The sequence below is a fragment of the Onychomys torridus genome, chromosome 4 (assembly GCF_903995425.1).
Source record: "Onychomys torridus chromosome 4, mOncTor1.1, whole genome shotgun sequence".
Classification (NCBI taxonomy): Eukaryota; Metazoa; Chordata; class Mammalia; order Rodentia; family Cricetidae; genus Onychomys; species Onychomys torridus.
In genome coordinates this window covers 134,041,740-134,113,828 of record NC_050446.1, presented here as the reverse complement: position 1 = coordinate 134,113,828, position 72,089 = coordinate 134,041,740, and the positions used below count along the sequence as shown (strand labels likewise).

The 72,089-nt window shown below is 46.1% G+C and overlaps 1 protein-coding gene across 1 annotated transcript; it reads right to left on the bottom strand.

Annotated features, from left to right (window-relative positions):
* Nucleotides 1-15,806: 15,806 nt before the first annotated feature.
* Nucleotides 15,807-66,381, bottom strand: Cdh26 (cadherin 26). Its single transcript, XM_036184337.1, has 16 exons — nucleotides 66,331-66,381; nucleotides 55,347-55,451; nucleotides 53,461-53,622; nucleotides 47,209-47,356; nucleotides 45,402-45,568; nucleotides 44,798-44,926; nucleotides 43,264-43,449; nucleotides 41,595-41,863; nucleotides 39,100-39,242; nucleotides 36,839-37,078; nucleotides 34,387-34,602; nucleotides 33,747-33,877; nucleotides 29,999-30,073; nucleotides 25,114-25,167; nucleotides 21,801-21,875; nucleotides 15,807-16,662 (listed from the first exon to the last, which is right to left on the bottom strand). Exons 1-16 carry the CDS (start codon nucleotides 66,379-66,381, stop codon nucleotides 16,459-16,461), a joined length of 2,355 nt encoding a protein of 784 aa, XP_036040230.1. The 3' UTR covers nucleotides 15,807-16,458.
* Between the last annotated feature and the right edge of the window lie 5,708 nt (nucleotides 66,382-72,089).

The following is a 72,089-nucleotide window of genomic DNA, read 5'->3' as shown; positions in this document are numbered from 1 at the left end:
ACTCTGAAGGACAGGCTGGTTCAGGGCTAGAGGACTGCAAGGGAGGATTACAGGTGAAGTCTGACCAGGGAGTCAGCCATAGAACAGCTAAGGGGATGCTTGCTTTGATGAGGACAGTCTGATCTAGTACTTTGCTCTTCCAAAGAGCCCTGACCCTGTGGGTCAGGGTGGCTGGGAGAGGCTGTATCGCTGTCACTGTAAGGAGAGACCTTGCCGGTGGATTACAGGATTTATTTATATGTATCCATGTGTGTCTATGTGTGTGTACGTACCAACACAGGCCAGAAGAGGGAGTCATACCTCCTGGATCTGGAGTTACAGACAGTTGTGAGCTGCCCAAGATGGGTGTTGAGAACTGAACTTGAGTTCTCTGCAAGAGCAGCCAATGTTCTTAACCACTGAGCCACCTCTGCAGTACCTTAAGTTCATCCTAACAACTCTGTAAGTGTTACACACTGTGTTAGTCAGGGTTCTCTAGAGGAACAAAACTAATATAACTTATAAAATTTATTCTCTAATAAATATCACATACATATTTGTTTCCTCTTCTTCCCATCCTGTCTTTTCTTCTTGCCTAGCACTGGTGATATATCTGTGTAGGGGAAATTACTCTTCTCTATGGGGTCTCCAGTTGACTGTTAGCCACATGATCCAAATTAGGCAATCAGATGTCCTATTGCTTCACAATCTGGTGATTGATCCAAGAGTGAGCACGTGACTTCAGTAAGTGTACCCTTCCTTCCTGTTTCTAATCACTGGCTGTGGGAGAACTCTGGAACTGTGGGCCAGCCTTGTCTCCTGTATGGGAACATCCCCCTGAGCTGCCAGGACATTGGGGCAGAGAGATGGAGGAGGTAGGTGTTGATGCAGACACCTGCCTACAGCTTTGATTCAAGTCCTCTGTTTTGTTTTGTTTTGAATTCTCCATTTCACACACTGATATTCCTTTAATTCTTTCAAATTTAGTTTAGGTTTTTTGTCATTAATAAGACAGATCCTAACCTGTAGGCAGACTTTTTCATCAGAACCATTGGCTAGCCAATAATGACAAGGAGACTTATAATTAATTATGAAAGCTCGACCTATAGCTTGGCTTATCCCCTAGCTCTTATAACTTAAATTAGCCCATTTTGATTCATCTACATGTTATCACATGATTCATGGCTTTTACCTCTCTTCCTGCGTGTCTTTCTCTCTCTACATCCAGCTGGCAACTCAGCCTTTCCTTCTTCCCATAGCTCTCTGTCCCTGATAGTCCTGCATGGCCATTCAGCTCTTTATCAAACCAATCACAGTGACACATCTTCACACAGTGTGAAAGAATAGTCCACATCACTAACCCATTATTTTCCTCTTTCCTTCTCTCCCTTGTTAAGATCAATCCATGTGATTTAATGGGTAATAGTGATTTACTAAGATATAAATTGAGGAAATCCACTCATGAATACAGAACTGAGTAAACAGCTGAAGTTGTCCTCTGTTCTGTCCAGGAGCATATGCACCTGACTGTCTGCTCACACCAGGAAGAAGGAGGAAGGAAGCACATGGCCCCTCTCCCTTTCCTTTTAAGAGGTCACATATGATGGCAAGAAGCATCACCTCCTTCAGGGCATATAGCCCAAGGTCATGGGTGCATATTAAACATCTGAAGCAACTGGAATCCAGTCACACAGGATTCATTATACAGAGTCCATGATTTGGAATATCATACTGTCACCCAAACTATGGAAATATTTTATCATTATGAACAACTGTAGTATTGGCCACTTTTCTCTTCTCTCACCAAAGCCTTGACAGAAGCAACTTAAGGGAGAGGTATACTTGGCTTGTAGCTTGAGGGTGCAATCCATCTCCAACCCAAGGAGCAGAAACAGAAGACCCCACCCATCTGTGGTGGTAGGACAAGGTGACTTCCTTTCCCAGATGTGCCTGCCTCTTGTCAGGCAGCACCCTATACACATCTAGAGGGTTTTCTCAACAGCGTGTTTACTGGGCAGATGAAAAGGCCCTCTGTCACTTCCTAACACACTGGTGCATGGTGCAGTCTGGCTTATCGTATAGGAACTGTTTCCATGATAACTCTGTTGGTCAGATCTCTGCCCTGGGCTGTCTCCTGCAGTGTAGCGACTCCCGGGCTGGGCTGGCCTGTCTTCTGCAAAGCTGCTAATCCAACTGGGTCCTTGACACAAATGTGTCACCTCCTTCTTGGCAGACAACCAAGAATTGTGGAGCCACTTTCCGCTGCTGTGTTGGGCCTCATGGGGGTGGTGGAGCCTCTTCAGAATCCAAGCTCTTAAATAGAAAGCCTTGGTTTTCGCAGCAAATTCAAGGCTCCTCCCATGTTTGTTTCTTTTCTCTTCCCCATCTGTATTTGACTCAAACAGCTGTGCCCTGAATGCAGACAGAGCTCATATCCATGTCCTCCACCTGACTGCACAGGGAGCCTAGTGGCCACAACGGTAGTGTCACCTTCCTCCTAACACAGCGACTTACAACCTTCCACTTCAAAAGGAAAAGCTCAAAGATGTTCACTCTGGGATTGGGCAGCCAGTCTGCCTGCTCTGGAGGTTGGGGTGCGGTTTCCCTACAATGTAGAGCAGGCATCCACCACACAAAACAATTTCTGGGAGCCCCAGGCCTTGGCTTCTGCAGGATGAGGTCAGATGGACATTGTTCTCCATCAGACATCTGCTACAGAGTAGAGTATGCAGTTTATTACAGCACCATCACAGGTCTGGTTAGGAAGCCCATTTCCCAGTTGCCATTCCTAACAGTGTCGCCAACAGCCCTCCCACAACCCCTCAGCCAGAACTCTGGCTCAGAGCAAATTCTAGCTTCCCTTCAGTTCTGAACACTCAGTGCCTTGACTGCTCATCTTCCCTGCTAGCCCAGACTCACGGGACTCCTCTGGGCCTGGTAGAGGCTCTCCCAGTCTCTGAAGTCTGTCCTCACCTGCTTGATGCTGCTGCCCTCAGCCCAGACATAGACTGGAAAACCATCAGCCCCGAGCATCTTCTAAGCCCCTTCTGTGACTGAACCAAAGCCTCCCCATCTTCAGACCATGTCAAAGTCCCACATGGAGGAGGTTGTGGGAACATTGATGGCTGGTGCCTACTCCTAGGCCCAGTGGAGGGGGTTCCAGGCAACCCCGATGAGGCCATCTTCCTTCCAATGGAGCTCAGCACCCTCTGGGGAAGATCCTGCTTCTTACCAGATACAACAGGCCAAATTGGTTTGTCCCCAAAGCAGCAATGGCAAATTTTGTTGATTTGAGCTGTACTTCCATTGGGCACCATGAAGGGGCATATGAGGTTCTCTGGCATCAGAAGACCAAGGCAGGATACCCAGTGGTACTGGCAGGCTGGGAGTCTGACCTTCCATCCCTGGGGGCACTGGAAAAGAGATACAGCCATGAAACTCACAACTGCCTGGGTCTCTGGCACAGCAGGTATGAACTGCCCTGGAACGGGATGAGATGCCCTTGAAGCATCAGAATAGTGCCCGTACTTTAAAGCTAAATCAATGACATCCATCTGAAGACAGTTCGCAATAAAATCATTTTTATAGCCATTGAGAGTTTGCCCTGGTCCTATCCCCCCCACATACACACACCCAACGCTTGATTTGAAGTCCTTCCATCTGGAATTATTAGTTAAGGGCACTGTACCAAAGGAGAGATGGATAGCACAAGCAGGTCGTGCTTTCAGTGTTCAAAATGCCGTGGTAGCCTTACGACACTCGGCAAAGTTCCTTAATCGAGGTTGATTGAAGGTTACAGACCCTGAATTATTAGTTAGCAACATCTCTGCTCAGCAATGATTTCACTGAGTAAACGGAACGTGAACACAGCTCCTGAATCTCTATCTCATCAGAAGCTAAAGTGTGTATTATTTTCACTCTCTGTCCTACATGGGAAACGAAATGAAAAATGGGTTACTCTTTAGCTTTGATCTCAGACCTCTGTGCAGTTGAGGGTCTGAGGCTGAGTGATGGCTCATTCAGTAAAATGCACTGGATGACCCATGTTCAATCACTGGCACCCACATAAAAATCCAGGCATGGTGGTATATGCCTGTAATCCCAGTACAGGGGAGGTAGAGTCAGAAGGATCGCTGGGGCTCATTAGCTAGCTTAGCCTTGTTGGTGACCCCCAGAGCCTAGTGAGAGATCATCTCACAAAATTAGATGGACTACTCCTTGAGGAATGGCACCCAATGTTGGACTGTGAAATCTACATGCATCCACACATAAATATACTCACATGCCTACACATACATATGCACACACAAAAGAAGACAGGAGCCCAAGGCACAGTGTGGTTCCCCAAATACTCTTGCCCCCAGTTCACCTGTTCTAAACGGCTCCCTCAAACCGGACATGTTGTAATCTCAGAGATGTCTCTGTGATGATCACATTCAAGAGAGAAGGGGGCCCTTTCAATGCCTATCTCCCTGTCACCTGTCACCAGGGCACTGTCTCAAAACACTGGCAAGGTCAACAGTTCCCACTACCCAGAGACCCAGCTCTGCCACTTCTCAGCTCACTCACTTGAGAGAAAATGGCATTGACTTGTGTCTTAGTTTCTTCCTACTGCTGTGATAAGACACCATAGCCAAGGCAACTTACAGAAAAAAATGTTTATTTGGGGCTTTAAGTTTCAGAGTAAGTTCATGACCATCATAGTGGGGAGCAGGGCATCAAGCAGACAGGCATTATTCTGGAACAGTAGCTGAGAACTCACATCTTAATCCACAAGCATGAGGCAGAGAGAGAGAGAAAGAGAGAGAGAGAGAGAGAGAGAGAGAGAGAGAGAGAGAGAGAGAACAACTCCAGTCCTTTGAAACCTCGAAGCCCATCCCCAGTGACACACCTCCTCCAACAAGGCCACACCTCCTAATCCTTCCCAAACAGTTTCACCCACTGGGGACAAAGCATCCAAAAATAAGTCTATGGGGGCCATTCTCATTCAGACCACAACAGCTCCAAAGGGGAGAGATGGACTCACTTTATCACTTGTCCTGGGACCTGGTTCAACCTCAAGACCATTGGAGGGCAATGTCAGGGAAAGCCACAGCCTGTGACCTGGTCCCAAGGCTGCTTCTGCACTGTTCACCCATCTGCCTGAAGGCTCCCCTGTGGATAGTCAGGCTCCCAGGACACGCCGTCCTATGGCAGGGCTCTTCTGTAGCACAAAGTGACACAGTCTCAGGTCAACTTCAACATCAGGAAGATGTGCTGGCACCCGTGTAAAAGCTGACATGGTACTGTATGTTCATAGTGCCATCACTTGGGAGGTAGAGACAGGAGGGTCTGTGGGACTCGGTGGGCAGCAAGACAGGTCTTCTTGGAAGCTCTAAGCCAGGAAGAGACCTTATCTCAGAAAAACCAAGTAATGGCTCCTAAGAAAAGATACCTGAGGTTGACCTCTGACCTCCACATGGAGCCAGACAGATACACACACACACACACACACACACACACACACACACACACACACACCACCTTACTTCGCCAATGGCTCCCCGCATCAATCCATGGCATCTCTCCAGCACCAGATTCTGGCCAGGGATCAATGTGCTCTGAAATCCCATTTTGTAGAAAGACAGACAGATAGATGGTTTGTGCCTCTAAAAGTCAGGGCAGCAGCCAGGTGACCAGAGCTTTAAGAAGATTCCTCACTGGCACTCTTGGGGTTCCTAAAATGCAGCCTGTGATATCCAAAAGAGCATGTCCTCAGTGGGGGATTCAGAAGAAGAAGAAGTAGGTTAGCTGCAAGCAGCTCAGGTGGGCACATCAGGGACACTAGGCAGCTCCATCCCAGCTTATCCTGGAGGGACAGCTCACCCTCAGGAGCCTCTGCAGTCTCTCAGCTCACTATCTCTCTGAGCAGAACAGGCAGGGGTGGCCTGTGCAGGTGAGCCCACCACAGGGCAGTGTGCAGAGCAGCTCTGTGTACAGTGTCCAGAGCTTGCTAAATGCTCAGTAAAGCAGCCATGATGGCACTAAAGAGAAGCTGTGTGCTCCAGCAACTTCCAGGCTTTGCAAAGGGATGGGCTGACTTCCGCATATGAATTAGTTCCAGGACCAGCCAGGCTAGCCACCCTGATTCTGAATCCTGGGTCCAGAACTTCCTCCTTCAGACCTCCAGCATCAACCCTCCTCCTGCTCCTCCTGTACCAGGTAACTTCCCTTGTGTCTGCCCCCACCCCTCATAAGCAGGGATACAGAGAGCAAGATCATGCCCAGATTCCAGTGAGATTGCTCTGCAGCTCAGGTGTTCATTAAAGCCTGGCTGCCATGCTTTTGTGGTGTTCCACTGTGAGCTTGCCTGACACACCTCCTGATGAGACAGTAGAGCAGAGAGGGGCCTGAGTTCCACAGCTCCCTGTCTGAAGGCTCAGGTTAAGTCCCATCTGAGCCCAAGTGCTGGAGAGATCCTGGCAGAGACAGCCCTATGGACACAGCCCCAGCTGGCCAAGCTTTGCAACTGTTCAGGCATCCTGCCCAACTAGGCTCCTGCTGCCACCAGCTCTGTGGACACCACTCTGGATAGCAGCTTCCTATGTGAGATCTCCAGGCCCAGCTCAGGTATTTTTAGCCACTATCAGCCTGGCCTCTGCTGTGAGGTTCGGCACAGACGTCAGTCAAGGGCCAGGACATTCCTGCACTCTGCTTCCTGATCTGGGCCTTATCTGTTCCCACGGCTAATTTAAAACTTTCCTGGCCACCACTGTGACCCTTTGCCTCATGACCTTTCCCCCAGAGCACAGGGCTCCTCCCAAGCAGTCCTGGGACAGAGCCTGGCCTTTTAGCTGCTGATACTTCCAGCACTGATCTGTAGCAGGAGGGGCACAGGCTGCCTCCACTCAAAGAATGCTGGCTTTATAGACCTGGAGAGCAGGGCACACACAGCCTGGAAGACGACAGTGTCCAGGCTGGAGTGCAGACCCTCTGGCCTGGGTTCCCAGGCTGCTCCTGTCCTGGGCTCTTCCATGCTTGCTGGCTTACATCACCTCTACCTCCACAGAGTCTTTCTGGAATCTGTGTGTATACAGGTTACACCTTGCGGAATTCTGTTGTGGAATGCTCTCCACCCTCAGAGCATGGCAAAGCCAGTGAGGTCTTGAAATCAGAAAAACTGTGATTACTCAAACAAGACCCTTGGGACATTGAGCCCTCTAATAGTGCCTGCTACAGGAGAAGCCCCTCCCCAAGGATGTCTGGCAAAGCCTTAGGAATCATACTATTAACTATTTACCTAAAAATAGTCTATAATGCACAGAGTTGTGTGTATAAATATACATATATAGCATAAATGAACTATTCTCATCTGGGAAGGCAATGCTCCCACAGAGAGTGAAAGAAGCCACTTAACAAAAATGCCTGCTGCTGAGGAAAAGGGGTTCTTCTCCAGTGGTACCTGCAGTTGTCCACACTGCCATAAGTAGCCCTTCACCCGTGTTCTTGTAAGTTACCCCAATAAATTACCCATTCACAAAACTGTGCTGTGATTGAATGGGTTCTTTGGTCTGTTGTTTCTGCCCTGTCCAGGCTGAGCAGAACTTTGTTCATATTTCCTTAGGGAAAGTTATCAGATGTATAGTCATGAATACCACATTCTAGTAACATTTAACTGTTACCCATTTGGGCTAAATTTAAAATATAGGGGCTGAGGAAATGGCTCAGTGCAGTCAGAAGTTTTCCTGTGTCCTGGCCCAAGGTCAGGACAAGTCTCATCCGCTCATGTCCCACAGCTGCTTAGTCCCAAATAAACACACAGAAGCTTATATTGTTTACAAACTGTATGGTCTATGGCTCAAGCTTCTCACTAGCTAGCTCTCACCACTTAACCCATCCTAATTTATCTATAAGTTACCACGTGGCTTCATGGCTTACAGGTACTTTCACACCTTGCCCCTCCTGGCAGCGGCTTGCAATCTCTTCCGCCTCCCTTCTCTCTCTCTCTCTCTCTCTCCAGTTGGAATGTATCGCCTATCCCTATTCTGCCTCACCATTGGCTAAACAGCTTTATTTACCAACTAGTCAGAGAAACACATATTCACAGCATACAGAAAGACATCCCACAGCAGCTCAGTGTGCAAAGTGTTTGCTTTGCAAACATGAAGACCTAAGTTTGGCTCCCCAGCATGTGTGTAAAAGCCAGGTGCAGCATGGCATATCTGTGACACCAGAACTGTCCCAGGTGGCAGGAGTGGGTGGGCAGCAGTGGAGACAGGCAGATCCCTGGGGCTCACTGGCCACCTGGTCTAGATGAATCCACAAAACCCAGGTTCAATGTGAAATCCTGCCTCAAAAACGTACGATGAAGGGTGGCTGAGGAGGTCACTTAAGCACATGCGTGCCCTCACCTGCACATACCCATACAAACACATGGTGTTCATATACCACACACACACACACACATGCAAAATATGGTTTATTTATTATTTAGTGAGTTTGGGTGTGTTTGCCTGGATGGATGGATGGATGGATGGATAGATAAATGGATGGATGTGCACTATGTGTGCCAATGATGAATAACTGCCAGACACCCCTGGATCAGGAATTATACATGGTTGTAAATTTCCATGTATGCTGAGAACTGAACATGGGTCTTCTGGAAGAGCGGCCATCTCTTCTCATCTGCAGAGTGTATGGGCAGGGGTAAAGACGAAGGAGAGAGGGAGGGAGGGAGGGGGGGAGAGAGAGAGGGGGGGGGAGGGAGGGGGGAGGGAGGGGGGAGGGAGGGAGGGGGAGGGAGGGGGGGAGGGAGGGAGAGAGGGGGAGAGAGAGAGAAAGAGAAGTTTCTTGTTGTGAAACCCTGCTGGTCTAGAACTTGCTTCTAAACCAAGCTGTCCTCAAACTCACAGAGATCTACCTGCTTCTACCTCCTGAGTGCTGGAATTAAAGGCATGAGCCACCACCCCTGGCCACATATATTTATTTTTAATGGACCAATTTAAAGCCCCAGGTTCCAAAGCTAGCCCTTAAGCACTTAGGCCAGGCACTTTCCCTATAGAGCATCATGATCTGTAGAACACAAGGATTAAAAACACATGTGACAGCCACATCTGCAGTCCCCTGTCACAATCTGAGTTTTGGGTTTAATTCCACAAGGGCAGAATCCATCTTTGGTGGTGAGGTGGCCACATTGAGAGTCTTCAGTATGCGGGTGGTCCCACCCAGCCTTCCCACAAATAAAGGGACCTCTTCAATTTTGCCCATGTCACAGGGAACACAGGGGTCTACAGAGGACACATCCTAACCCACTGTCAGAGGTGAGTGCTTCCTGAGTAGTGAGGCTCTGTGTACTTGTCTGTTACAGCCAAAGTGGTGAGTGCCCTGACCAATCGAACTCAGAAGTGCTTACTACTCTCTCCATAGCAATCAGACCTTCAGGGTTGTCTGCCTATTAATTACAGTTTCTGGATTGTCCTGCAAGAGTCTTACTGCCCTGGCTTCTGAGGAACTCAATGTTAGCAGTCATTAGAGACACCAGACAAAGATAACCCATGTCACAAACACCATCAGGTCCAATGGAGGCCACAGCATCTGAAGTTTTGACTGACAAGTAACATGATAGACTGGGTGATTTCTCCAAGTGCGAATACAGATATACAGATGCACGGAAGAAAGAAAGAAAGAAAGAAAGAAAGAAAGAAAGAAAGAAAGAAAGAAAGAAAGAAAGAAAGAAAGAAAGAGGGAGGGAGGGAGGGAGGGAGGGAGGGAGGGAGGAGGAGGGAGGGAGGAAGGGAAAGAGGGAGGGAGGGAGGCGGGGGGGAAGGAAGCAAAAGCAAGATGCTTGGAGCTGGGGTGGATCCTCTCCCCACTGCCCCTGCCCTCTGCTGTCTATATAGAACCTTTCCCTTGCTAGCCAAGACCCTGTGGCTTGCACTCCATCCTCCTCTAAGGTAGTAGTACCTTTACAAGGACACTGGTGTGGACGTTCCATCCTCTTGGTAGGACACCTGTGTGTCTCCCATCCTTTGCCACCTCATCACAGCACAGCCTGGAGCACACTATTCACACAAACCACTCTCGGGCTGGCAGCCTCACTTGGAGTCCTGTGTCCAGGCTTACCCGCACTGTGCCCTTTCCTATACCACCCTGGCCTGTGAACTCCTCCTTTGGGGCCATGCCCTCCTCTGCCCTCTTCCCTGCTCCTCTGAGACACGGGTGCTAGCTTGTCACTGCTCCTTTATGTGACACATTCATCCAGCAAACTAGAGTGTCTATGCAATGCCAACGCTGAGGACACAGCTCACAGCTCCTCCTTCAGGGCTCCTGAGGTCTCCATGGACAAGACAGGCATTAAAATCCAGCAGATCAAAGGGAACCTGTCTTCAAACATTATAACCCCCAAAGCCCCATGTATATAACCTTATAAATGAAGGAATTTTAGAAACCCAGGCTTGAATAGCGGCCACCAAGGGGCTGGGAGAGGGTGGTAGTGTGTGGGAAAGGGCTGGTGAGGCTGCTTGTTGCGGTCTCCACTGGGGCCATAGCCCATCCCAGTCTGTGAGGGTGAAGATGTGGATGATGAGGTGGCAGAGGATGAGAGACACACAGGTCCTACCAAGAGGATGGAACGTCCACACCAGTGTCCTTGTCGAGGTACTACCTTAGAGGAGCATGGAGTGCAAGCCACAGGGTCTTTGCACTATCTGATACAACTCCATGAAGAGGATTATAAGCAAGCCTGTCTCTGCCCTGCACCACGGCACTTCCCTTGAGCCAGCCTGACCAATGGCACAGCTGGGAGGAAGTATCCTTACAGTGACTCTCACGTGAGTCCCCAGCTGCTGGGATGGGCGCTGGTTTTATTTTCTGCTAAGTGTACTGAGTTGCAGACACCACTTTGATGGCAGATGTCCTCTGAAAGACACAGCAGTCCCTGTTTTCAACCCTTTCAATCTCCAAATTGCCCAGCTCTTGGTAGACACAGATTGCAGAGCTGGCCACAGCAGCCCCATTAGCACAGCTGTGTCTGTTTCATTCCTGCTTGTCTCCTGGCTGGCATTAGCCAAAGTCCCCATCCCTCTCTTAGCGTGATGCTAAAAGCAGCTTCTAATATGCCCTACATCACGAATGTCCCCTGCCGCTTCCTATTGCTCTCCTGTCCAGAACACAGGCTGCTTTTCAAAAGACAACTAAGGACCAGTGTTATCCGAGGCTATGTTCCTGTATAGCTAGGGTCGCCAGTTCTCTCTCACTGTATTTGAGTCCCTGCCACCTGGACACATCCATTAATCCAATATCACATGATTAAGTTCTGGTACTCATGACTCACTCCACTCTGTTCTGTATTTTGTGTCACCTAGGATTCAGTTCGGCCCCAAGCAGTGGGAACTATAAAACAGCAATCACTTAAGCAAGGAGCGTTTAATTCTTCTTTCCGAGTCTCTAGGTAGTGCAGGGATGAAGTGAGGAAGGAGAGGAACTCATGAGGGTCAAAGAGTCTCCCCCATCCATCTTGTAGCCATTGGAACCTATGCATGGGATGGCTGCCCCAGCTCCAACCATCAGTCACCCACTCCATGCAGGAAAAGAAGACAGGGACTAGACAGATTGTCTCCACCCTGCAAAGGTACGTCCTAGAAGTGGCCTTCCTTGGACCATAATGTAGTCACATGTCTGTATCTGGCTGGAGAATGGGGAATGTCACTGCCAGAATGGATGGCCCCTGCAGGCAGGATTCTGGGTTCTTTCCCTGAGCAAGAAGAGACAGCCTATGCTGGTGTATTTGGAGGTATCTGGCCTCCTGCAGCACCTGAATCTTAGTTCTAGTGTGCTTGATGAAGAAAAGCCTGAGGGCTTTTGAGCTAAGCCTCCAGAATTCTAATCACTTCTTTATGGTTGAGAGACCATGGCCAGGCTGGTTTGTGGACAGTGGTATAGAGAATAGATCTAATCTCACAAATATCCCCCACCCAGTGCTGCCCTGGAACCTGGATAGCTGGCTGGGTCATCCTTGAAGGCCACCGCCAGTCTTCACAGGGACATAAATGATGTCTCCCTGCTCAATAAAGAAAGTTTGCTGAGGGTGTTTGCTTGCATATTGTGCACGTTTTCTTACATAGTTGCTCATCTGTGTCTCAGATAGGCTCTAACGCTGCAGCCCAGGCTAGCTGGAAGTCCTGCTCCCACAGTCCTCCCACCCAGGGCTGGGATTGCAGGTGTGCTCCCCACTGTGCCTGGTAGGAAAAGGGAAGCTTTCCAAAGGCAAGGTCTTCTGCCTGCCACAATCCTAAAGGCCAACAGAGCACATGACTGAGCTGGGAGTTCAACAACCCAGGCTGCTACTGTGTGAGCAAATAAATTAATTAATTTAATTTAATGAAGCACAGAATGAATTTTTAACTTCAGTGACTGCAGCTCACTTTGGATTAGCAAGTCATTTGGAAGCCAAGGTTCATAATAAAAGTGTATTTCCCTGAAAATATTTACCACTGTTGTCTTATTTTTTTTTATTATGTGTTTTAATTTTATACATCAGCGATGGGTTCCCCTGTCCTACCCCCTCCTGCCCCCACCCCTACCTTCCCCCAGCCCCTCCTCTCCATTCCCATGTCCTCCAGGACCAAGACACCCCTGGGGATTCATTTAAACCTGGTGGATTCAGTACAGGCAGGTCCTGTCCCTTCCTTCCAGGCTGAGCATGTGTCCCTGTGTAAGCCCAAGGTTCCAAACAGCCAGCTCATACACTAAGGACAGGTCCTGGTCCCACAGCCTGGGTGCCTCCCAAACAGATCAAGCTATTCAATTGTCTCACTTATCCAGAGGGCCTGATCTAGCTGGAGGCTCCACAGCCATTGGTTCATAATTCATGTGCTTTCTTTCGATTGGCTATTTGGCCCTGTGCTTTTTGCAATCTTGGATTCAACAATTCATGCTCTTGCAGTCCCTCCTCTTTCTCGACAGTTGGACACCTGGAGCTCCACTTGGGGCCTGGCTGAGGATCTCTGCATCCACTTCCATCAGTTATTGGATGAGAGTTCCAAGACGACTGTTAGGATGTTTAGTCATCTGATCACCAGACTAGGTCAGATCAGGCTTTCTCTCAACCATTGCCAGCAGTCTAAAGAGGATATACCATTGTGGGTTTCTGGGGACCTCTCGAGCACTCTGCCTATTCCTGTTCTCCTGTGGTCTTCATTTATCATGGTCTGTTATTCCTTGTTCTCCCTTTCTGTTCTTGATCCGGCTGGGATCTCCTGCTCCCCTAAGCTTTCTTTCCCTCAAATCTTGCCCTTCATTACTCCCACTGTCATCCAGGTTGTTCATGTAGACCTCATCCATTTCTCTGTCATGGGGTGATCCCTGGGTCTTTCCTAGGATCCCGTTTTCTAGGTAGCCTTCCTGGAGTTGTGTAGCAGTCTAGTCATCTTTGTTTTACATCTAATATCCTCCTATGAGTCAGTACATACCATGCTTGTCCTTCTGAGTCTGGGTTACCTCACTCAGGATGATTTTTTTCTAGATCCATCCATTTGCTTGCAAACCTCATGATGTCATTGTTTTTCTCTGCTGAGTAGTACTCCATTGTGTATATGTACCATATTTTCTTTATCCATTCTTCAGTTGAAGGGCATCTAGGTTGTTTCCAGGTTCTGGCTATTACAAACAATGCTGATATGAACATAGCTGAGCAAATGCCCTTGTGGTATGATTGAACATTCCTTGGGTATATGCCCAAGAGTGTTGTCTTATTTTACACTCCATTGCCACCAGGAAGAACCTGCTTCTTGGGTTAGAGAGATGGCTCAGAGGTTAAAAGCACTGCTCACTCTTCCAAAGGCCCTGAGTTCAATTCCCAGCAACCACATGGTGGCTCACAACCTTCTGTAATGACATCTGGTGCCCTCTTCTGGCTTGCAGGGATATGTGCAGACAGAACACTGTATACATAATAAATAAATAAATCTAAAAACAAAACAAAACAAAAACAAAAACAAAAAACCCTGCTTCTTTCAGGAGGAGACAGAAATACACCGGATGTGAAAATTTTTCAACAAAACCACCTGGCACTGGCATCTCCCATGTAAACCACCTCAAGGATGTGAACAGATGTGTGGCCCTGCAGAGGAAGAGGACAGTATCCAACTGGCATCTAGACAGGGGGCATGTCATACTTTTGAAATTTCCATGAAGACACAAACAGGGCTGGATGTCAGAACCCCAAGGTCTGTGGCCTGGGAAAATGACCATGAGTTGGTGGCATGGAGCACATGGGGACTTATCTAACAAATATCTAAAAGGGTTGGCAAGATCAGTATTAACAAATGTCTAATTAAGTATCTACACAATGTAATGCTTGGCTCTCCTTGTTAATTGCTGAATCTGCACTCATGAATATCACATGAGTATTTTATTAGTTTTGGAAACAATGTGCTGGAGAGCATCTTACAAGGCATGGATTTGCAAATGTGTACCACAAGACCAAGGGAAAGTGAGGTGAGCTACCACCAGAGCACACTTACTGAAAACCTCTCAGGAGCATCTGGTTGTGTGCTCCTAGCACAAGGCATGAGGCAGCATAATGTGTTTGCTGTGAGCTGGGAATTCCACGAATGCTTAATGGAAGGTGCCAAGCTTGGGTTCTTCAGAAGAGCCTGGAAGCCAGTGTTGCATATTAGGACTTGCTGACCCTGAAGGTGTCTGTTGTAGCTATAAACCTTTGCTGTCAGAGCCCGGGGCAGCCTAGTGCTGCAAGTGTGGCTGAGTGTCAATAACACTTTATTTATAAGAACAGACAAGGGACCAGATTCTCCGATGGTGGTCATTTTCTTTCTTTTGGCTTATCTCTAGAAAGCTCTGACAACCATTTACCAACCCTAGTGTGGTATTTTGAATGTAAGTGGCTCTCATAATCCCATAACCCCATAATCTCACAGGGAGTGGCACTATTAGGAGGTATGGCTTTGTTGGAGGAAGTGTGTCATTGTGGGTGCAGGCTTTGAGGTTTCCTATGCTCAGGGTACCACCCAGTGTGTCAGTTGATTTCCTATTGCCTGCAAGATGTAGCAGCCTCAGCTCCAGCACCACCTCTGTCTGCACGCCACCATGACAATAACGGGACTATACCTCTGAAACTATAAGTGAGCCCCCTCAATTAAATGTTTTCTTTATAAGAGTTGCCATGGTCGTAGTGTATTTTCACAGTACTAAAAACCCAAACTAAAACACCTAGCCAACAACTCAGACTCAAAAGTATTTTTTTTTAACAAAATGATTTTGTGTGTACATGCCTGATTTGCATGCATGTATACACATGCCATGGTACACATGTTTAGGTCAGAAGACAACTTTGATGAGTCAATACTTACTACCTACTCAGACTTTAAAAAGAGCACATGCCCTTGTGAATACATTTTAAAATAATGTTCCTACCCTACCCCACCCTGTCCCACCCCACCCCACTTCTACCGTACAATTTACATGAACACTAAGTGGACAACACAATCCTGTAAAAGGTGGTGGTTTTGTGTAAACAGAAATCTAATCAGAACATATTCCTATCTCCATATCTTTACTGTACTGATATGAGGAAGTTAAATTGTGGTATGTCTCAGATTTTCAAAGCACGTTCTGTTTATATGATTTTAAGCTTAATTATTTTTCTCAGAATGGCATAGCTGGGTTAGCTAATCAAAGCGTGGAAAGGGACTGTTATCTTCTTAGAAATCACAGAAAGCTCTTATTACATCTACTCTAGGAAACACTTTCCCATTTATTAGCTATCTCTACTTAAAATGAAGCAGAGTGACAATTACAGAAATGTAAATAATCTTTTATAAGCCCATTTTCATTTTCTCTCAGAATTACCCACTGCTCACCAAACAGCCAGGTGATCCATAGGTTGTATTTTTCACTCACCATCAGAGCTGGGTCACCAACAGAAGCGAAGAATACATGATTCGATTTAAGTCTTTATAAATATGGTTTGTCACATTTTCTGAAAAGTGTACAGCCCATCATTCTGCTTTGCTTCAAGACAGAGTTTTGATTCACAGCTGATCCTCATCTATAACCATGTCTTAGTTCGTTCTCTCCTGTCACTGTGAAGAAACACTGACAAGAGCAGCTTAAAGGAGAAGGGTTTATTCTGTTCCCAGTTCAAGGGTACAGCCCAGCATGACGGGAAGTCAAGGTGACAGGCGTCTGAAGTTGAGGTCACATGACATGCACAATCAGGAAGCAGAGAGTGATGAGAGCTGATGCTCAGCTCCATATCTCCACTTCTATAGTCCAGGATCCCAGATAAGGAATGATGCCACCCACAGTGGACATCACTTCCCAAATCCCCCACTGCCATGCCAGAGGTACATCTCCCAGATGTTTCCCAAGTGATTGTCAAGTTTGCAACACTAACCACTGTGGACTAGAAAGTCCTTAAGAATAAAGGACAAAAGGAGAGGTCCATGAGGGGAGACTATTTCCCCAGATCATGCCCACCTTTTATGAAGGAACTCTTGATGCAGAACACATTGCTTCAGATAGAGTAGATTTTGAACTCAAGTAATCCAACAACTCAGGAGAGAGGTCCTGCTCCAAGAGGGTCAGTGAGCTGAGGGTCTCAGCTCCTCCATACTCTCCCTCCTCTCTGTAGACATGTGGCTGGTAGCCAGTGTCGCCCTCCAGCATATCAACTTTGTGGAGCTTCTGTGGAGAAAGCCCAGGAAGGAGACATTCATTGTTACAGGCTCCCAGACAGTCCTCTAGGCTGGATTTGAGGAAAGTCTCTGAACTGGGGGTGGGGGGGGGGAGGCCTCAGCCCTACAGCCTCTGCTGTGGTGGCCAAGCTGAAGTGGGAGATACTTCCTTCTTTATTACTGTTGCAGCTATGATGGTGACCATCCCAGGTACTGAGAGGGGCTCTCCCAAGGACTTATTACCCATTCTTGCTCTCTGGTGAACTCATCCTTGGCACAGTCCTCAACCTCCCATACCTGGACACTTCCTACTTATAACCCACCTGTATCTTTACTTGGGCTAGTGTCCTCTCTTTTTTGTGCTTATCATGTTTCTTGTTTGGGGACCTTTCCTAACTCACAAATGTCCTTCACTTCTGCCTACCCTTCACTATCTCCTAGAAAGGGTGGTCTCCACTCACTGTGCCCTTAAACATCATCCTGTCCACTCCCACCACATCCTGATTTCCCACATGCATGTATAAGCCACAATGTCACCCACTCCCTAACAAAGGTAAAGGGTGATTACCTTTCAGTCTAGGACATTCCTTGCCATCACATCCAGAGCCAAAATCTCCACTTCACCTTCCCTGGGCCACTCCACAGGGCCAGACACACAGCTTCACACTAAACATCCCTGAGAGTGCCTCCTCTTGCCCTCCAACTACCTTCTCCATTGGAGTTCCTCAAGGTCATATCACAGAGGCTGACACATGACAATGGGGATGAACCCAGCCCAATAGCTGTTGAAATGAAGTTTTGTTGCAATGTAACCAAGTCTCCAAGTCAATACAGTGGCAGAGAGATGATGTTGGGCTTTCCCCACAAGTCCTAAAGTATTTCCTGGCTGGATCTTTACAGGAAGTTAGTCAGTAGACAGACCATATCAAATGGTGTTAGAAGCTACCCAGACACATTTACCTCTTAGGTACCTACTTTCCTGAACTCCATATTTTCATGAACACTGTTGATCAGCTCACAATACAACTAAAAGTTAACTAAAATGTACATTGAGTAATAGCAAGTGGGCGAGGCATTGTTGGGAAGGCTGTGTAAAGCCCTAAGCATATGAAGCTCTTGCATGTCTCACACCATGACATCCCCCACAGTGTAACTGTGTACAGAATCCTTGCATTGTTCACTGTCCCCACCCCCACTCTTCCACACACATGGTTCTGTCCCCTCTTCTCCATTGCCTTGGCCACTGCCTGGGCCCCTTTCTTCCTCCAGTCACTACAACAGAGAATGCTAGGAGTCAATTAAATCAACTCCTGTTCACACTGGGACCTCATTTTCTGTTTCCCAGACATACACAGTGGCTGAGCATAACCCATGGATGACAGGCATCAGGAACAGTCACCTGGCCACAGAGCCTCCCATGACCCTCTCTTCTGGTCACGTGTCTTGGGTTCCTCCTGGTGGTAGGATCACACATGGATCAGAGTTCCTGGGCTCTTCATTGGAAATTTCCTTTTGACGCAACCCAACTGTGATGTGAGCAAGAAGCGTGGATCTTTGTGTTGTCACTCTGTCGGGAGTCAAGCTGCTCTGACTCTTTCTCCCACTCTCCACATATTCCAGCCTCTCTCCAACCCTCAGACTCTTGTCCATGCTCTGAAGAGGACCAGACATATTTTCTAGGCCTCTGGACTAATTGGATTCTGTCCCCCAAGCTCCTCAATAGCAGTTCTTTGCCTCTAAATCCCAAGTAAGTCAGCTCTCCTACCTGACCAGACCTATCTTCCTTCCCCATCTTTAAGACTCTCTGCACAGGCCCACCCTTCCTGCCTAGGGTTTCAGCTTCATTGAGCCACTGGCTCCCTCTCCTCCTGGCCTCTGCTGCTTCTTCTCCATAAATGAGCATCCCTGCTGCCAACTTCCTGTCTAGAAGCTCCAGGTCAGTGTTCAGGGCCCAGACCTCCCTCTGGCAGCATTGCCTGGCTTTTTTCCCCCAAGTCACTTAATAAATGCATAATGAGTAGGTGGGCAGGTAGACAGATAGATAGAGCTATGGACGACGGATGGATAATAGAGAGGTGAAGGGAAAGAGAGAAGATGAAGGGACAGACAGATGGAGAAATGTGTATACACATGTATTATATATTATATATGCATAGAGGGATGGATGGAGAGAGGGATGGAGGGATGGATGGATGGATGGATGAAGGGACGGATGGAGGGAGGGAGGGACAATGGATGGATGGAGGGATGGATGGGTGGGTGGAGGAAGGGAGGAATGGATAGATGGGTGGATGAATGGAGAGATGGATGAGTGTAGGGATGGAGGGATGGGTGGATGGCTGGCTGCCTGGGTGGAGGGACGAATGAATGGATGGTTACATCTACAGGTGGGTGTAGGGATGGAGGAATGGCTGGTTGGCTGGCTGGCTGGCTGGCTGGCTGGATGGATGGATGGATGGGTGGAGGGAGGGAGGGATGGATGAATAGATGGGTGGAGGGAGGGAGAGACAGATGAATGGGTGGGTGGAGGGAGGGATGGAGGGATGGATGGATGGAGAGAGGGAGGGATGGATGAATGAGGAGAAATCAAAGAGAAAGGGATATCAAAGAGATGGAGGAATGGAAGGTTGCAAGAGCAGCTCCAACCCATTACTGGTGTCTAGGATGGTTCTATCTGAAGTGGGCCACTTCAGTCAGTTACAGTGGGAATGGATCTAGTGGGACTCCCTAACCTGCCATTATCTAAAGGGACTTCTGACACCTTGTATAGAGGATGAAAGCAGTTGGAACACGAGGCCCAGAGCACAACATGGGAGGTGTAGGGTGGGGCCTGGAAAGGGAAGCCCATGCACGTGTTCTCCTAACAGCAACCATCACTCCCAGCTGGCAGCCACCTGCTCTCTAGTTCCCTGTCTCATGGGAGCCTGGTTCCTCCATAGAGCAGAAACCCAGCTTCCTCTGTATGTCCACAGACAGGAGTGGATCCCACACACCAGCTGGGCCTCTTATCTGAGGGCTATGGCCACCACCCTGTTGCCATCCACTCCATGCCCGTGTGTGTGGTAGAGAAAAAAGGAAGCTCTCCTGGCTGAGAGGCGAATGCCCAAACCTGGCCCAGATTTTAGGAGTCCAGTCACGGTCCTTTGGGCAAAGCTAAATAGATAATTCATGACAAACCTGGTATGGGCAGAGCAAAACTGAATCAGCAGTGGGGGCTGCGCCTCAAGAATTCAACTTCAAACCCCCAAGGCTGGCAGCCAAGCAGCAGGGTTCTGCACCCTGATTCAGCAATTCCAGAGTCCCCTAAGATCAATAATTCATCACAAACCACAAACTAAGTCTGAAGGCTCGAGAGGGAAAGAACTGCTCTTCTCATCTGGGTTTGGATTGTTTTTTTCTTTTCTTTTTTTCTCACACCATGGAACTCAGGGCTTGAGTTGTACTGCACAAAGCGGCTTGTCTGGCTGACACAGGGAGGAGGGAGCTTCTCTACTAGAACGCAGCCTTCTCCTGCTAGATACATGGGGACCTGTGGCCCTGTCCATGGTGCCTACTTGGCTCCAGCCACGTGTGTGCACACGTGAAAAGGGGCATCAGATGTCATGGTCACCAGGAGATGTATGTGGTAGGTGCACAGTTTCATTTGTGTACAGCATCTCTGGTAACGTGGTTGAACTGGCCAACCATCCTTCATGGTTAGGAAACACAGGCTTTACTGATATTCCTCAGTCACCAGGTGGGCTGGTTTAGACTCTGTATATTCTAGCCCCAGATCAATTCCTCATGTCTCTGCCACAAGGAGGAGGCAGTGATCTATGCCCAGACATGGCTCTGCCTTCATAGGTCAATAATGTGAGAGAGGTGTGGCCTGTGGCAAGCCTCAGCTCTACCACGTGGATGAGTCAGTGGCCTGTGTCCAGCCCCTGCTGCCTTCATAGCTCTGACACACGGAATCGCTCCCCTGGGCCTTGGTTTTCAGGCTCACCTTTCTCCTAGAGTTTTTGTGGAAGATCATTCATTCGTCACTGATTCTTCTCCTTGCACTTGACGTGTACCAAAGTGAAGTTGGGGCTATTGGACTGTGATTGGATCCTGAAGACTCTGCCTTCACCAGTGGGAAGTGAGGTAATAACGGAAGGCCGGGTCTGGTTGGAGGAAGTGGGTCCCTGGTGGGGGTGTGTCATTGCAGGCTCTCTCGTGCCCTGGCCGCTCCCTGTGATTCTGCACTGCTTCATGGCAGCCTGCAGTTGGGCACCTCTGCTGTGCCACGTGTCCCCACTGCCATGATGTTTAAACCACAGGCTCACAGCAGGGGGACGGCTAACACTGCAGAAGCCTCTGAAAAGGACAAAATAAGCCCCTCCCTTTCGGGTTTGTGTTTTCTGTCAGGTGTTTTGCCAGAGATGGAAATCTGGCCCTCTGTGAGGATGTAAGGTTTCCTTAGAGAAGTTCGAGTCTGGAAAGAGAGGGAGCAAGGGACCGAGGGAGGGAGGAAGAGAGGAGAGAGATAAATCATGGCTCCTCAAGGATATTCCTCTCAGTGATCAGGGCCTGAGAAAGGGTCTTGCAGCCCAGATTTGGACACAAAGTGTCCCTATCAAGGCAGGTGGATCTGCCTTGTGGTGTACTCCAGCAGCCACCAGGCATCAGCCACACTGCAGAACTCACAGGCCAGAGTCTATACAGCTACAGAGATGTAGTATCTGTCTGGGAATAGTGGTGAAATGCAGAGAAGCCAAGGCTGGGAGACCCTGGCAGAGGCTCTACGTCTAGACACGGTCCAGGCTCACTTCCTCAGGTCATAGCGCCCTGCAACCCTGCCTCTTGTCCACTCTGGACAAGATGCCAGGGGCATCGTGAGGGTTCACAAGAAAGATCCTATAAACTAAGCTTGGAGGCTCTTAGCAGGCACCCCAGGCCCACAACACCATGGGGCTTCACAAGGCAGGGTCCCAGTACCTCAGCTTAGAGGCTCTGACGGTGTTTGCAATAAACTCCGTGGTTTAAGCCACCAGATTATAACACCGTGTTAAGATGCCTTTGCTGACCCTTACAGTGGTTTAGGACAGAGCATCTCCAGTCGACCTTGGAACAAGGTCGGAAAGAAGAGAGGGTGACAGCCAGTACGAGGGCACAACGAGAACCTACCTGACTCCATGTCTCCACCACCCTTCCTTCCAGAAGTTTCTGGGGGCATCTGGGCACCAAGCGATCCAGACAGACCTGCAAAATAAACCGGAAGGAAGCCTCTAGCCTGAGGAGCACTTACCACATAGCTTCCTGAGACAGTATTCCCCGTCCTCAGCACAGGTTCAACACTGAGGAAGAATCAGGCCAAAGACAAGGGGCTCACACTTCCCTCTGTGTGCTGAGAGAAGGGAGGGCCTGCAAGTGGCATCGCTGGATCTTCTACACCTGGGTAGAAACACGTCCACAGGGAAAGTGGCTGGAGTCCATCCATTAGCGGCATTAAGGTCTCTTCCACAAACCCCATTTCTTGGGGACCTTTGTGTGTTACCCCAATCCCTGCTTATAATTGTCCCCCTTAGCTTTGCTCCTGACCAGTCCAGGTCATTCTCTGAGGTGGGCACATGGGTGTTCACTGTGGTAACACATATCTCTGACCTGTAAGGGCTGTCCAAAGAGGAAGTGTGCAGTGGGAGGGAACAAATTGAACATGCACCCGGTGGTTCTCCGGCTCAACCACATGCCAGGTCCTGTATGGAGGCCAGCCAGGGGCCAGGGGGCTGGCTGTCAAGCAACTTTACTCAGTTTATATCATGCATGTGCTAGGCTAGTACCTGAGACAGAAACATGAAGAGTCGGGAAGACCTCTAATGACACAGAGAAACGTGAGGCGGGGGATGGACCACAGGGCAGTATTTCTAGGTAGGAGAGCAGTGAAGGCCCCAAGTCAGGAGGGAGGTTGACGGGTCCTCAAGTAGGTGGGGAAAGAGATCCCCGCAAGTGGCACTGGGGAGGGGAAGAACAAGGCAGAGGCCAGGAGATGGGAGACGTCACAGGGTGATGACAAGCTGCATGGACTGTAAATGGAAACGGCGTGCTGAGCCAGGCCCATAACTGTGGCACATCATGGCTAAGCTACCTTATCTTGAGCTTAGAGATACCCAACCCAAATGACTCACATAGAGATGATAATGTCAAAGCCAATTTTACATCTCCTTGATGACACATATATGCATTTGTATGCACACACAGATGTATACACAAAACCTGGACATACCTGTCTCAATACATACATACTTACACATGAGCACATGTAGCGACTAGTAGTGTGCTCACCACACCAAGGTAGATTGAAGTAAATGTGTTCAACCACAGAGACAAAGCATGGACCACCACCACAGTCCTGGGCACAATGCCTGCCTGTCCCAGGTTGGGAGCACTTGTTAGGTATGTCACCCTTGCTTATTGCCCCCAGTTTAGCTCCCTGCGCTTCTCTGAGGAGACTCCTTCAGACTCAAGCTCTGGGGATGGAGGGAGGGGCTCGGAGGCATAAGCCCTTGCAAAGTGAGCAAGCAGTGAGAGTTCAAATCTCCAGAACCTGTGTGAATCCTTTGTGGGAATGGCAGTCTGTCTACACTTCCTGCCTCAGAGGTCAGAGACAGGGCATCCCTGGAGCAAGCTGACTAGTGAGAATAGCCACACCAGTGAGCTCTGGGTTGACTGAAAGACCCGGCCTTAAAAGAGTAAGGCAGAAAAGGGATGATTCTGGACATCAAGAGATGTCCACAGGCATGTGCACACCAGAGCACATGCATGCATGCATACACACGCGCGCATACACACACACACACACACACACACACACACACACACACACACTCAAAGGAGGGGAGGACACAGGCTTTGTATAACATAGCACCTCGGGTTATCACACGTCTTTTCTAATCCTGGTCAGAACACATTCTCCCTAAAGAAGATTCATGTTGGTTTTGTCTTGAGTCACTTAACACCACACTACAGGAGACTCCTCAGCAGCCAGGACAGCATCATCTCCTGACTCTGGTCTTAGCCACTGGCCTTGGGCCATGTCCCTAGGTCTTGTGACTGCCCAACAGTACTCCAGCAAAAGAAATTTATTCTCCTTTTAGGTGTTTACAGATTATTTCAGCTGTGTTTTCTAACGTTACCTTTGCAATATAACAGAAGGTGGTCCTCATCGTTTTGAACCCCTTCTGGGATGCCATACCAATTGGCTTTTATGAAACTTAAATTAAGCTTTTTGTCCCATGTCTTATGAATCAAAGAGAATTTTCTCAGGGTGACCAAGGCTGATTAAACACTCATGATATTTGGGATGATTCCAGGAACATATCAAACATTTCTTGATGCTTCAAAAGGCAATTTCCAATGAGAGAAGACTTAGATATTAGGACGTGGACTTCTGCAACTTGGCTGCAGCACCCATGTTTCTGTGGTATCTGGTTTCATCAGAATCACTATTTGAATCCATCACTCTGGTTAATAAGTGTGAGTTATGCTAATACACCATCACAGAAAGGCTTTAAAGCAGCCACTCCTCTGTCTTATTTAGAATGGACGCTTGGTAGGATTTTAGTGGAAAAGAAGATGATCTCTCCCATCCACCCCATCCCCAGAAGCTCAGCATCTCAAAACACCTGTCAGGGTAAAGGCAAGCACAGATGCACATCTTCTGGGATCAAGCATGCAGCAGCTCAGCAGCCAAAATGAATCTTCAATGACTGATGCCTGTGTGCCCTCCTGGCCTTAGAAACCTGTGTTTTAACTACTTGTTTTGTGTATGTGAATGGAGACTACTGTACATATATGTCTCTGGTTCCTACTTGTCTGTGCATGCATGTGTGGAGGCTTGAACTTAATGTCAATTGTTTGGGGCTATTATACATTTTTAATTATTTATTTATTATGATTTATTTGTGTGCACATGCCTTTGTGTGACTATTTTCCTGTCTATTCCACAAAGTGTGTGGAGGTCAGAGGACAGCTTGCAGGAGCTGATTCTCTCCTGCCACTTACCTTGGGTTCCTGGGATGTAACTGCGGTCATTAGGTTTGGATGGCAATCACTTTTACCTGCTGAGCCATGTTACTGGCCACCAGTCTTTATTTTTTGATACAAGGTCCCTCAGTAAATTTTAAACTCGTCAGTTTGACTGGGATGCCTGGCCAGTGAGCTTCTGGGAGTACCTGTCACCACCACCCCCTGCCCTGCCACACACACACACACACACACACACACACACACACACACACACACACACTTCAAGCTTGCCTGGGCACCTTATAGACTAAGTCATCGCCCTCATCCTGCTTCAACTTCTAGTTCATGCTCCATGTTCTACCCTAGGTATTCTGGGTGTTGACTGTATTTTGAACCCACTCTTTTCTCCTAAACCACCTCTTTTAGTAGTTTTGAATAAGGTAATGTTCATGGCATCATGCACAGCTGTACTTACCGGTGTGGAAGATCGGTTTCTCATGCCTCTTGGCTCAAAGAACATGCTATGACCCTTGAATTTAAGAAATGAAATTTAAGAATGAAAATTTATTGATTTCATATAAATCAGAGACAGTTGTAAATGCAAGACTATGAGTCCACACAGGGACACTCATTGCAGAGTCCATACAGGGACACTCACAGCAGAGAGTCCACACATTGACTGTGGTGGGTATTATGTTGCCTGAAATATTGTGTGTACCCCCAAATAATCTTATCTGGGGTCAGAGAGCAGACAGCCACTAGAACAAAGCCAAAAATGGTGGCTAGAAAATGGGTCAGAGCAAGCCAGAGCAGAAGCTGGGTGGTGGTGGTGCACGCCTTTAATCCCAGCACTTGGGAGGCAGAGCCAGGTGGATCTCTATGTGTTCAAGGACACTTTAGAAACTGCTAAGCATGGTGACTCACGCCTTTAATCCCAGAAAAGGTATATAAGGCGTGAGGACCAGGAACTAAGTGAGTAAAGCATGTAGTTAGTTGGTTAAGCATTCAGGCTTTGGAGCAACACAGTTCAGCTGAGATTCATGTGGAGGAGGACTCAGAAGCTTCCAGCCTGAGGAAACAGGATCACCTGAGGAACTACCAAGGTGAGATAGCCGTGGCTTGTTCTGCTTCTCTGATTTTCCAGCATTCACCCCAATAACCTGCCTTGGGTTTGATTTTATTAATAAGAACTTTTAAGTTTCCTACTACAATGGACACTCACTGCAGAGTACACAGGGACACTCACTGCAGAGTCCACACAGGGACACTCACTGCAGAGTCCACACAGGGACACTCACTGCAGAGAGTCCACACAGGGACACTCACTGCAGAGAGTCCACACAGGGACACTCACTGCAGAGTCCACACAGGGACACTCACTGCAGAGAGCCCACACAGGGACACTCACTGCAGAGTCCACACAGGGACACTCACTGCAGAGTCCACACAGGACACTCACTGCAGAGTCCACACAGGGACACTCACTGCAGAGAGTCCACACAGGGACACTCACTGCAGAGAGTCCACACAGGGACACTCACTGCAGAGAGTCCACACAGGGACACTCACTGCAGAGTCCACACAGGGACACTCACTGCAGAGAGTCCACACAGGGACACTCACTGCAGAGTCCACACAGGGACACTCACTGCAGAGAGTCCACACAGGGACACTCACTGCAGAGAGTCCACACAGGGACACTCACTGCAGAGAGTCCACACAGGGACACTCACTGCAGAGAGTCCACACAGGGACACTCACTGCAGAGAGTCCACACTGGGACACTCATGTGGACTCTTGCAGGAGAGAGTCCTCACACAGGGTTACACTGCTGTGTAGCAATGGGCATGAGACTGTCAGACTAAGCCTTGTGTTCTCAGATACCCAGTGAGGCACAGTGCGTCACGGCCAGGACCTCAGCATGTGTATGGACACTTACTCAATCCCTAGAATGCAGGGCTGGCCATGGAACATGAAGGGCTTGGTGCACAAAGAAATGGCCAAGGCCCTTTTGTAAAAAAAATAAATACATCAAGTGTGGTGCTGGTGGTGGTGGAGGAGGAGGAGGAAGCAGATCACCAAACTCTTCAAGGGCCTCCAAATGTGGGTCCTACACAGGCCCTGCGCTGGGCCACCGAACAAGTTCCTTGTCTGTAAAGCCAGTATTGCAGGACTCCAGGAGCATGCCTTCAATGTCCGGACCCTTACTAGTGGATTCATGCCATCTCTTCTGTACAAAGAACATCTTTTTGCTCAGCTGCAGCCTAGGCAACAGTAAGGTCCTGCACACAATGTGAGTTCCATCTTAGAAGGTTTCCTCATGTATAGAGGCCTTGGCTCTTCACACCTTGAATACCTCTCCCTCATATGCCAAGGAACTAAACTTTTATTAAAATAGTAACTTATTAAACTTGTGAGGTCCAAGTGAGAGGGGTCCCAGACTCATCTTGAGAGAGCACAAGTTCCTCCTTGGCTCTGATATGGGCTGTGGTCATATGAGGTCTTCTCTGAGGCACCTGGGAGAGTCCACAGGTACCCTCACTTTATAGCTTCTTTTGACTTTCAAAGTATTCCATAAAAAGCACTTTGCCAAGCAAGGCTGTAATTCTAGAGTTGGCACATGGGGTAAATACAGACATTGTGTGGAATGGGAACCAGGGTTCTACTAACAGGCAGTGTGGGCTCACTCACATGATTCTAATCTTAGGGACTGAGCTCTGGACTGTGCTCTGGTGCCTTCAGATGGACAGAAGAAAATGTTTCTGTTTGTGGAAGGTCTGAAATGTGTCATGCTTGGTAAGGACTATCAAACGACTCATATGTGTATGAGAGAGAAAGAATATCACAGCTAAGTGGGACCCTCGTGCCTCTGCATTCCCAGCATATGGAGTTACAAGTGGCCAACATGTTTGTTTGTTTTATTCAGAGTCTGGAGCTTGACCTCAGGTCCTCAGCTTGTACAGTTTACCAGTTGAAATATCCCCCAATCCCTCAAACAACAGCCACCAACACAGATAGAAAAATGTTGGAATACACTGCTTTCAGAAGACACTCCACCTCTGCATTTTCACTCTGTACATGTTTGGTATGAATGCATTATCAATCTTCCCAAAGTGTCCTCTCTCTCAGAGGAACTATCTGCCCATCACTGGTGAGGTGACTACAGCCAGGAGCAACTTTCCTTAACACTGGAGTCCTCAGAGCACAGGACACTTGGTCTGTCCATGGCAGGATCTCACCAAGGTCCTGGGAGAAATGCTGATTTTCTCCAAGATAATCATTTCTTCCCAACAGGGAGCCAACTAGCCCTGTGACCCTGCAAAGCTCCCCTTGCTCAGACCCTCAGAGGCAAGGACAGAAGGATGGGAGGGGAAGTGAACAGAGAAGACCAGAAGTACAAGGGAGCCTGATGGAGTGAGACAAGGGGTCCAGAGCTCCTATGCTGACACAGGTCCCTAAAATGTGAGTGAGCACACAGGATAGGTCTAGGAGGGATGGTGACAAATGGATGGTTTAGATTCAAGAGATCTGATAGCAGGTGATGTTTGCATAAGATCTCTGTGGCAGTTTGAATGAAAATGGCCCCCATGGGCTCATAGGGAATGGCACTATTAGGACGTGTGGCCTTGTTGGAAGAAGCTTTGAGGTTTCAGATGCTCAAGCCAGGCCCAGTGTGTCTCTCTCTACCTGCAGCCTAAGGATGATGCAGAACTCTCAGCAACTTTTCCAGCACCCTGGCTGTGTGCTGCCATAACCCGTAATAGGCTAAACCTCTGAACCTGTAAGTCAGACCCAAACCCATTAAATGCTTTTCTTTAAAAGTTGCCATGGTCATGGTGTCTCTTCACAGTAATAAAAACCTAACTAAGATAATCTCTGTATTTTAATTTAGACTTTCCCATCAATAATAAAGCAAAATTTCAAAGGGTGGGCTGGAGAAATACCTTAGTCGACAAAATGCCTTCTGCGCAAGCATGAGGACCTGAGTTCAATTCCTAGCATTTACATTAATTACAAAGCTGGAAGTAGTGGTGTCTGTCTGACTTCTAACCTTGGGGTGGTGGAAAGCAGAGGATTCCTGAGGCTTGCCATCCAGCTGGTTTGGTCTAATTGAGGCTCTGGTCCCACTGAGAGACCCTGACTCAAAAAACAAACAAACATAGGAGATGGATCCTAAGGAAAGACACTGGAGGTTGACCTCTAGCCTCCAACCACAGTGTATACATGTGCACCCTCAAGCACATAAGCACATATCACTCACAAACACACACACACACACACACACACACACACACACACACACACACACTCACTCCATAAAGGAAATGCAGCTGTCAGTGGATCCTGACACTAGCTTGAAGATAGCTCCTTTGCCACAGAGTTCAAAGCATCGCACTAGCAACCGTTCCAAGTGGCTCCTTAGCTCTGAAAAAGTGTGAGCAGAGGCTGATTGATCATCTAACTGTCATCATAAATGTCCTTAGTGTATGCAGGACCCAAGGAAGGAAGCCCAGAGACACCAAAAACTTGAGGCCAAAAGGCCTCAATTTTCTCCCCTGTAAAGTAGGGATCAGCACTGTGGTGGTTTAAATGAAAATGTACTCCGTAGATTTCAGCTAGTGCTGCTGTTTGGGGAGGTTATGGCACCTTTAAGAAGGAGCTTTTCAGGGGGAAGTGTGTCACTGGGGGTGGGCTTTGAGAGTTTATACCTTCACCCTACTTCGAAATGTCTCTCTGCTTCCTGTGTGTGATCAAGATGTGATTTCTTTATCTCTTACCTCTGCCATGTCTTCCCAATATGATGGACTTTCTTTCTGGAACTTTAAGCCAAAATGAATTCTCCCTTCTGTAAGTTGCTCTTTTATTACAGAAAAACAACTAATACACACATTCCCTCACCCTCCGCTCCCTGGTATAGTTCTAGTGTGAATTCAGTGGTACTGGGCACACACAGTGCACACCTCGGGATTACCCAATAAGGTACACCTAGATAATGCTCTGGCCTCCAGAAACTTCCAGACCAAAGAATGAAAGAGAAGCAACGCCAGCCCACACATCATGGTTGTCGTCATGGGGACAAGGTGTACCTCCTTGCCTAGCAGGGCTGAATGAACAGGGTAGCAGAGACCCTGGTCCTGTCCTTATATTCCACAGCCCAGAGTCATTTTCAGCTTTCAAAATAAAGAAAGATTGGGCAAGTTTGTAAACAGTTCTAAACTACACTGAACTGAACAGCGAGAAAACCCAAGGAACCTCTCCAGCTCCCGGTCCAGAAGCCTCGTTACCCGCGGGCCAGAGAAGCAGCTAGGGCGTTTCTCCTACAGAACTAGCAGCAGATAGAGTCTACAGAGGCATGTTACCTTCACATCAGGCTTGGCACTGGCCACAGCTGTGCTGGACAAAGTAGGCATCTGATCTTCCCCAGTTGGCTGCATCTGTGAAAACCAGAGAAAGAAATACAGCAGAGGTCAGAGGGCAGTCATAAAGATCAGCAAGCAAAGAACCCTGCAACCTAAAACATACAACAGTGTTGTCTGGGAAGAGCCATTTATTCCATACACCCTGATGATGCATCTGGGGAGAAGATGTTTTACTGTTTGTCATTCTCAATGGCTGGTTGGGAGGATGAACTTCCTACTGTGCAGAGTTTTATGTCATGAGACACTGGATCTCAAAATCATTCTCTCCTAAGGTACCAGCAATGGGACTTGGGGTCTCATCCTATCCTCATTCAGCAGAAATCATCCCCAAGGGACTCCAGTGTTGATGGGTGCCTCAGTGGAGCCCACCAGCTTCCCCACAAAGAGGCAGACATCTACATGATCCCAGAGATCATCTCAGCAGCAGAATGTGACAACATGGTATAAGGGATATGATATAGATATAATAGGATGGAAGGGTAGATTAATGAACTTACTTTTAAAGAGCAACAACTTGTTTAAAATGTTTTACATTGGTATAGATTTTAGTCTATTGATACAAACTTAAAGTTAATTTTGTTATACTGTGTGTATATTTCTACTCTTGTTTAAGGTATTATGTTTGTATAGCTCATTTAAAATTGTAATGGATAATTAAAAATAGATTAATAATTAGTCATCTATGATAATCATACTCATAGCCATGTTAGTTAAGTCTTCCAGGTATACATAGATATATTTCAGATAGATAGGTAATCTTCAAATACTTCAAAGACCTACAGAATATGGCATTTAAAATATTTTAAAAATTTAGACTTTCTGGATACTGAGACATTTCTGCTCCTGGCAGCACCAATTTACTTCAGAGAGGAGAATAGGCATCGAAGACACTCCATATGGAGTTTATCTTCACCTTGACAAAAATAGACATTTGAGCAAGAAACTGTTCTTGCCTGGACTGCTCGATCACCTGGACATGCAGGATCCATAGGAAGGAGACCACTAAACTTTACTTGACAAAATGGTCCTCAGGTTCCTTCTTCACAGAGGAAACTGCCAGACAGTCTACAGGACACTGAGAGAAGTGACCGAGAGACTCTAGCCCTGTGGGCTGAAGACAGATGCCCCAACTTCACAAAGGAACATTAAGTGACTGTCCAGGCTGCTAGCTGTCTCTGTCTACCCTGCAAGACTCCTGAAAGTTGCTTGCATCCTTCTCCCGGTTCTCAGGTAATATTATATCCTTCTGAGGTCTTTGATGTAGTTGAAGCTAGTTACAATTTTCCTTAGTTATGATAAAAGATAAGTTATATATAAAACCTTAGACTCACAAATATAAGATAGATAGGATATCTTCTTTAATTTTGTCAAATACAAATAGACTAGTTATTATAAATAGACTAGATATTATAACTGTAACTCTTGCTTGATAATTGTTTTGTTATATGTAGTTTTACTATGTTAAAGTTAAAACCTTCCTTTTTGAAAAAAAGAAAAAGGGGAAGTGCTGTGGATGATTTGTTGGTAAATAAAACACTGATTGGTCAGTAGCCAGGCAGGAAGTATAGGCGGGACTAAGAGAGAGGAGAACAGGAAGGCAGGAGGGATACTGCAGCGGCCTCCAAGACAAGGAAGATGTAAGGTACCAGTAAGCAACGAGCCACATGGCAAAGTATAGATTAATAGAAATGGGCTAACTATAAGAGTAAGAGCTAGACAATGGTAGGCCTGAGCTAATGGCCAGGCAGTTTAAATAATATAAGCATCTGTGAGTTTATTTTATAAGTGCGCTGTGGGACTGACAGGGCTTGGCGAGGACTGGAGAGGTCTCCAGCTACAACGTGGTTGAGTGGCATCTTAAATGGAGTCTTCCCCAAAGAACAGAATATTCCTGGTGTAGGGACTATATTGGCTGGCATGGTCAGGTGAGATAGATAGACAGATAGGCAAGAGCAGGTTGAAACAGTGTTCTGTACCAGTGGGGTCAGCTGCCAGCACTTACTGCGTGCCTGTCAGTGCTCAGCTGAGGACATGACTTTGATTAAATTGTCAGATAAACTGCGATGGAGTAGAAACATTGACCTCACTTTACATATGAAAACACAGGGCCTACAAAATAACCTAACTGATGCTCACCAATGTGGAATCATAACTCAGGTTGGTTGGGTCTCAGCTCTCAGAACACTAAAGACGTTGAGCAGAACACTTGTTTCACAGCTACTGTTTGGGGGAGAGTATGGAGTCTATGGTGAGGGAGACACAGCAGGTAGAGGTAGGGCACTGGGTGGGCTTCTGAGAGTCATAGCATGACTCTGGAGTTTGGCCTGAGCTCTCCCTTACCATGAGAGAAGGCATTCCTGTATGCTCTTGCCACCACGGACCCACACACTCCAGACACCATGCATTCCAAACCATGATGGATTAAATCTCCTGAACCGTGAGTCAAGAGAAAGAAAAAAACAACCAGACAAATAACTGTCTATCTTAAGTTTTTTCTGCTGTTTAGTGTCAGCAATGAGAATGTAACACGGGGCATGCCCAATGACCAGAAAGTCAGACTTCCTATTGACCTTTTTATTGTTTGTTAGATCAGCCATTCCTAGTTCCCAGTGAGACAGACAGGAGAGTTCATGACACCATCATCTCATTGCCCATGGGACCCAGCACAAAGTAGCTACAAGGACAAGATAAGGCTCCATTTCAGCAACATGAGGCAGGAAAATCCAGTGATCACTGGTCTTGACTCCACGAAGGTTGAGTTGTGTTGTGCACATTCTTAGGTACTGTCTTCCAATCCAGCACTTGGGGAGCTGACTCCACCACTTTAGGACACTAAACAGATGGGGATGTGAGCTCAAATAGTGGCTGGCTCAAATACACAAAGTCAGTCAGATGTAAAGGCAGAAAGAGAGTCAAGTCTTATCCCTACAAAACCATGGGGATCTCTTCTCTGTTACAGGAGGATGAAGTAGTTGTTCTGTTACAGGAAGACCAACCATGGCAGAGAAGGCAGCTCGGATTTCACCAGGGAGTGAAGCAATGCCACCAAGAAGCCTCAACCTGGCAGAATTGTTTTCTTCTGGGCTCGGTTTCTCAAGCCAGCACTGGGGACACTGGGCCAGATAATTCTGTGTTGGGTGATATTTGGCTACAGCCCTGGCCTGAGCCCACTAGAGACCCATAGCATCTTCTAATTGTGGCCATCCAAAGTACCTCCAGGCATTGTCAAGTATCCCCTTCAGAGGAAAAACTGAGCATGATTGAACCACTGACAAAACATAAATGCATCTGACTGTGATATGAAATTTTAGAAAAAATGCTTTCCTGTGTGGCACTCAAACATAAATGAAGAATAAAGAAATGAGGGCCTGAGAGATGGCTCAGTGGTTAAGTGAACTGGCTGCTCTTCCAGAGGATCCAGGTTCAGTTTCCAGCACCCACATGGTGGCCCCCAACCATCACAACTCATTACTCCGGTTCTAGGGGCTCTGATACTCTTTTCTGGCCTCTGCAGGTAGTGCACATACCTGGTGTACAGACATACATGCAGGCACTCACATACATACACACACATATACATATACATATACATATATATATATGAAATAAGTCAATCTATGAAACATGTGCTGTACAGATTGTGTTGTTCACATGGCTGCCATGAAACATACTGCTCCACAGTACCTACCTGGGCGGAAAGGGCTTTGCTTTCCTCATTGTACACAATCAGTGTCTGGTGGCCATTGTCACTTGGGATGAAGCCTCTGAGTCTCTTGGGTCCAAATGCAAAGTGGCACCTCAGCAGGAAAAGCAGAGCAGCTGTGACAGAACAGAAAGGACTGAACAAGCTCACCCTGTCAGAGGTCTCTGAGAACCACGTTCCCTTCACGTCCACTCAGCTGCCACCTGACAGGGTCAGGTTCCATCTAAATCATCATAAGAGATGAGCAGCTTTAACAGCATGTGGGGCTCAGGTAGATGCCAACACTTCTTGCTGAATTCATTGCTTATTAACTGGCCAGGAATAGTCTATTGTTTCTTGGAATAACTAATGCCCTTATTAACCTTAGCCAAGCCCAGGAACCTAGACACCTGTACACCTGTGGACTGCTGTAACCATGGTTACTGCAAACATATGCTCACCCTTGGACGGTGTTCCCCTGTGGATTGCTTATATAATTGCCTGCTGATAGAAGCTGAATTTCGGTTAATTAGTGTGTCTGGCAACCTTTGACCTAAACAAACCCAGAGCTCATCCTCTTCTCCCCCGTGCAGAGCTGTTCCTTGTCCTTTGGTCAGTGAGAGGGAAGCTCCCAGGAAGCACTGACCTGCCAGTGCCAGGAGTGCCGCACACATAGGGGACAGGGCCCACCACAGGAACCCCACATCTGAGCGATTCTCGCACTTAGATCCGCTGGGACAGGAGCAGATCCTCACGTGGACTGTCTGTTTCTGGGTGAGGCCCTGTCTGTCTCCTATGAATAGTGGCACCAAGTAATCCCCAGGAGGGAGGCTTCTCAGCATTACAAGTTCAGCAGAGTGCCCTGCAAAGGCAGAAAGACATGAGTAGGCTCAATCGCCCCATGTGTAGCTCCTTGCTTCCCCCAGGGCCAAGGCTCTGCATGGAAATGGGACAGGATAGAAAAATCAGGAAGTAAGGAGCACATAGGAAAGAAAAGAGGCCCTTCGTCCCAGGATCTAGGTAGCCTTTTCTGTCGGACTCCATTGATAAAGCCAAATTGCCTACAGAGAGGACCATGCATGTTTTCCTAAAGACACCCCAAATGAGGATGGCAGATAAGCTGTGCTAACTTAGGGCCCAAGTGATCTACAGCCTTGAGTTTTTAGCACCCCTCATTCCTAAACATAAACAAGACCTCTCATAACCTATTTTACAACTTTATTGACAGAAGAAAAGTGTGTAACCTTTAAACCTTACTGTAAATTATACTATCTGAACAAGCAACTTAGAAAAGCTACAGGATCTGACCTACACCCATGGGATCCTGCTCACACCTGCAGGATCCTGCCTGTACCTATAGAATCCTGCCAATACCAACAGCATTCTACTTAGACCCATAGAATCCTGCCTATACCTATAGGATCCTGCTGACACCTATACAACCCTGCCGACACCCTCCATAAATGCACTTACCAGGGACTCTGCTTAAGAAAACCATACTCCACATTTAGGTATATCTTATACTCACCCAAGAGCCTGTTTCCTCAAATTTTTAATAAACTCCAGCACCCCTTCACTCTGGCTCATCCTAAAAGTCTTTTCTGTGGTAAAGTCAAGAATCCTGGGTTTGCATAAGTGAAGGTCCCTAAGGGAGACGGAAACTTCTGTCCCTAACAATGTGGAGCAAGGCCTCCATCCCTGCAGCTACCCCATTACTGCCACAGGCAAAGGAGACAGCTGCAGCCTTGGAGGGGAAGTCCCAAGACTAGTTTCACTTCTGATTGCAACTGTAAGTTCACACTCTACCGTGATGTGACCACACTCAGGTAGACAAGTGAGGTGGAGACATGTCCTCCAGGCGCCACATCCCATTGGCATCAGCAAACAGAGAGTACCAATGAACTACTAGAGACTTTAGTCCTTGGCCCCTGCAATGGGACAAAGTGGGACAACAGAGTGGTGCTCTATGGTGCTGGTGATGAAGGGTCACCAGCCCCTTACCCTACCACATGTGGTCTTGGAGACTGGCAGGCTGCGTAAGAAATGGAAGGTTGACTGAGAGTAGGGTAGTTACATCTGTTCCTCAGAGACGCCCTGGTGAGTAGCTGCCTTTGACTTATCTTTACTCCTGTGAAAACCCTCAGCGTCCCAAGTTGAACTGGGATGGAGTCCGCCTCTCTTTGATCTGTCTCTCTCTATATCCAGGGTAAATAGACATTTCTTTACATCTTTCCAGAAAAAGTCATACGGTGACATGCTCTAGGATTCACAGCACATCATGAACACCGTTACAGCCATGCCTGCTGTTCACTACAAGGACAAGGACATGGATGAAAATGGGAACAGAAGAGCACAGAGCAGTCCCTCATCTTCTTCCACGATGTCAGGAAAGCCATGAGCAACTGCAGGCATGCAACAATTCATCCAGGCAAGCTCACCCCTCTGGTGATACTGTGTTCCTCAAAATATTGTGCACCCTAATAAACTTATCTGGGGTCAAAGAACAGAACAGCCACTAGGTAGACATAGAGGCCAGAAAATGGTGGCACACATGTCTTTAATCCTAGTATTCCAGAGGCAGAGATCTGTCTGGATCTCTGTGAGTTCAAAGCCACACTGTAAACAGCTAGGCATGGTAACAAGAGCCTTTAATCCTAGGAAGTGATGGCAGAAGACAGAAAGGTATTTAAGGCATGAAAACCAGGAACTAGAGCTGGTTAAGATTTTAGGCCTTTAGCAGCAGTCAGCTGAGATCCATTTGGATGAGGACTCAGAAGCTTCCAGTCTGAGGAAACAGGACCAGCTGAGGAACTGACAAAGTGAGGTTAGCTGTGGCTTGTTCTGCTTCTCTGATCTTCCAGCTTTAACCCAATACCTGGCTCCAGGTTTGATTTTATTAATAAGACCTTCTAACAATTTGTGCTACACACCCCAGTCCTTGTGCTGAGTCCTTTCTGGGACTTGGTAAGTAAGCCTGGCTGGCCTCCGCACAACACACTCTGTAGTTCTCCAAGGGTTTCTTGAGACTCTGTGCCCCTGTCCCTCCCTCAATCACTTGTTGCAGTCTGGGTTAGCCCTCAACCCACACAAACCTTCACCCTGCTTTGTCCTCAGCATCCAAGTATCATCTACATCTCTCTGGGCAGAGTCCAAACCAAAAGTAAAGGGGTCAGAGTAGGGGTCCAGGTCTGCATCCTCGGCCTCCAAGAGCAGGGGCTTGTTCCTGGCAGTCTCACACATCTCCAAGTGTTGAGAATGGGACTGGAGAGTCGGAGCGTTGTCATTGACGTCAGACAGGAAAAGCATCAGGGTCCCTGTGCCAGTCAGCGGAGGGAGGCCTTGGAAAGGACGGAATCCCGGGCGACAGAGGAGGTTAGAGTCCTCACGTGAGAGACTGAGAATGAACTCATAAAAAAGGACAGTGTCAACAGCACCTGAGCTAGGAGGCCTTGTGACACTTGCTAGCTCTCTGGAGAGGGAGGCAATTTTCAGTCAGGGTGTGGCCTTGGTCGGTCGACCACTGTCCACACACACACACACACACACACACACTTCCTGCTAGGTTTTAAAAAGATATGAGGAGAACACAGATTCGGGCATGCAGGGGAGGGAGAGGCATCTGAGAGGAGCTGATGGAGCTGAGTAAAAATGATCAAAATACATTATATGGAATTCTCAAAGAACTAATAAAATGGTGACTAAATGAATAAATAAATGGGTAATTTAAGAGAAAAATCAGTCAAACAAACAAATCCCAGCAGGGTCTTAACTGGGAGAAACAGCCTCCCTTTTACCCAGCTTTGAGATTCAAGCAAAGCCAGGCTGACCTGTCTTCCCTGCTTCTGCCGGTCCCCTGTGGGGACCACACCTGTGATGATCTACCCCTGCCTCTCCATTTGAATTGCAAAATCAGTGTGCTAACAGGACACAGGAGGTTGGACTGGAACCTGATTTGCAAAGAAAAAGCTGAAGCCAGTCTCAATGCTGCAAATCCTTCACAAAAGCCAGAAGAGAACCAGTTTCCCCAGGAGCAGGAAAGTGGGGTTCCCCCACCCAACACCCCATCTCAACCTCTAAGACTTGACCTGTGAAGATGGGGCTGCACTTTCCCACATGTGAATCTGCTAGGTGACTGGTCAGGTCTTAGTAGGTTTGGATCCACAGACGGTGGATCTTCCCTCATAATCAGCAGCTGGTAAAACTAGATGCCAAAACTCTGCACTCTGACCCCAGGTGGAGACGTAACACTCAATCAGAACTATCTGAAAGATTGTGACTACCTGGTAATAATCTATTACAAATAATACTACAAATCTGGTAAAGAACAAAGACCTGCCAATCACCAGGGAGGGAAACATCCCTCAGGAAGGTGTCTATTTTAGAGATTTTAGGAATAGTATAAAGCCCACTTAAAAGTGAATGTTAGTGGGTGGCCTCTCTAGCTACTGGCCACTCTCCTCATCCCATAAGTATGCTTTCTTCTTCAATGGGCCCAATGGTCACTGTCTACTCTCATCCCTGAGTGAGGTCCCCCACTTTTCTCTATAATACACTCATCTATCTCTATACTTCCATACATGATCTCTGAATTATTCTGATGGAAATCGCAAGGACTGGGGAGTACGAGGGCAGAATGGGATCACAGCATCAAATTTATGATTATTTACAAATCATCTTTTCTAATTAAAAATGAGTCATGGCAATCATGAAACCATCTACAACAGAATCGTGACCCCCTGGAGTTCTGGTTGGCCCCCTTCTCTCCCCTGAACTTCGGCTAGGCTCTTGCTTTACTGACAGTTATACCCGATAATTATGCAAATGGGTTGGGCAGGAACCTAGGTTTTTATCTACAGACTTCTTTAGGCACAGTTCTTAATGTTACTTGGAAATGTTCTCACACGCAGCTTTATATTTTTGATGCATTTAACTTCAGCCTTGTGGGAATTTGGAGAAATGTGCTAAGACATGTTTTTAAAACCACTCGTCCTGGTTCATGACAAATGTATTCCACTCAGTCACATTTGCTAGAGCTTACGAGCTGTTCTAGGTACAGGAAACTGCTAAATATTTATCACACATGGTTGGGCTTGACAAAGAGCTACTGCATTATCTTATGAACAGATGAAAATGGTGGTCCTGATGGCGGCTTCCTCGCTGGTTTAATTGTCTCTACTGAGTGAATGCTGCCCTTCTCCAGCAGTATTGGTCCCTAGTTTACCATTTCAGGAGTTAATATCAAAAATAATCTCCAGCATCGAGGCAAAGTGAAAATAAGGTTTATTTTATAATTTCCTCGGTGATGCTAAAAATGCTAAGAGTCACCACCCTTAGTACCCAGCTTTGCCTCAGTACTCACCATTGTCAACTGCATGGACAATGATTGTGTAAAAGCTGTCATTCACATGAGGGGACTCCCGGTCTATTTGCCTCTTGGTGGTGACCACTCCTGATTTTTCATCCACAGTCACCCAATTTGCTGGATCATGAACCAGTATGTATCTTGTAGAAGGAACACAGACACATTTTTTAAATTAGAAAGCTTCACCAAAAGACAAGTCATGGCCATGGTGGTGGTGCATACTTGTCATTCCAGCACTTGGGATGTGGAGTCAAGGGATCATGAGTTCAAGACCATCTTCAGCTATATAGAGATTTCAAGACCTTGCCTCAAAAATATTTTTTAGCTGGGCGGTGGTGTCGCATGCCTTTAATCCCAGCACTCAGGAGGCAGAGGTGGATCTCTGTGAGTTCGAGGCCTGCCTGGGCTACCAAGTAAGTTCCAGGAGAGGTGCAAAGCTACACAGGGAAACCCTGTCTTGAAAAACCAAAACCAAAAACAAAAACAAAATTTTAATGACAAATCAAAATATATCATAGAACTTCTGTGGTGGTTTGAATACAAATGGCTTCATATGCTTCATAGATTTGAATGCTTGGTCACCAGGGAATGGCACTATTTGAAAAGATTAAGAGGTGTAGCTTTGTTGGAGGAAGTTGTCACTGAGAGTGGACATTGTGGCTTCAATAGCCCAAGACAGGCCCAGAGGTTCTCTCTCTTCCTGCTGCCTGTGGATCCAGATGCAGAACTCTCAGCTACTTGACCAGCACCATATCTGCCCACAGACCACCATGCTTCCTGCCATGCTGATAATGGACTAAACCTTTGAAACAGTAAGCAAGCCACAATTAAACACTTTCTTTTTCAAGAGTTGCCATGGTGATGTGGTGATGTGCCTCTTCACAGCATCAGAACACTGACTAAGACAACTACAATTCCCATCACAAGTAATTTGAGAATTCAGAGACAATTGAAATCTAAGTGTTTGTCCAAGTGCTCATGAGCTTAAAGAAAGCCCTGGTATGGCAGTAAAGACATATCCAATGTGCCAGGTCCAGGGTCACTAGAATAAGTGCCCTCTTCCTGGGTACCTGAGCATAATTTTGTCTGCCTTGAGAAACTATTTGGTGTCTGAGCAGAACCAGCCTTTAGGTACCAGCAGATGGTGGCTTCCTGTTCTGCACAGTATGCCACAGAAGCATGGGTCTTGATCCTCTTGGGATGTCTGCTTTGTAGCAGATCCTAAAGGATTCTCTTGCCTGAAGGTCATCCTCCCACCCCTCACTGTGACCCTGGAGCCATTTTAGGAGGTGGGCAAAACACTCCAGGATTTCTGACAGCAGCTGGTGTCAGATGGTATCCATTGGAACCATGTCAGGCTGCCAACCGCTGTGGCTCTGGAGGGACTATACAGTAAGGGACTCCTGTACTCAAGCCAGGAGCACAAAGCTCAGGCAAGGAGAGGGCCAGAGAATGGCAGCTTCTCCATGGCTTTTGTCTTCCTCAACTGGGAAAATGCTTTCAAAAGGTCCACCATGATCTCTCTTTGATAGTCAATGGGTCACAGCTTTTAAAGAGACTTTTCTCATGTACAACTTTAATGATTAGGGAAGGTTCTAGAAGTTCCTGTGGTTTTATAGTTTACAAGCCAGGGGTAGAAACTCAAGAGTTCATTTGTAGGTCATCTGAGGCCAAAAGAGCCCTCAAGGCAAATTTGGGCATGAACAGTAACTAACTTCAACTGACGTACATTCGACAGAACATAGCAAGACTAACTGTGCTGTGCAGATACCTCTACCCTGCCACGGAAGACACACAGCCAACACCTCGACTAAGCATGTCTGAGGCCACACAGTAGGATTCCATCACTGGGGTGGTCAGGACATAGGGACCACCCCAGTGATGGCTGTGGAGTGGTGGCTGCCCAGGGTCTGGGGAAGGGAGGAGAAGAAGTGGACTGGAAAAGAGGTTGAGGGAAGGAGCCTGGGGAAGGGATATGGGGAAGTGAAAGAGGGTCTGGGAAGAAGGGGCCCAGGGAGTTGGCTTTACTGGGTATAGAGCTTCATTTTCGGTAAACAAAAGGACATTCTAGGTGGCATATGAACATATTCAGTACCGCAGACTGAACTCTTAAAGTGGTAACACATATATACCTCATCAAAAAGATTTGACTATTAAGTATTTCATTTAAAGTAATAAATAGTATTAAAGATATTTATCCTGAAGCAAAAGAGCTAAGACATCTAGCAAAGAGAGACATAGAAATAGGTAACAAATCATTTTTATACAAAAAAAAAAAAAAGACTCTGAAGGGTCAAAGGGGAGTAAGTAGGGGGAACCCAAGGGGATGCTACAGGGTTAGGGTGCAAGTTGGGTTAACCCAGCCAATCACCAGGTAGCTTCTTACACTTTTACTCCTGGGGCTGAACCAATCTCAGTAACATTCTCTAACAGCCAGGTGGCCTCAATCACTACCCTGTAGCCAGCCTTGCTGCCTGCTCCTCTGTGCCCACCTTATCTGGCTGGTGATCCTGTCTGGGTCTGTAGCATTGAAATATCCCAGCTGGATGCCAGGCCCGGCTCCATCCTCCTCACTGGTGATGAAGGTCCTGGGGTGAAAGGCTGGTGGGTCATTGGTGTCTATCACGTGCACACTCACAGTGGTGCTGGCTACTGCCTTCGTCGACGGCTGCAGCTGGCCCTCCTCACAAGAGAAGAGCTGTTCCTGATTCTCCACAATAATGACGAGGCTGTGGGCTGCTTGAGTTTCATAATCCAGAGGCTACCAAGGTAAGAGAGGGCTTGATTAGTGCCCACTGCTCCCCTGGCTGGAGGAGGCTTAGCAGAGTCGTCAGAAAGCCAGCAGAGCAGGGAGGTGATCAAAAGCCAGTCTTCGGCTCCCTTTCAAATCACTCATGTGGCTCACTCTCTTCCTCCTCCTCCAGCGGCTGCACAGAGCCTCCCTCCATCAGAAGGTGATGAAAAATGCAACAAAAACCAGAACTCATGAAACATTCAAGTGTTAACTGTACCACAGGAAAAAAAAAATCAGAGGAACTTAGAGGAATATAGATACTAATGATCACAGCTACTCAGGGTACAAAGTGGCCTGGGACTTGGAAGGACTGAGAAGCCAGAAGGTTGACTAACTCAGTGGCAGGCGACTGTGCAGAAGGTTGTCAGATACTTGCTATTAACAGTGTGCACTGTGGCCCCTTAGTATTTCCTAGAGCATGTTCAACTGACAGGCAGAATCTCTACTCCACTCAAGGTACTGATTCTGGCTGGCCCTTCCAGTTGACTTAACTGCACTGTGAGGGAGATACTGGCCATTCTTAGGTCTCCTTGAAAGCCACAAAGACTAAAAGCACTGGTGTCTGCCTGCTCCTGTCAGAACTCACTATTCAGCTATGTGATTTTATGTAAAGGATCTCCCTGATATTTAATTTCCTCACCCATAAATATGGCCATGATATTCTCCTCCTGGGCCAGCTTCCTCAGGCTCATCACACATTACAACTCACACAAATGTCCTAATATTCACACTTCAAATGTTTAAAATGTTTTAAACCCAGAGATTAAAAGAAGAACTTTTAGTTAGAGGGATATTTTAAAGGAAGTGTGAGTGAGGCCCAACTAGCTGTGCACAAAGTCCTGGGTCCCCTAGGTTCCCTGAGGCCCCTGGGACCCCTGGGCTCCCTCCACAGCATTACACAGAGCAAGCATGGTGGAGCATACCCATAATCCCAGCACTCCAGAGTTAGAGACCAGATCAGACATTCAAGAGAATCCTCTACTACATGATGAGTTCAAGGCCAGTCTGCAATACATGAGACCCTGGCCAAAATATCCTTTTAAGTTCATTTTTCATCCCATAATAATAAAAACTCCAGTCTTATGTGAATGTGGTAAATTTTGCCTGTAATAACAATAAAAAAATGTCAAAGAATAACATAAAAAGTTTGATTATTATTGTTTTTGCAGGAGGAGCCCTTGGCCTCTCCACAAAGGGCTTAGAGGGTCCCACATTCTTCTAAGAGTGGCACAGGACACAGTATGTATCCAGGACACAGTATGTATCCAGGACACAGTTAGTGTTTAGCAGGTACAGCCCTTTCATCCTTATGGCTTGTCCACCAGACAAGGACCACAGCATCCACCACCACCTGGCCCTGACTTTACCTTGATAACATTTAATACCCCTTGGTTGGTCTCAGGGTCAGTCATGATGTCAAAATGTTCCTCCTCATTGCCATCCAATATGTTGAATTGTGTTCTCCAAGCTGGCGTAAATGGTGAATCTCTGTCTTGAACAGGGAGATACAACATGCCCCACTCGACTTGATTTTCAGAAATCTGAATGTTATACTAGAAGAAATAATCATCATATCCATGTCACAGACACAAAGACACACCATGGAGAAGAGGATGGTGGCTGGTAGAGAGGAGGGGGCCAGTCCTCATGGAGACACCCTTGACCTTCAAGCATTTGAATTCCTCCAGTTATGTGAGAAACACCATTAAGTCAGGAACATGGTCCTTCCTATCAATGGCATTCCCTAAGACTGTGTCTAAAGCTGGGTGATTTTAAAGGCATTCTTCAGTCCAACTCAGTGCATTGTTTTCCTGAGAATTTTTAAGATACAATGCACACCCCAGCCCCATGTCTTAAGCATCCTAGCTCTTCCACAATGGGAAGAGACTTATTTGGACCAAGGTGCTCGTATTTTCAGCACACATAGTTCCTTGAAACATTCATTTATCAGTAGTTTTTGTAGACAATCTCTAAGCAAGCATGGCAGGACAGTGGAGTACTTTTTTCCAGGCTTACTTTTGAGAGCATAGATTTTTCCTAAGCCAGGGAAGACTCTGACACAAGGCTTAAATGTAATGTTATTTTGCCATTTGTATAAACTTTTAGATGAGGTGCTTTCATTTGAAAACATTCTATGTTGGTTTGTGTAATTAAAATTTTTAAATGACCCATTTTAAAATTAATTGTTTGAATCATTAATGCAACAGTTACTATGTGCTGGCAAAAAATTAATAATAATAATAAATATCCCCAAGGAGCTGACAATGGAATGCATGTATGCATGTGTGGGGAGGAGGAGACTGGGCACAAACTAGAATAAATAAATTCCTTACATAGAATACAAGGAAGATGGAAGAACATAAAGGCTTGGAGAATCCAGGAGAGGTGCAGGGCATTGAGTGGATCATCAAGGAAAAGTCCCCTCAGAGACAATTAGTGTGTGCATGAACATATATATGTAGACCCCCCCACAGATAAATTGATAGTGTCAGTTCTATCCTTCTATCTATGTTCCAGGGATGGAACTCAAGTTGCCAGGATGGCAGCATGCTCCTTTACCCACTGGGCCATCTTGCTTTTGGAGACAGGTTTTCCACCAAGATCTAGTTAGGTAAGGATGGCTGCCCATGGACTCCATGGATGTTCCTGCCTGGCCTCAGTGGACACTACCAATACCAGAGTTTTATGAGTGGTGGGTGTCAAACTCAGGTCTTCACATGTGGAGAGCAAGTATTTAACAGATCGGGCTATCTCTCTAGACCCAGGTGGAGTTCCCAGTTCCAGTTTAGGTCACTTTGGAGAATTGGATGTATCTTACTCATGACCAAGCAGAAGTACCTAAGCCTAGGACTTGGGGACTATTTGCGAGAGGGCTTAGAATTCAGGCACCGTGTGCCTTACGTGGTCTTCCATAAGCATAGGCATGTGATTGTTGCCATCTTCCACACTGACATGAATGGTGGCTGTGGATGACAGGGATGGTTCTCCACAATCCGTTGCTCTGATTATCAGAGTAAACCAAGGAGCAGTCTACATGGGAAGGAAAAGGAATGTCAAGCCCCCATACACAGGAAACATTAACAAGGACATTTTCTTCCAGCAATTTTCATAGCAAGGTTTAACCACAGAAGACTCCCAACTGCAAATGTAGACCTCAGTCTGGGGCTCAGGCATAAACAACACATGTGTGTGTGGGGGGGGGGGGGTATGCCAGAGGTCAACATTAGGTGTTGTTCTTCAGGCATTGTCCACCTTCATTTTTGATTACAAGTCTCTCATGGAGCCTTAAGCTCACCAGTTTGGCTAGCCTGGCTGGCCAGGAAGCCCTAGTGATGTGCCTTTCTCTGCCTCTGTAGCTCTGGGACAATAGGCACCCTGCCACAGCACTGGGTTTATGTGGGTTCTAGTGCTGGAACCAAGGTGTTCCTGCTAGTACAGCAAGCATTTTGCTGAAAAAGTTAGCTCACCAGCCCTGGTGCTTTTAAAATAATAAAATCTACATAACCTCATAATTTAAGCATCCGGAGAGTCGTACTTCCCCACTGATGAGATCAATCCGAAAGCCACTTTCTCTCAGTAATGGTGTTTGAGAAACGAGGAAATAAAGAACTTGAGAGTTTGGAGTGTTTTCTTGATCCAAATCGACCGTTAACAACTGAAAGATAGGTTGACCTAGAAAGAAGTTTTTAAGAATGTTATTGCTGGCTAAAGGTAGTTTGCCAAAGTAGAAAGAGGGAAGAGTCTTTGCAAATGGCATCAGGACACACACCAGAATGAATAAGATATGAATTAAGTGAGAAATCAGCATGCAGACACGTGACACAAAATAAAGGTGGTTATTTAACTAAGAGTGAACTTCGAAGAGCTTCATAATTATGATTGCTGTGGCAGAAGAGAACGAGGCACAACTGATACATGAAGTTCTTAAATGTGTAAAAAATAGACAAAATTTAAAAGTAATAAACTGAGTTGATACATTTAAAATGCATGTGGCAAGTATGCATTCTTCACATAGAAGGAGTAAGCTGTGATCAGAAAGAAAATGACAAATACGTTAACAGAAAATGGGCCAAACAAAGAAATAATTGATTTAAAAGAAAGAAAAGGCTGAAAAACGTATGAAAATGTTCAGCCATAACAGAAAAGATATGCAGACCACACTCTTGTGTGCTGCTGTTGAATGAAGACTTGACCCACTTCAATTCCAAGGCCCATCTGAACCAGTCACTCTTCTTCTCCTCTGAGCTTATGAATTGTGAGTGTCGCCTGACAGCAGCATAAGCTACTTCTAACATGTTCCTCAAACATCTTACAAAAATACTTAAAAGGCATCAGCAAAACACTCAGCAATTGGAGACCAGGAGATACCTCAAAACTTGTCCACAAAAGATCCGTATACAAGACGTTTGGGGAAGTGTTGTAGGTAAGGCAGGTACATTATAACTACATGTCTGTATGATGGGGGCATGTGTGCCACAGAGCAAGTGTGGAGGTCAAAGACCAGCTCTGTGGAGTCAGTTTTCTCCATCTACCTTTGTACAAGTTCCAGGATAGACCTTGGAGTACTGGGCTTTAGCAGCTGAGCCATCACAGCCTTTTAAAAGAGGAAACATACACATATAGAAAGAGGTACCCAGTACCTATACATGTTTAAGTAGTAGTTCATGTACATTTTCTGCTATCATAAAAAGTACATATGTAAACATGTATTTACACTCATATATAAAACCTGACCATGCATGAACATACACAAATTAAGTGTAAACATGCATATAAAATGCAAAGAAAAATGCTAAAACTTTACAAACTTCTGAAAATGCTTTCTAATTCCATAGCTTTAGTTCTTGGAATTTTTCAAAGACTGTTTTACAATATTAAACACTGCTTTTGTTATTAAAAATAGATTCTCTGACTAGGAAAATTAGTTTGGCATGTAGAGATTTAGTTTTTGAAACCCAAAGACCAGATGTCATCTCTCTGTCATTCTGAAGATGAGACACTTACAGAGCCTCTGGTGAGCCTCCCACAGCTCTATCTCTGCCCCTCTAGGTGTGGCTTTGTTGTTAGGCTACATTTACACACCATCTCTTCCAGATGGCACCATTTCCATATCCTTCCACAGCCAACACAAAATGAAGCAGACAGAGAGCAAAGCCTTTGGAGATGCTGCACTGCAACCTTTTATGTGAGCAGTGAAGAGTCTCCCTGAGTTATCTGGATCAAAGTCCTCATCGATATCAAAGCAGGAAGGAAGAGGGAGCCATACAGTGCAAAGACAGGAGTACTCACACAGTAGAACACACCCAACACACCTGCAACTTGGCTCTCTCTCACACTGATGTTAAATTCCTTCTCGGGAAACTGGGGTGCATGATCATTCACATCTCTGATTCTAATGTTGAAAATCAGGGATTCATCCACAACTCTCCCCGTGGACCGATCCACAGCATCAAAGTAAACCTGGGAAGCAGAGAACTCTGTAAACAGTGTGGGTATATACACCTGAGGGCACCCATCAAAGAACTATTAATTCAAAGATGAATAGTGTAGACCCAAAGAATTGCTTCAGCACCATGGACCATATTACCCCAGGGACTAAGCACAGGCAGACCAGCTATGTGCAGCTTGGGGGAAAACCCTCAGTTGTTATTAAGGTCAAATTTGGTTTCTCCATTTGGGTAGACCTAAGCAAGATACTGCTGAGCTGTTTCTAGAGATTATTGGTGTTGTCTTGAGAAAGGAAGACATGGAGACTATTATGGGGCCTTGAGAATAGTAGTCCAGTGTAGGCTTTGGAGAAAGGGATGCCCAGAGGAACCAGCACAGTCATTGGTATGTCAGGTTAACAGAGGATCACTGTCCTCACTGATGTAGTGAAGAGGAATGGCCACACCTCTCCGGCATGTCCAGGAGTCCTCCCTTCCCAGAGATATCCAACTAGTAAGTTAAGCTTGTATACTGAGAACATTTGGAAAAGCTAAGCAAATTAACCTAGATAGAAAGGAGGAAATAACAAACATCAGAGAAGATTATAAATGAAGTGGAAACCATCAAACAGCTGTCATGGAGCTAGACAGCAGTTCTTTAAATGCCTGATTAAATTAAGAATGCTCTAGGAAAGTTGATGGGTGGGATGACACAGAGAGAGGACAAGGGTGAAAACAGGTATCAAGATCAGAAACAGAAGGAGAGACATTGCTACATATCTTTCATTTATGAGAAAGACATAAACCCTTTCTCCCTGAAGTTGCTTCTTGCCAGGGTATTTTGTCATTGCATCAGAAATGAAACCAGAACACACACACACACACACACACACACACACACACACACACACACACACGCATGCACATGCGCACGCACGCACGCACATGCACATACGCATATGCATAACACATGCACATATATGCACGTGCATGTGTATACACATACACCCACATGTGAAACACATATGTACAAACACATGCACACATATGTGTGCCCATAAATGTTTTTTATAAAGAAAGCATCTAAAAGAGCTATACTCTACAGGTTTGATCTGCTGAAGGCTGGCGGGCCATGGGGATAGAGCCTGCAGAGGGCCTGCAGGAATTCAGTCACAGCAAAAGGAACATGAAGTCCATGAGCTGCAGTGGAGGTGCTCTGAAGCACAGGAGCACTCCCCAACAGGACGTCAGCTGCAGGCACAGGGTCCTGCTAGGGATGTTAAGAAAAATAAGTTCCTTAAAGAAAATCAGGGGGTGCACAAGCAGATGTACCCCTCACATCCTGGCAGAAGCCCTAGGGAGCAGCACCTGTTCCCTCTGTACCAGAGTGTGATTGGCTATTCAACCCTTGGAAGAGGTAGAGGAACCCAGACCGCAGCCAGCCAGGCAGAGCCTGAAGCACAGGTTTAGCCTTTCCCTTCTCACCAGACATCTCAGAACCAGCATGGGCAGCCTCAGTCTCCCCAGGGTCAGCTTTCCCCTCCAGTAAGGCTGATGGATGTTGCAGGGCTCCTACTCCTGAGCTACTCCACTTCAGGGACTCTAGCATACATTTTTAAAGTTTTCACAAGCAAATTGGCTCTCTCCCACACTGTTGCTCCCTCGTCTTCCATAATTCATTGTGGTACTGGCAGCCCCACTCCTTAATCACCCTGATTCCTTGCTCTCTAACTGGGCCAACCGTAATCCTCCCACTTAAACAAGAACTGTGTGTTTGTTTTGTGTTTATTATTTTATATTCCATTTATTATCCTAAAAGCTACATCTGAGACCTTTAGTTCTGACAGATGCCTGAGGACCGTGAGTGCTGTTTATTCATTGGCAAGATGCTAAGAAATTCCAGGGGACTCAGTCACAACGCAGAAAGGAAATACCACCCCTGCTTTCTGTACTTGGAATGGTTTTCAGCCTTTTGTTACAGCCCGGAGATTTACACCCTCAGATAAACAAACCATGCAGCACTTGCATGACGGACCGCCATATGGCCATTTGTAATTACACGCACAAGAGATACAGCTTCACACCCAAACTAGCAGACGGAAGCCTTTTAGATGCCGGAGGCACAGTGGGAAATCAGTTACATGCGTGACTTAGAAGTGGGTCAGAGTGCCGGTGCAGGGATGGTCAATACACAATTATTTGAAAAAATGTAAAAGGATGGGCTGGAATGGGCACTTCTGTCCTATGAAACTGAGAATATTTAAAATAAATAGAGAAGATTCCTATACAGGGGGAAAAGACATTTTTCTCTTTATGAATCTATCATAAATCATATTGCAATTCTCAGCAGATTTTTACAGATTTCTTTTGGGTTTATAACATTAACAAGCTAGTCCACCCCCTGCATGCCTCCAAACCCAAACTCTGCGTGCTTTGTCTAATTTTAGAGAACCCCTAGGGCTGCATTGGGAATATCTTGCTTCTGGAGTTTCTCTTTGGAGCATGCTCACGCTTTTCTTCATGTGCCTTCTGACCACTGTTAAGCCTGAGGATACCAGGCCTTATGGATGCCCACATTGCTCAAGTCTCTGCTCCCACCTCCTCGAAGTTAACTCCAAGTGTTCACCCTCTTCTGTGTCCAAATATCCTTCTTATAGGACATTGGCCAATCCTGGTCCAGTATGGTCTCATCTTAATGTGGTTGCATCACAAGGACTTGAGAACACAATCACAGATGCCACAGTCAAGCCCATCTATTTGGGGGGGTGTGATTAGACTCTGGGACCCTGAAAAGTGGACTTGATTTTACCAGCCTGGTAGCTCACCTATCACCCAATGTACTTATCTGAGACACCACTATTTGAAGAGCCCTGCTCTTCACTCTGGAGAGATGGTCATGATAGAGGCTAGGGTCTCTCATCTCTTATAACCTACATTCTTATGGGAGAGATAGACTTTAAAACCAAACACAAATGCACAAATTCCAGAAAGTTCTAACATTAATGAGGAAGTGAATTGGAGTCATGGAACAGAGGGTGATGGGTGGGTGCCAGCTCAGAATTTCCACCTGTATTTTCCCTTGTAAAAGTTTATAGTCAAATTAGAGGGGCAGGTGGCTTGATTTTAATAGCATTTGCATATTTATATAAATATTTACACAATTCTATATAAAGGACATTGTAGGGGGCTGGAGAAATGGCTTAGTTAGTAAAATATCTACCAGGCAAAAAGAGTTGGGATCTCCAGGACCCATGAAAAAGCCTGTCATAGCATGCCTCGGTATCCTAGCCCTGAAGATGTGGAGATAAGTAGCCTTCCTAGCTAGCTGGACAGCCAGTCTAGAAAATAGGTGAATTTGGATTCAGTGAGAGACCTTGCCTCAAAAATAAGGTAGAGAGTAGTAGAGGAAGACACCCAACCTCCACATGCACAGGAACACACATGGAAACACACACACACACACACACAAGTGTAAAAAGACAAATGTGACCTTGATGTCATGGTATAACAGGCCCCAGACCTCTGTACAACTGACACCGTGATGGAACTACCATTCAGGCCTTGGAACCCAGCACGCAGGCAGCACCGCCTGCCAAAGCAGAACAAAGACCTATCCATCAAAGTCCACAGTTCTGGGAAAGTCCCTGAATGCACGGACCTTGCCTTTGGCTTCTCTAGTTCCACCTCTAGCTAACTGTTCTTACTAAATGAGGTGTGTCAATCCAGGATGTGGTTTTTGTGCTTAAAAGCCCATCCTGAAATGCTTAGGGTTGCACTTGGGTCCCAAACACCCAGTGTAGTCGCTGGCTGGCTAATCAAGACTTCCTATTGGCTTGAGCCTGTGTCCACGTGGTCTACTCTAGTGGATATCTAACCCACCACCCACCCTGCTGCCAGTGAGATGCATATCCCTTTGGAAGAGTGTCTAACGTGTTACACTTTCTGTTCTAAATGATGCCTGGGAGCTTACTGTGACTTTCACAGTGTCTTGCTTAGGATTTCTATTGCTGCGACCAAACAGCATGCAAAAAGCAAGTTGAGGAGGAAAGGGTTTATTTGCCTTACACTTCCAGATCATAGTCCATCATTGAAGGAGTCAGAACAGGAACTCAAACAGGGCTGGATCCTGGAGGCAGGAGCTGATGCAGAGACCATGGAGGGGTGCTGTTTACTGCTTGCTTCACATGGCTTACTAGGCCTTCTTTCTTATAGAACCCAGGATGACCATCCGAGGGATGTCACCACCCACATGGGCTGGGCCTTTCTCCATTGATCACTAATCGAGAAATTAGTGTAATGCCTTATACCTGGATCTCAAGGAAGCATTTCTTCAACTGAGGTGCCTTCCTCTCTGATGACTCTAGCTTGACACACAAAACCAACCAGCACACACAGTTTATCCATCCCAATCCCAAGTTTCAGAAAAAGCTCCTAGGGATGGGGCTCTTCTTAGCAACTTCTGGGCACCAAACATCCTATCGAGCCTATGACATGTCATCCAAAACATTTAAATCAAGCAACAACCACACTATCTGTTTCAGTCTTGTAGAAGCTGCTGCTGCTGCTGCTGCTGCTGCTGCTGCTGCTGCTGCTGCTGCTATGCACAGGACCATGCCTCTCAGCACAGCAGCCCAGAACAGTAGGCCCAGCAGCACTTCAGGGCTCATTAGAGATACAGACTGTCTGGTCCCATCCGAATGAATGAAACAATCTGCATGTGTGTGTTCATGTGTATGTGCACCCATGTGCACCTGTGTGTGGAAGCTGGAGGCCTTCATCAACTGTTTGCCTTAATCTCTCCACAGTATTTTTTTTTTTTTAAAGAGCATCTCTCATTCACCAGGAGCTCATCAATTTTGCTATATTGGCTGGACAGCAAGCCCCAAGGAGCCTCCTGTCTGCATCCCCAGCTCTGATGTTACAGGTGCACTTGGCTTTCAGCTTTTTACATGGTCCTGGGAATCGAACTCAGGTCCTCATGTTTTGGCAGCCAATGCTTTATCCACTGAGCCACCTCCCAAATCCAGAATCTGCATTTCCCTGTGATCCTTGGGTGGTCGATTTGTTCATTAAGAACTTAGCAGGTCCTTCAGAATCCCTCTTATATTTTTCCCTGGAGACAGGGAGACTAGAGAGGTCAGAGATCATAGGGTTAGAAAAGAACCACAGGTTTAACTTCAAATTTTGTGGAATTTAGTTTAGAGAGTATTCTTGTGTCTTTAAAAATGAGTCAGAGCTGGGTAGTGGTGGCACACGCCCTTAATCCCAGAACTTGGGAGGCAGAGGCAGGCGGATCTCTGTGAGTTCGAGGCCAACCTGGGCTACAGAATGAGTTCTAGGAAAGGTACAAAGCTACACAGAGACACCCTGGATCTAAATAAATAAATAAATAATAAAGAGTCAGAGCTTTCTGGTGACTTTAAGACTTGTATTTTGTTGTGTGTATAAATATTTTGGGGCTGTTGGGGGAATGCTTCATAAATTGCTTTCTCAGATAGTAAACATCATATTCCCACCCTGAAGGGGTTAACTGACAGTCACACCCTGCTCCCACAGGTCCACAGAAGAAAGAATGACAATCTACACAGCCAGGGGAGGCTGGAACATGATACACCACCCTGTGACTTGAGGCTCTTTTCTTTGTGATTTTCTTTCCTGGTCTGGAACTTGAATTTCAGTTGCAAGGAAGGCCATGGAGTGATATGATCACTGAGTACACATGGACCTTGGACCTTGATAACTGGTCAGCAAACCCTTCCCACTCCTGCTGCAGCTACCCGACAACTGCTGGGGTCTGTGTGTGGCTGCTCTCCACACTCCAAATGTTAGCCACCAGAAAACAAATCACAGCATTTTACAGGCACTCTGTGGCCCATCCCAAAATGACTTCCAATCTCTCAGTCCTGTTGGGACAGTGGTCAGAAATCTTGTCAATGGCGCCTCACTCCCACTGTATTAAACTCTAAAGCTGACTCCAAAGTTAGCTGTGTCCAACACATACCTCCCAAACCTGCCACACTGGAAAAATGTGCTAATTTCCCAGGTCCCAGCAGAGTTAGCCAACAAGTGCTTATCAGGTTCAGTATCTCACAAAGTTTTGCATTAAATACAAGCTTAGACCATATCCATTTTAGATACCATAAAAGATGGTGTCACTTCTCGATCGACAGAGCGGTGAACATATATTTTTCCATTTTGTTGATCTTCTATAGAGAATAAACCGATCTCTGGAAATTCATCCACACCAGGTCCTCTGATTAAGTATATCAGTGACACATTATTTGACATATTATTGAACAGCTGGAAAGGAGGAAAATAGAAAAAAATTAAAGGAAGCTGCTAATAAACCATGGTGATCTTCAAAAATCAGGGCTAAGAACCGAGGCATCTTTCAGGAATCTCAGCAAGCCACCATGCTTCTGAGGGGTTGTGCTAAGAAAGCAGAGGGCTCAGCAAAGATATAGGAACAAAGAGATTGGGCAGAGGCTGGAGAGGGGGTTCCATGGTTAAGAGAGTTCACTGTCCTTCAAGAAAACGAGAGTTTGCTTTCCAGTTCCCATACAACTTGCAACTACCTGTAACTCTAGCTCTGGGAGATCTGATATCTCTGGCCCCTATAGACAACTGCACTCATGCGCACAAACCTGTACAGGGACACATAGAAATGTGTCATTACAAATAATAAAAAGAAAATCTGTGACTGGAGAGCTGGCTCAGTGATTAAGAGTGCTTACTCTTCTGTTCTTGTGGAAGACCAGAGCACCCATTTTGGGAGGCTCACAACCAGCTGTAACTCCAGTTCCAGGGAGAGTCTATTCCTCTGGCATCCACAGACATCTACACTCTTATGCATGAATGCACTCGTGCATCCATATGGGGGTGCACACACACATACAATTAAAATAAAATAATTCTTTTTCAAAAAAAATAAAATAAAAATATGGGTTGCATATTGGACTGAAATAGAGAAACTGGAAATAGCACAGATATTTATGAGATTAGAAAGAACCACACACTGGGATACCCATCCCATGGCCTCGTACACTCTACTACCCTCAACAAGGTTGAGGATGTGTCCTGCCAGAAAAGTCTGGCAGCCACACCCTTAAATGAGAAAATTGAGTCACAGAATGATACATGTTCTGTGATCTTGGTTCTTTACTACACATTCACATTCCTAAATCTGCATCAAAATGTCTGGAAGAACACATACCAGTTTGTTAATGTGGACTTTCTCTTGAGAGAAGGAGAAAGTAAGGCCATACCTAACTTTTCTGGGAGAGAAGTTATGAGCAGCCCTTGGCTGATTCTTATTCTTTTTTAAATAAATTACTATATCATCATCATCATCATCATCATCATCATTTATGAGTGAGTGAGAGAGTGAGTGAGTGAATGTGTGTGTGTGTGTGTGTGTGTGTGTGTGTGCGCGCGCGCGCGCTGTGCACATGCCAGTGGAGATCAGAGGACAACTACCAGAAGCTAGTTCTCTCTTTTATCTGCATGGGCCCTGGGGATCAAACTCAGGTTGTCAGGCTTGGCAGCAAGCATCCTTATCCACTGTGCCATCTTGCCTTCACCTCAAGTAAGTAGTAGAATTGTACAGGTATGTACTACCATACCCTATAGCAATGTGGACCTTTAAATAATCTCCCCCTATAGTCAAGAATGAATTAAAAAAATAAATGTCTGCATGGGACCAGTGAAGCAGACCTGCATGTTAGAGTTATTCTCATTACAGTTACAGGGAGAAGCCACCAGCCCAAAGGTACACACCCAGATGGTCCCTAGAAATCAGGCATCAGAGTCCCAGCCCAATGTCCTGCCTGCTCATCTTCACTATCTGGCCTAAGTCAGGCAGGCACACAGCAAGGCAGCTGTCAGAGCCCTTTCTAAAATAAGTGGTGTGACCCTGGTTCTTTCCCTAAAGAGATAACCAATAAATGCCAGCAGGAATCCTTTCAAGACCCACTCTTCTGTCCATAAGGGAAATGCTATTCCCAGAGGTCAGAGTATGTCCTTACCTCCCCAACAAATTTGGGAAAGGGCCCTGGGTCTTCCTCTTCCAGTTCCAACGTGGTGAGAACCCATCTTCTCTTAGATCGCCTTAGAGCCTGGTGGCTCTGTCCCTACAAGGCACAGGATGACAATGTCAGTGAAGATGATGGTGAGGCTAGCAGACTGCATCTGTGGCATCTGAACTTCATAGCTGGGCACAGAGCTGACTAAGCATGAGTATTCTGTCTCTCACACCCAAAGCAGCCACCTGAGCTTGACCATTGTAAGTATCTGTCCTTTTAACAGCTGATGCCATTCCTAAGAGTGAGGCACAGGCTACATACTCATTTCAAAAGGTTTGTGAGATAGCTTTAGTAGTTATGCATCATGGCATTAAAGACCATTGTCTACCAGATATGAATGTGTGGTCTACAACAATAAGCCAATAGCCTAATGAAGAGAAAGTCATTCCCTGCATTAGTCTCTTAGTTTTCCTGAAATCATTGACAAGAAAGTTTCCAATTTATGCCAAGTCTTTTAATTTTAATGTCTACTAGTCTCCCTTTTAACACACATACACACACACACACACACACACACACACACACACATATATATATATACAGACACATACACAAGCCTCTGAATTGAACTATTCTATCCTGGAAGGAAGCTCATTAAACTCAGGAAATAAACAACTCATAAGTCTGAGGAAATCCTTGAAACTTATAGGATATACAAGGTCCCTTCCTGATTTCAAGGTTATATAAGCAGAAAGGAGTGCTAAGTAGAGGAGACCTTTCAACTAATCAAGCTGCCTGTAAGTTGTACAGTGAACTTCAGGGCTCTAACTTTCATGAGCCATCACCCATGCTGGGTGGACTTTCAATGATAGCTGCCTTTGAGTCATCCTGTTTGTAAGTACTCCTATCCCACACTCTTGAAAGTAACTCCAATAAACTCATTGGTTCACCAAGTTGGACACTGGTGGTATCATTACTTTGGGATGCCTGATGTTGGTTCCCTATTTGGGCTGCATAGAGATTTGTTCTTGTCACCCAAGGAATAGTGTCATACATATAAACACACACACACACACACACACACACACACACACACACACACACACACGTTGGGGAATATTGGTCTTCAAAAACTAATAGCCAGGACCATCTTAATAAGAACAGTTCTGGATACATAGAAGAAACTCTCAACAAGATCAGGCCTGGAGAGTCTTCAGACCCTCACCTGAGATTCCATCCTCCCTTTCCTGTCATTACCCCCAATTGTGCCCTAACTGAACACAGTCTTTGAGGGAGTTATACCTTTTAGGACAGTGGTTCTCAACCTGTGAGTTAGAACCCCTTTGATAAACTTCTATCTCAAAAAATATTTACATTATGATTCATAACAGTAACAAAATTAGTTATGAAGTGGCAACAAAATAATTTTATGGTTAGAGGTCACCACAACACGAGGAATTTGCCATAAAATTAATTTTTAAATGACTTCCTTATAAAGTGAATGGATAGAAATAAGGACACTACAGGTTCTTCGTTAGTGTGAGACAATCAGTGATGTTCACAGAAGTGAGTGTCAGTCTGCCCACACTAAAGCCTGAAGGGATCAGGCCTGGCACAATTTAATGTAATAAACAAAGAAGCCGTGAGGACAAGCCTTCAGGCTTGCACCGTTAGCTGGTCTGCTCTTTCCAGGCTTCTCACACATTAGTTTGACATGAAGGCCTCACTGGCCTCTTTCATTAGGACCCACTTCCAGTCCGACCAGTGTGCTCATAACCATCAGCTTCTTATTGGAAGCTGTTAGTGACTCTGACCTTAAAAGCAAAAATAACACTAATTAGTGTCATTAATGAATGTCTTTAGTAGTGTCCTACAGCAAATGCATGAAGTAGCACAAGTACCCAGAAAGAACTTCTGCAGTTAGATTTTTGGTTCATGGTTCTAGAGATGGGACCCAGAGCCTCCTCCTGGGTTCTAGGCAAGCTCTGTACTGCTGAGCTACATACCAGGCCTGTGCTTAGTGTCAGTAGCTATGATGTCTTGTTCATTGCATCTTAATTTATGATCACCTTGTCCCTAATCATAGGGAAATGATCCAAAGGACTCTGGTGTGTCATTATCAACAGGAGGGATGCTCAACTCTGAACCACCCCACTGTCCTGCCACTGAAGGAGACAGCGCTAACCTCACCTGGCCAGGGTCAGCACAAAGCCTGACATGTGTGTGTAGGAGTCAACACCAATGTCACCTGGCTATGAGACTTAATGGGGCTTTTCTGTGTCCTCTCCTGTTCCTTAATTTACAATAATTGGTAAAGTGATAGAACTTTGCATTTTCACTGGGAATTCCTAGTGTGTGATTTGTATTCCAACAGCCTTGCCCCTCCCCCCAAAAAATCCATATTTAAGACCACAGAAACACAAAAAGACAAGTCCTGCAATGGACTCCAAAGCTAGCAGTAAACTAAAGTGTGTTTTTATTTGAGATAGAATCAGAGAAAGTGTGCACATGGGGAACTTATGATAAAGCAAATGGGACAAAAATTTAACAATTCATGAATTCTCATAAAAGGTATTTTGACAGGCCAGTGAGATGGCTCAGAATGTAAAGGTACTTGCTGCTCAGACCTTGGTGCTTATCACATGCACATGCATATGCACACATACACACAATTATAAAACTCAAAAGATGCACCCAGGCCTGAGGGTACAGAAGCACGTCATGGCCAAAGGGGCCAGAGCAGAGGACACATCTGTGGCGCTTACTACAAGTTCTACAGGGAACAGCAGTAATGCAGCTTTAATGGGCTATCACTTATGCTGGGGTGGGACTTATTGGTGATACATCTGCCCAAGAGTCACCTATGCTCCTGTGGGCAATCCCTCATCCACTTTGTTCCTGTAAGGCACTCCAGTAAGTTCATAGACTCACTGAGCTGGGCATGGTCCAAATTAGTTGTTTGGATGTGGCCACCATTTTGTCCAAGACGAAGACATTTCTGTACCCCTGGAGGAGTTAGGACAGTAACGGAAGCTCATTCAATTACATTCAGATTTCATCTCGGAGGTAACGACTGGGATGCTTTCACTGTCAAGTTCTGGTGTAGTCTCAAAAGAGAAAACCCAGAATTCCCTATTGAAAGTATTTGGATCATTCAGAATGCAAACACGTGGGAGGCCAGAATCTCTGCGCATCCTTCCACTGAACAGCATTCACACCCGATTAAACACAAATGCAGCAGGAGAACCCAGCTGTCTTCCACTAAGCCAGACATTCAAATGACAAAGTACAAAGTACAAACAGCACCGCTCTTCTCATTAGGCAGAATCTGAAAAATACAGTTATTTTGAGTAAAACTCTGTTATTCATCTTCGTGTGTGATGGGGTTATTGTTCTCTTTAGTGAATTAAACATGGTTAAGATTTGTCAGTTTTCATTTCTAACATGCTATCAGTAAGTTTAACTCATACAGTCTGAGTCTCCAGGACTTGAATCTTGTTATGATCGTCACAGTCAGTGAACCCAGAGTCCACCAGGTGTGGCAGTGTAGCACCTGTGGGATCTATCTTAATTCATGATTATGTGGTGACACAGCAGGCTTTGAAGTCTCAGAGGAAGTAAAGACATACTCTACATATGTCCATTTGTGGTTGGCTATCTTCAAGGTGGTATGTGATATTACTGGGTCATTTTATGTCAAAGATAATTGTTGTTATTTTGTTTTGTTTTATGATATTTTGTTTGTGTTCTGACAAATAAAGCTTGCCTGGAGATTAGAGGGTGGAGCTAGCCACTAGTTAACCATAGAGGCCAGGCAATGGTGGCACATACCTTTAATCCCAGCACTTGGGAAGAAGAAGCAGGAAGATCAGGAGTTCAAGGCCACCTTGGACTACACAAGATTGAACCCGTATAAAAGAGAAACAGAACAAGGTGGTGGTGGTACACACATTTAATCCCAGCACTAGAGATGTGGAGACAGTCCCCCATTCAGTCTGAGGATTCATAGAGGTAAGAAGTTTCTAGTGGCTGCTGCTCTGCTTCTCTGATCTTTCAGATTTTACCTTTGATATCTGATTTCTGATTTTTATTGTTAAGACTAGTTAGGACTGAGCTTCTGATAACAATGGCATTTTTCCTGCCACAGACTATATTTCTATCTATTTACCTAAAGGAAAAGAGTTGTTTGTGCATCACATGTATATATCTATGGCAATGTGTGTTGACTTTTTTTTTTTTTACTCTTTGCTCTTTTGGGGGGTCCGCCACCCAGCTCCCAAATAAATCACATGGAAGCTTGTTCTTTCTTATGAATGCTTGGCCTTAGCTTGTCTTGTTTCTTGCTAGCTTTTCTTAACTTAAATTATCCCATCTACCTTTTGCCTCTTGGTTTTTATTTTTCTCTATTCTATTTACCTTTCTGTATTTCTTACTCTGTGGCTGGCTGTGTAGCTGGTTGGCTGGTCCCTGTAGTCTTCCTCCTCCTTTTGCTCCTAGATCTCTCTCTCTTCTCTCAGATCTCTCCTTCTATATATTCTCTCTGCCTGCCACAATGCCTATCCTTTCTCCTGCCTACATAATGGCCATTCAGCTCTTTATTAGACCATCAGGTGTTTTAGACAGGCACAGTAACACAGCCTCACAGAGTTAAAGAAATGCAACATCAAAGAATATAACACATTTTTGCATCACTAAAAAACTGTTCCACAGCATAAACAAATGTAACATACCTTAAAATAATATTCTACAGCATATGTATGTGAAGAACAGGAATCCACCTGCCTCTTGTTCCCTAGCCCTGGGATGACAGGTGTGCACTATGTGGAACTCAAGTCCTCATGTATACCCAGAAAGCATGTAGGTGGTGAGTGCATCTTGCCTCTAGTCCCAAAGAGAGAAGTTTCAAAGTCTTTGACTTCCTAAACCTTAAACCAGTATGTTAAATGCACAGCTTAGGGGCTGGAGAGATGGTGGCTCAGCAGTGATGAGCACTGGCAGCTCTTGGAGAAGAGGACCTGATTTCCATTCCCAGCATCCACGTAGTGGCTCACAATCATCTGTAACTCAGTTACAGGGAATCCAACAGCTCCTTCTGACCTACATCAGCACCCGGCTCATGTGGTACATGGACATCCAGGCAAAACACCCACATACAGAAAATAAGAATGATCTTAAAAAAAATTAAAGAGGAAATTGCAATTCGTGTAAATGAATGCAGAAATTGATTTTGTTTTTGTTCCAGGCTTTGGGGCATTGGCAAAGACTGTGTGAAGTCTCCTGTCTCTCTCAAGTCCCTTAGTCTAAGATGGAGTCTTCAAGTAATCATTCACTCTCTAGCTGTGTAGATTCATTCTGTCCTAACAGCACAAATGGGCCCAGCCAACAGGCAGGGAAAGCCAACTGGATCTTCCAAGAGAGTTAAAGCATGGACGGTTTATGCTTGGCCAGAGAGGTACCCGAAACCCACAGAGCAGCTCCCGTGGGTTTTCTCTTCTCTTTGTGCAGCCTCAGAACAGCTCATCTGCATGATGCAGGAAGACTCACAATTGTCCCCTGCTGCTGAAATGACTCCGTAAGAGGGCCTATTACACCTCCATCTGGGACAATTGAGGCAGTTCCTCTAAAAAGGACACCACTCACAGCAATTTGCATAATGCTCTCCATGCTGATAGAACCATCCCCAAGCTGGCTTCCCCAACTGCTGTTTTATCAGAGTGGCAGGCAGGCAAGCTCCATAGCCTCCACCCTACATGCCCTTTCACAGATGGGATTGGACTTGGGCCAGGTCACCAGTGTCCTTCAGGCTTACCTGGTTGGGGGAGCCATGATATCTTTTGAAACAAAAAATTTCAGAAAGAAAGAAAGGAAGGAAGAAAGGAAGAAAGAACTAAGACCCTAAATAGGAAATATTCTTTCTGGAAATGATTGAAATAAATCAATTAATCTCTCTCTCTCTCTCTCTCTCTCTCACACACACACACACACACACACACACACACACACACACACACACACTCCCTACCTATTTCTATCTCTTTCTCTCCTTCTTTCCTTCCTTCCTTTCTTTTGACAGAGTCTCATACAGCCTAACCTGGCTCAATCTTGCTACATAGCCAAAGAGGGCCTCAAACTTCTAGTCCTTCTGTCTCCCTATACAATTCTAGGGATTAACTGTTGTTGACCATTGCAGTAGCTGGTTTTGTGTGTCAACTTGACACAAGCTAGAGTCATGAGAAAAAGGAGCCTCAGTTGAAGAAATGCCTCAATTAGATGCAGCTGTAAGGCATTTTCTCAATTAGTGATCAATGCAGGAGGGCCTAGCCCATGGTGAGTGGTGCCGTCTCTGTGCAGGTGGTCCCAAGTCCTATAAGAAAGCAGGCTGAGCAAGCCATGAGGAGCAAGCCAGTAAGCAGCACCCCTCTATGTCCCTGCCCTGTTTGAATTCCTGACCTGACTTCCCTCAGTGATGAACAGCAATATATGGAAGCGTAAGCCTAATAAAATCTTTCCTCCCCAACTTGCTTTTTGGTCACAAAGTTTGGTAGCAGCAATAAAAACCCTGATTAAGACCATCATGCCTGGTTTATATGGTACTGGGGATTGAACTCTTCTTGGCTTTGTGGGTGCTAGGCAAGCACTCTATCAACCCAAGTCCAGATATTTAAATTTTCAATGTACAATTCCAACTCAAGGAGGATTTGAGGTCCTAGAAATTAGCATTTTAAATTCCCATGGGATATTTCTATAGATTCCTTGACCTTCCTCCACCTGTACCTAGCTGCTGGGCTCTAGACTCAAAGTCAAAGGCACCCTGAGGATGGGGTGTTCTGGCCTGCATTTTACAGTGTGACAGTCACTGGCCCTGTGGACCTCACTGAATACTTGAAAGGTGGATTGTGCACCTATGACATTGAATCTTAGATTATACTTAAATGGAGGTTAGATTGCCACCTGTAGCTAGTGATGGCCACCTTGCACAGTGAAGACAGTCCTGAGGAACCCTAAAGGATAGCCTTATGGGCCCAGGCTTGAGTCCAAATCCTGTTCCTTTCTTCAAAAGCTGCATGATAGCAGGCAAATGGTTTAACCTCCCTGAGTCTGAATTTCATCTTTATGATAATGATATAATTGCATACCACTGTGGATATGGACTCCTCACAGTAGTGCCTGTCAGTGCTTTTGATGTGTAATGTATTCAAAGCACTGACGACCATTTAAGAAAGCTAGAATAAGAGAGACCCTGCAGGTGTCGTGACGGGCTGGGGAATGAACTGAGAAGAGGCGAGAATGAAGGCTCAGTCCAGGCTGACTTCCTCAACCTGGGTCAAACTTCAGGGAATCTGATGCCAGTAAGTTTATTGTCAGTAAATCTAAACACAATATAATTCGGAAAAAAAGTTTCCTTGTGTAATACAATCTACAGTGAGCAAGGAAGTGTAATTATATTGAGACTCAATTCAGGGTATATGTCATTTCCTCCAAAAAGATGGGATCTAGAGATAAACTACCTGTATTAGCTTAAGGGCCTAGGGAAGGTTCTGCCACTATTATTTGGTAATACAGATGGTGTATAGGCCATTTGGGTTATTAGCCACCTCTGGTCCTAGTTGTGGAGCTTGGGGGAGCCCCTGGCTGTACAGATAATATAAGTGTCATTTAGATTACTAGCCACCTCCTGTCCTGGTTGTGGCCCAACAGATTATATAGACCACCAGGCTATTAATCACCTCCAATTTCCAGCTTTCTGGATGGAAGAACAGGTTTTACATCTTCTCCTGTGTGCTTAGCATTCCTGGTTTCCCTGGAGATCTGTGGGTGCAAGGACCTTCATGCTCCCAACACCAGAAGAAAGGATATTGGATGTTTTCGCCATTAAGAATGATAAAGAACCATAATGGATTGAGGTGATGGATGTTCCTCCTGATCTGACCATTCTGCAAAGCACACAGCAATAGAATCATTATATGGCACCCTCTAAGTACAACTTTATGTTTTTAATGTATCATCTCTTTACTATTTAATTTTTTAAAGTGCTAAAGGATGCCAGTGAGATGGCTCAGCAGGTAAAGGTGCCAAGCCTGATGACCTACACTTGACCCCTAGGATGCACATGGTAGAAGGAGAGAACACATCCCTGAAAGTTATCCTCTAACTCCACATACATGCCTAGGCATGCACAGGCCTGCTCACACTTGCGTGCACCACACACACACACACACACACACACACACACACACACACAGAGAGAGAGAGAGAGAGAGAGAGAGAGAGAGAGAGCGCCCAAACAAACAATATATGTAAAAAAAAAAAAAAATGCTTCAAACAGGAAGGGCCAAGTATTTGCCTTTTCCTATGGAAGCCTCCAGGCAACCTTTATATCCTCCTGTACCTCACAGTCAATTTGGATTCAACTTAGCCAAAACTGACCCTTTTAGCTCATTTTCTCACAAAGCATCCCTTCTTCAGGACTCCCTAATTCAACAAAACACGGTCACCTGTTCACTCTCCAGGCCTTCCCTTCTGTGGATGATTGATTGATAAATAAAACACTGATTGGCCAGTAGCCAGGCAGGAAGTATAGGTGGGACAAACAGAGAGGAGAATTGAGGGAACAGGAAGGCAGAGAGAAAGACGCTGCCATGATGAGAAGCAGATGTTAAGATACCGGTAAGCCACAAGCCATGTGGCAAGGTATAGATTTATAGAAATGGGTTAATTTAAGACATAAGAACTAGATAACAAGGAGCTTGCTGTGGCCATACAGTTTGTAAGCAATATAAGTCTCTGTGTGTTTACTTGGTTGGGTCTAAGTGGCTGTGGGACTGGCAGGTAAGAGAGATTTGTCCTGACCGTTGGCCAGGAAGGACCAGGAAAACTCCAACTACACTTCCCCTTGCTCAGCTCCACAGCCAACCTCCATTTTCATTTCCAGGCTTCCTTGGGCCTTCCAGCCCTCTGTGCTCACCTCCAGGACTGATGGTCCCCACATTTCTGTGAGAGACACTGGAACATGCTCTGGAGTGACTACTCCTGTCCTTTCTCTCCCACATGTCCCTTCTTATCCCTCTGCTGGGACTTGAATGGCACCCCTAAACACAGATGCAGACGTCCTAGCCCTAGTACCTGTGAACAGGATCTTGAAACTTCAGGTTTCATCAAGTTGCAATGAAGACTTCCAGGTGTGCCCTGATCAGTGACAGGAAGAGGAAGCAGACACCCAGGAAGAAGGCTGGCAATGACATGGGCAGAGACTAGAGTGATGTGGCTACAGGCCTTGTTAGCAACAGCCAGAGAAACCAGGAAGAGGCCCTTAAGGTTTCTACCAGAGGGACCATGGTCCTACTCTCTGTGCAATTGCAGACACCAGGCCTCCAGAATGACGTGTTTCTCTTAGTTCAAGATACCCAGCTTGTAGTACATGCTTTTCCAACCCACTCTCTGTATTAAAGCTATGTGATCATTTGGTAAAATGGTTCTTATTATATGGTAGCAGAAAATCCCACTAGGAAGCCACTGTTGTTAGAACAGAATCTGGCTGCTCTTTTTCCACATAGCCTGCCTCAGGTTCACCTCTGACAGCCCTAGCACACACTTCTACAGCACCCCAACTCTCATGTTCCTGGGTGAAGCCCCAATGACTCGGTGGGCAGAGCATAGTTGTTAGCAATGTTATTATTATTATTATTATTAGTAGTAGTAGTAGTAGTATGCATTCATGTAAGTACACATGTATGTCCATATGGAAGACAGAGGTCAACATCAGATGTCTTTCTCAATTACTTTCTACTTTATTGATCTGAAACAAATCAACCATTAGGCAAGGCTGGCAGCCAGCAAGCCCCAGGGATCTGTGTTTGCCTTCCCAGACATGTACCTCCACACCTGATTGTTTATGTAGGAACTAAAGATCTGAACTCAGGTCCTCTGAATTCAGACCCCAGAGTATGTACTCCCAACTATGACTGCTGCCTCATTTCTGTGTGTGTCTATGTTCTATGTCTCTGTGTGTGTCTGTCTATGTCTGTGTGGAGTGTGTGTGTGTGTGTGTCTGTCTGTCTGTCTGTGTATGGTGTGATTTTGTGTGTGTGTGTGTGTATGTGCACATGCGCTCATGTGGTGTCCGTCTCTCTTCCTCTCTGATGGTATGTGTGTGTGGGGGGGTGTCTGTCTGTCTGTCTGTCTGTGTATGGTGTCTCTGTCTCTGGTACGTATGTGATTCAATTAGAGTGTGAAGCAATCTTGGGAGGGGCACTAGGATACAGATGACATGAAATCAGAAGGAGGCTTGTGTGGAGGGAGGAGACATTGTAGAAGGGGAGCCAGGGATGAATAAGAACAGAGCACACATGAACATGCCATGATAAAACCAATCTCTTCATATGCTAACTTAAAACATTATGTTTTTTAAAAAAAGAAGACACAATTTTCTCTTCCCACTAACAAAAAGGAAGCCCAGCAGGTTACACCCAACAACCACATGTAACACAGACTGCCACTGGAACACAGGACACTGTCTGCCCACTGGAACACAGGACACTGGCTGCCCACTGTAATGCAGGACCCTGGCTGCCCACTGGAGGTCCCTGTTTTTCTTATCCTGTTTGAAGTGGGGTTATTTCCTGCCCCCACTTGTTTGCTCCAGTTGTCTTTAATACACACTGCTGAAATTTCCTCAGTCCTTTAAAGCAGGGGTAGAAGTATTGTTAGGAGTTCATATTGACAACAAGCAAACCTGTGTGTTTCATAAATTGGTATCAAGTCCCTCAGATGCACTTCCTCATAAGATGTGGATCTCAATCCCACATTTATCTAAATTCTGGAGCCCCATGTGTCTATATTACTCTAAAGATGGACATCCTTCTGCTTCAGCTGAATGCCTGCTTCTCACGAGGTTCAGGTGGATTATGCTCAGTTATCCTGCCAAGTTCCTTTAGCCTAGGATATGAAAAACCACCTATGCAACACACCCTGCACCCACCCAGCTCACCTGCAGGAGCCACAGCAGCGGCAGCAGCCAGGTGCAGCCTCTTATGTCCATGTCTGGGTGGGCACTGGGCAGTCCTTGGAGCCTGGTGGCCTCAGCAGAAGCCAGATACCTGCTTTCCAGCCAGTGACATCTCTTCTAGTTATTCTCTTGAGTACTTAGGCCTGGACTCTTCACCCCAGCCTCTGCTCGGCTTGCAGTTGTTGGAGCAGGTGGGCTGATGAGTAAGGTGTAACCTCATCTGTAGCCAGCAGAGTCTAGGGGAGCGAGTGCTCAGATACCAAACTCCAGTCATGTGTGTACACAGAAAACTGGCTGGGTATCCAACCTCGGGGATTATAGCTCAGCCAGAAGAAAGACAGCCAGCGCCTACAGGAAAACAGGCTTTGTTTCTTTGTTTCTTGATTGGTTTTTAGTTTCTAAGTACAAGTCCAATAATCCCTCTACAGTAGAGCAATTAATGGTTCTTATAATCTCTCAAAACTGGAAAAACAACCCCAAGAAATTCCAGAGAGCTAACACACACACACACACACACACACACACACACACACACACACAGAGAGAGAGAGAGAGAGAGAGAGAGAGAGAGAGAGAGAGAGAGAGAGAGAGAGAGAGAGGTGAGCAAGCATGCGTGGTGCTGGCTCAGCCAATGTCCTAGTCAGTCCCCTTTTCTGTTTTCTAATTGGACACCTACTGGGACAGACACTCAATGGGCACTGAACACAGCAGGAAACACAATCCTGTCTTGGGGTGACCACATTCTAGTGGAAACCCATATAATTATACCTGGGGAAGATTGTGTGAGAAGAAAGAAATGAAGGAGGCTTGGGATGAGACTCCTCTGTAGAGCATTTACCCGTCATGCACATGGCAAGGCCCTGGGTTCCTTCTGTCACTGGCACAGATAAATAAGTCACTTTCTACAACTTCCTAGTGCACGTTACAAAATCTTTATTCTAAGCATATCTGGGCTCTGGACTGTACAACCATTTCTACCCAAACCTCTTATGAACTTAGATGGTGTTAAAGAGTGGGCAGAGAGATGGAGATGGAGCCAATTTTGAAGTAAAATCTGAACTTGAACTTCGGCAACCTTAATAAATGAATTGTTATTTCCTTATCTTGCCTAAAGTAATGACCAGCTTCCAGCAGGTAAAGTGGGTAATCACCCTCATCAGCTACCTGTGTTCTCAGAGTGTGAGCTGCAGCTGACTGTGTGTGCTGAACCGTTACCATTTTAGCTCATCTGATCTTCTTGCCGTTGGAAGTGTCAACACTGTGCCTGGCTGCTAGTGTTCCTGTACAGAGAGAGACAGGGCTGCGAGTATTTCTGTGCAGAGAGAGACAGGGCTGCAAGTATTTCTGTGCAGAGGGAGACAGGGCTGCTAGTGTACCTGTGCAGAGGGAGATGGGGCTGCTAGTGTCCTGTGCAGAGGGAGACGGGGCTGCTAGTGTCACTATGCAGAGGGAGAAGCAGGTAACAATGGCTGAGTTTAGTTTGTGCTCATTTCAGAGCAAGTGGATTGTTCTGCACACAGCCTGTGAGACCGCCATGCAGGGTCACAAATTTGGAGTGTGTCAAGTTGCATAAGCCATACCTGGGCAAGTGCAGTGCAGAGTCCCATAGGAGAAGAATGAGGCTGGGTTATAGGTTATAATACTCTAGGAAGGAATCCAAGAATGCTGGGAATAGCTCTACTTTATACTTGTTCTGAGTTGAAAAAAATGGCATTTTAATATATTAGGAGAGACTAAATTTTTTAAACATTTTTAAATATATCTGGGCCCAATGCCATTTGGATATTAGGTGGCCCTTGTCCCTTAGGCTGTGGCCATGTCAGGCTCCAACCACACCAGCTAATGTGAACTAGAGGGTGTGCTTTCTAAACACTTGTGTTTCTAGTGACATCCAGCCCCCCACCTGTTTCTCAGCCTAATTTCAGATCTCCCCACCTCTGCTGCCCATGGCAGGAGTGAAGAAGGAATGTTGCTTTCTGCTGCTTAATTCCAGGGTTCCTCCCTGGGCCCTGGAGGAGAGGCCTGGATGTTCTTTTCTCATGCAAGAGCCAGATGGGAACATCTGGGATTCGCTATTGAAGAATGGGTGTGAGTGCACACTGGACTGCTTGGCTTGGATTTTTGCAGAGACAGTAGACTACTTGTGGGATGGGAACTGCCGTAGACAGCTAAACTGGGGAAGGACACATGCCTATTCTGTCAACATGGTCATTGCTTGTGTAGATGAGTAAACACCCAGAGAACAGCCATGGCTGGAGCTGCACCTTCTCTCCTGTCTCCAGTGGGGCTCCTGCTGGCCAAGGAGGTAGAGGACGTTACTTCAGATGGAGAGGGGTCTGTTGTGGCATGTGGTACTTTCTTCACCAAATTGAGGCAGCAGAAGGCTGGAAGAACTTCTTTTCCCCACTCATTTGCAGCCTTTGATGGAGAAGAGCCTGGAACCCAGAGAACAGGGAGAGACATCCCAGTGAGAAACCACAGCCTGCCATCCTTCCTTCACAATGGAATGGAAGGTAAGAAACCAAGCCAGGCACACAGGAGTCCAGCCTACTCATAGGGAGGAGAGACATTTGACATTGGTTAACGTTGATATCACCTAATAAACTAGACTTCTTCAGCCAACCAGTGACTAGAGGCAAGATGGAATAACTGAGAGTAAAGAGTGTGGCTCAAAAATGGCTCCTGTTAGGCATCTACCAGCTCAAGACTTCTAGGAATGTCTACACATGACCAGTCAATCATTGAGCTCAATGTCCAGCTCCTCATGGTCACAAGTAAAGCTTGACTCCTCCAAAATCTCAAGAAGAGATCTGTGTATGTGAGGTGGGTGTGTATCCACATGAGTGCAGGTGTGTGTGTGCAGGCATACTTACATGTATGTGTGGCAGTCAGAGGTCAACCTTGGGTGTCATCACTCATGAACCATATACGTTATTTTTTGTTTGTTTTTCAAGAAATGGTTTCACTGTGTAGCTCTGGCTATCCTGGAACTCGTTCTGTAGACCAGGCTAGTCTTGAACTCACTGAGATCTGCCTGTCCCTGTCTACCAATTTCTGAGACTACAGGTGTGTGCTACCCCACCCTACTTACCTTATTTTTTGAGGCAGGGTTTCTCATTGGCCTTGAGTACACTAATTATCCTAGGCTGGCTGGTCTGAAAGTCCTAGGGATCCTTCTGTCTCCACTTCCCAGCATTAGGATGGCTAATGCCACCATAACTGGGTTACATCTCTCTCTCTCTCTCTCTCTCTCTCTCTCTCTCTCTCTCTCTCGTCTATCTATCTATCTATCTATCTATCTATCTATCTATCTATCTATCTATCTTTGTGTTCATTAATGGTACACATGTATCTAGCTACCTACCTATCTATTGTGTGTATGTGTTCATTAATGGCACACATGTGCCCACAGTGCACATGTGGAGGTCACATGGCAACCTGTTGAAGTTGGTTCTCTCCTTCTATCATCTGGATCTCAGGGATCAAACTCAGGTCATTGGGCTTGACAGAAAAGGCCTTTACCCACTGAGCCATCTCACTGGCCCATGCCTGGACACTTATGTGAGTTCTTGGGCACAAACTCAAGTCCTTATATTGACTGCTCTGTCTCCCCAGCTCAAAAATAGACAAAACAAGCACACAAATGTTAATGAGAGCTCTGCTTTCCATAACAATGGCGTGACTCTGTAAGTCTGAGCCTGTTGCATACAATGGCCAGCAAGAGATGGTTACAAGCTCCCAAGGTATATCCCATTGTACTCCCACTGTATCCCAGGTGATACTGTGCATCTGGAGCCCAGTGGAAATCATTCAGAGGCCACAGTCAGGAGGGCAGAGCAGATGAGGTGGACTGCAGACAATGAGATGTACACAACAAGCCCGTGGGTGCTTGCTGGGCACCTTTCAACTTTTCTGAAGGTTTGAAAATGCTTATTATTCATTCCTGCAGCACTGGGGGATGGGCCTCACTCTGAGTAAAATGTTCACCCACACCTAGCTGGCTGGACAGACAGTAAGCTTTGGGGATCCACCCACCTCTGCCCCCACACCTCCACCAAGAGCTGGGCTTACAAGTGTGCTTACCATGCCTGACTTTTCCTAGAAGTGCTGTGGGTCAAACTCAGGTCTAAGTGCTTCACCAACTAAGCAATCTAAGTAACAGCTAACTAACAACTAACCCTTCGCCTAGCCCACTTTTTCACCTTTTGCCTTTATACTTCTATGCTAACAATACTGTTGGTAAGCTCTTCAGTAATTTGTCAGAATAAATTTTGAAGGGTTTTAGGCAGGGGAAGGGTAGAAGGCAAAAAAGAGTGAAGGGGCTTTATGAGGCTTCTAGTTCATTTCCCCATACCAAGTTCTGAATGAAGACATACTTCTTTGTTTTTTAAGGAAAAAGATTATTTTAACTGTATGTAGATGAGTGTTTGCCTGCGTGCATGTAAGTGCACCATGTGCATGCAGTACCCAGGGAGGCTAGAAGTATCATGAGCCACCATATGGGTGCTGGGGTCTGAACCCAGATCCTCTGCAAGAGCAGCAACTTAAACCTATGCACCAGAAAGGCAGCCTTCTCCAGCTTCAGTGTGTCAAGGATTTTATTAAAATGCAGACTGTCCCATGGGTCTGGAGAGCTTCACAGTATGAGTGGCATGAAACTCAGGGGCTTAGCAGTAGCTATCATGAAGCATTCATTACTGCTTTCTTTGCAGAGTCAGAAATGTGTGATCCCATGGTCACCCAGGACAAGGGTCAGGGCATACACATGCAACAAGACAGGCAACACAAAAGCAAATAGCTTTGCTAGTTTCCTTGACCAGGAGCCTTCAGAAGACCCCAGTAGCCTACTGTTTTGTCAAGGAAGCCTGTACAGTTATGTAGAAATGCTTATGTGGCAGGCTACCTGGGTTCTGTCTTTGAGGGCAGGAGACTATCTTCTCAGGCAGCTCTTGCATAGAAAGGCAGTGGAAGGCGAGAGGGGTACTCATAGGTGTCCAGCTGCTTTGAGGTTCTAGTTTGTGTGGCTCACGTCAGGGAGAAGGGATGCAAAGATCATGCCAGAAAGGTCTTGCTTATGAAACCCTCCCCTTTATAGCACTGTTAGCACACTAAGGAACCACACTTTAGGTGCCACTCCTAAGCCCCATGAGTTTACAACACTCAGGCTTCCAATTGCATTCACAGTGATGCATTCGAACATTCCCAATATATTTACAGTGTTGTTATTGCTAATTATTTAACTGCTGAATGGATAAGGGTGGGCATATTGAGTGATATTTTATGGTAGTAGGTTCTCTGAGAAGATTTTTATAAATGACTTGTTATTTCACATCTGCTGGGTGGGGCCTTGTGATTAGGGAACATTCCAGAAACACCAGGGAATCCTCTACTGTAGTTAACTGCAGCTAACAGTTCATTTACTCTGGTGGCAGAGGACAGGTAAGTGAAGAACCTGCTTTGTGTTGGGAGCCAAGCAGTCCTTTTCTCTCCCATTCCTTTTTGATCTTAGTACAAAGATGTGCTCCATCAATAGACACTAACAAGATAAATTCACCAGAGTCTCAAAAGGTTTGGTCGCCACCTAGTGGATGATCAGGTAACAACCGATAAAATATCTGTCATTCATGCACAATCTAAGCCTGAGGGTTTTTTGTTTTTGTTTTGTTTTTTGTTTTTTGAATCTCCAACTTGGTTAATTTGGCTAATGTCAGAGAACTGTTTCTAACCCACCACCAGGATTG

Coding starts and splice junctions, on each gene's coding strand:
- Cdh26 (XM_036184337.1), bottom strand. CDS start 66,381: ATGGACATAAGAGGCTGCACCTGGCTGCTGCCGCTGCTGTGGCTCCTG. Junction 33,878..34,386: donor GGCACTCCTGGCACTGGCAG/GTCAGTGCTTCC, acceptor GTTCTGTCACAG/CTGCTCTGCTTTTCCTGCTG. Junction 21,876..25,113: donor GAAACCGATCTTCCACACCG/GTAAGTACAGCT, acceptor TTTATTTTGCAG/GTCTGTCTGGATCGCTTGGT.